At 35.9% G+C, this 72,089-nt stretch overlaps 3 protein-coding genes, 1 long non-coding RNA gene and 1 pseudogene across 4 annotated transcripts in view; 3 read left to right on the top strand and 2 right to left on the bottom strand.

The window, feature by feature from the left end:
• The window catches only part of LOC132638669 (transcription factor MYB15-like), a 2,859-nt gene extending 1,118 nt beyond the window's left edge, over positions 1 to 1,741 (top strand). The window contains exons 2-3 of the mRNA XM_060355473.1: positions 1 to 122; positions 1,109 to 1,741. The exon at positions 1 to 122 is cut by the window's left edge and continues 8 nt beyond it. Coding sequence (XP_060211456.1) covers positions 1 to 122; positions 1,109 to 1,562 — 576 coding nt within the window. The 3' untranslated portion in view covers positions 1,563 to 1,741. The remainder of the gene's footprint in view (positions 123 to 1,108) is intronic.
• Positions 1,742 to 3,186: 1,445 nt separating this feature from the next.
• LOC132637873 (uncharacterized) lies at positions 3,187 to 4,236 on the bottom strand. The gene has a single exon (XM_060354897.1). The coding sequence runs from the start codon at positions 4,234 to 4,236 to the stop codon at positions 3,187 to 3,189; it is 1,050 nt and encodes a 349-aa protein (XP_060210880.1).
• A 32,151-nt stretch (positions 4,237 to 36,387) lies between these two features.
• Positions 36,388 to 51,558, bottom strand: LOC132638668 (uncharacterized). The gene is made up of 3 exons (XR_009581847.1): positions 51,010 to 51,558; positions 50,774 to 50,922; positions 36,388 to 38,400 (listed from the first exon to the last, which is right to left on the bottom strand). It is a non-coding gene; the product is annotated as an uncharacterized LOC132638668 (long non-coding RNA).
• Positions 51,559 to 58,190: 6,632 nt separating this feature from the next.
• Positions 58,191 to 59,135, top strand: LOC132637872 (receptor-like protein EIX2). The gene has a single exon (XM_060354896.1). The coding sequence runs from the start codon at positions 58,578 to 58,580 to the stop codon at positions 59,133 to 59,135; it is 558 nt and encodes a 185-aa protein (XP_060210879.1). The 5' UTR covers positions 58,191 to 58,577.
• Positions 59,136 to 61,892: 2,757 nt separating this feature from the next.
• Positions 61,893 to 64,254, top strand: LOC132636619 (receptor-like protein EIX2; annotated as a pseudogene).
• The last annotated feature ends 7,835 nt before the right edge of the window (positions 64,255 to 72,089 follow it).

The following is a 72,089-nucleotide window of genomic DNA, read 5'->3' as shown; positions in this document are numbered from 1 at the left end:
AGGTGTGGAAAGAGCTGCAGATTGAGATGGCTGAATTATCTCCAACCAAATATTAAAAGAGGAAATTACACCAAGGAAGAAGACGAGATAATCATGAAGCTTCAAGCAGAAATTGGAAATAAGTAAGCAATGCAACATCTCTCTCTTACTCTGGTCGTCCATTTTTACTTAGTCATGTTTGAGTTGAGTCGCACCTTAAAAAGCAATAATAATCGCCCCTTAAAAAGCAATAATTAAAATGACAAGTTTACTCTATTCACTACTAATTATTAGTACTATAAATTAATTTTCTAAATAATCGAAATCAATCAAATATACTTTAAAAGTTGTGCAGTCACTAATAATTGCTTGAAATTTCCAACCCAATAATTAATAATAAGGGTAAAATAGGTATGAAATATAAATTATATCTTAATTTTCTAAATTGGACAAACAAAAATGGACATCTATTTTTAATTTACGGAACAAGTAAAAATGGACGGAGGAAGTGTTTATCTTTTACACGTAAACAGCACAACTGCAGCTAAAAGCTTCAGATGTATGGACTTATAAATTTCTACTGGAAATATACGTACATATGGTTCCAAATATTAATTACTCATTTTGTCACAATTTATGTGTCATATTTAACTTTAAACTTATCATTTTATCCTTAATTAATTTTTTATAGCAACGCAAATGTTTATAACTTGTTTAAATCACCAGTTTTAAAAACAATTCTTCCTTTCTAAAATTCTACACCCAAACAACCACCATATAAATTGATCAGACAACGGGAGTAAGTTGAATTGAGACGGACAGAAGCCTAAGTCTCAGCAATAGTGTAGGACATATGTAGTTGTTTGTCCGGTGATCAATAAATCTTTCTTTTTACCAAAAAAGAGGGAGTATGTTTTTGGTAAACTGGATTTCCTTCAAAATAATTGGCATTTAAAAAAAAAAGCAGCATTTATTCCTTTTTTCCTACAAATTTACCCTTTCTATTTCAATTAGTCAAGTTTTAATTAAGTGAAACAAATAAGAGAGAAGCACAACTAATTTTATGATTAAAGCTATTAAATGTCTATTTTAAAAAATCTAATGTAAAATTTTGTTTCTTTACATTCAGATGGTCGACAATTGCTGTTCACTTACCTGGAAGATCAGACAATGATATAAAGAATCATTGGCACACCTCTCTCAAGGAAAGATCAACTCAAGAATTAATTTCCTCAAAAAAGAGATTATCTAATAACAGCTACCGGTCCAGCAATCGAAAAAAGAAGAAATATTTGGGAACTGCTCAATGTTCACCAATTCAATCATGTAGTGAAGTTTCTTCTTGTGCTACAACTGATCATCAAAGTGTGGAAAATATTATAGATGAAGAATGTGAGGTCTTTCAAGAAAAAATATTTGAAGAATCCAGTGGAAATTTTTGGACAGAACCATTTTTACTAGATAGTTTTAGTACCACCAGTAGTGCATTTTTTATGCCTAATTTAGAATTTGACCATGGACTAATTGTATCTCCAATTTCCCCAGTCATGTGCTATGATGAATTTCTATGCTCATATTATTAAAGGTAGTGAAGCCCTTAAAAGGAATTTGATGGTTAGAATTTGTGGAAAAAAAATCTAATAGAGAGGAATAGAGGTAGTGAAAAATCAGTAACTATCTGAAGTCCTCCCTTTTAGATTGAAATTCATTGTACTCTTACCATAAATGATTGTATTTTCTTCCTTTCAATTCTTACAAGTTATATAGTTCGAGTCAGAGTGACATATATAATCTTCTGAGTTCTTACCAAATTATTTTGAATCTTGTTCGAGTCAATATGCTGGTAATCTCAATAAGCATTTTGCTCATGATTGCCATGTGTTCATGAAACACATTGAAAACCAAGAGGTTTTGTTTTCTGTAGAGCGGTGGCCGTTAGACCAATTATATAACTTTTTTTTTTAAGGCAATACCACTAGGCTTGTGAGCCTAGGGCTGATTTTATAACTTTTTCTCAAAACCAAAGCACATCACGTCTTTACATAGTTGCCAAAAGGCTAAGAAAAGCTAAAATTAATCTAATGAGCAAACTATGATCTATAATAAATCCTAATCTATGATTACTAATGACCAAATAATGAAATGATAACTTAACTAATGTATCCACTTTCTCATAAAACATCCAGCAGATCCTAAGGTCCCTCTGTGCATGGCTTGCATTATAGACTGCATATGTGATGCAGCAATAGCTTCCCTTATCATGTGATTTGCTTGTGGTATTCGCCACCAGTGCTATACCTACAATAACAGCCTTATTGTAGATTCCCAGTTCTTTAGAAAACCAGATCAGATCTTGATCCTCTTTGTCCATCCAATTTATTCCTCCTTGTGTTATAACAAGATAAGCACCCTTCTTAGCTATTGTCATATTCACAGTAGGCTGAGCAGTTGCTAATACCACACACTGTGACATAGTCAATAGGCAAGTTAGATGTGACCTTGTATCAATGCTAGACCAAACCAAAAGCCAAACCCTTTGAGCCTTCAATCTGAATAAACATACCATAACCATATCCTTTCCATGTGACTTAGGATCAATTGTTAAATGATATGCATCCAAACAGTCAGTGCCATACATAATATCAAATTCATTTCCTAGCTGCTTAGGATCATTAGTGTACTTCTCTGTAGATATTAAATGGAATTCCTTTTTTGCATGAGTTACACCAGCAATCATAACACCTGCAAAACAACACACAATGTTAGTTAACAACATCACCACCATACTCTTCTCCAGGTGGATTTGAGTATGGTGGTACAAAATTCCTTCCTCCAACTGCATCATTTGTATCTCCTCTGAGTTCTAATCCTTAAATAGGGACATTGTAGTTTGTCACTATTAAGGATTTTTCTACTTGTTGAGTCCAGTTCTGCAAATGAATCCACCAGTATTTCACCCTGATCAAGGGCATAACTGGCTAAGTAATCAGCCAATTGGTTGCCTTCTCTAAATATGTGCATGACCTGAACCTCTGTATGTTCCATAATATCCCAAAGCTCCTCCACCATAAATAAAATGTTCCAAGGTGATTTCCACTCCCTTTCCAATATCATCTTCATAAGCATGGAGTCTGTTTCAAGGATGAATGAGTATACATGTTTAGACAGGCAGTACCTAGCAGCCTCAAGTAGTGATCTTGCCTCTGATTATGTATTTGTGCTTTCCTCCATTTCCTTAGCATGTGCATGAATCAGATCTCCTTTATAGTCCTTTACACAATAAGCAAAAGAACTCCTAACAGGGTTGCCCTTAGTAGCACCATCTGTATTGCACTTCCATGTACCCTCCGTAGGAAAATTCCACAATACCTTAGTCACTTTCAACCTTGGCACAAAGGAATCCAAACTATGCAATATGTCAGGCCATCTGTGATGGACATTACTAATACCTGGCTTTCTTACTCTCACCAACTGTTGGATCAAAGTTGATGCCTGATATATTACTCTTGCATCTGTCACTTTATTACTGTGCATATCTCCATTTCTTTTTTTCCACAACTCCCACACAATAATAGAAGGAACAACATAGTAAATTGCACGCATTCTAGGCCTTACCTCAGCAGTCCACCATTTCAATATTATTTGTTGCAAGTGCAGACCAGTGATGTCAATACCTGCTGCAGTGCAGAAATAGGACCAAACTCTTTGTGCAGTAGGACACTTTAAAAAAATATGAGAAATAGTCTCTTCCTTTGGATCTGTAGCACAACATCGACACTTAGAAGGTAAGTTGTATCCCCAGCTCCTGATTACCTCATCCAAAGGAACTTTAAAGTGCCAAACTCTCCACATTGTAAAAGCAACCTTGTAAGGCAAACCTTTCACCCACATCTTCTTATAAATATCTCTTTTTTCTGCTTTACTTCTAACATATTCCCATGTTGTTTTGACACTGAATTGCCCATTGGTGGATAATTTCCAATATGGAACATCAAGCTCATTTCCTTTACTTGGAGACTGAATCTCAGTCAAAATATGATCTGTAAGCTCCTCAGGTAAGATGTTTCTAATAACAGTCTCATTCCATCTTCCCTCAGTAACAACATCATAGACATTATTAATATTCTCATCACAGTAAAAAAGAGAATCTGTGAGAAAATACAAAGGGCCTAAGCCTGTCCAATTGTCAAACCAAAAGAGAGATGAACCCATCCTCAACTGCCACCAAATTTCATGATCAATAAGGTCTCTAGCCATTAGCATCTTCCTCCAAATATGTGACCCTTTCTTCCATGGTACAAGGATTGGATTATTTTTTTTCAAATACTTGTTGCTCATGAAAGCACCCCACAAAGTTGGTTTAGTTCTGAAATTCCACCATAACTTGGAAAATAATGCCGATGAAATATCTTTCAATCACCTGAATCTCAGACCACCTTCATCAAGAGGCAAGCATGCAGTGTCCTAGCCTGCCCAGTGTCTTTGCCATTCTCCCACCTTATTACTCCAAAAGAATTGTGCAAATATCTTATGAAGCTTCTTGATAACAAAGGCTAGAGGATCAATAGCAGAGAGAAGATGCATTGGCATGGATTGTAATACATGCTTGAGTAATACAGTTCTACCACCAAAGGATAACAGCTTACCCTTCCAACCTTGAAGTCTGTTCCTTACCTTAGATATCAACTCTGAATAGAAAGCCATGCAACCTCTAGCATAATAGATAGGACAGCCAAGATATATTAAAGGAAACTCCTTCCTTTTAATACCAGTTACCCTTTTAACTTTAATAAAGACATCTTCAGCCATCTTATCATGCAAATAAATGGAGCTCTTTTCTTTGTTAATCAAATGACCAGAAGCAGCCTCATAGTTTCTCAAAACCTCTATAATCATTTTCAAAGAAATCTCACATGAAGAAGAGAAAATGAGAGTATCATCAGCATAAGCTAAGTGGTTGATCTTGGGACTCCACTTAGGAAATCCAAAACCACAAAACCAAGGATTATCATATAACACATTAACAGCTCTAGACAAAGCCTCAGCAGCAAGAATAAACAGTGTAGGTGATAAGGGGTCTGTAAGGACCCCACCGCCTGGGTCGCCCAGGACCGGTGAGTAGACCCCTTGCGGGCCCCCTCCATGACATGCATGCTTGACATACTCAGGTATTGTATGGACAGGAAATCACACCAGTTCGCTGCGCCCTGCAGAGCTTCGAACCCGTGACCTCAAGCCTTTTGTTCTCCCAAAGGAGACGACTCTCACCAATTTAGCTGCGAGGCGCTCCATCAGGGGGACAAAGGGCCTGAGGTCACGGGTTCGAAGCGCTGCAGCGTGTACGAACTGTCTGTGATTTCACTGCCACAATTACTCAGTAGTCCTTGCACAGTATGGTTAGCGCCCAGCTGTGGTATGTCAGCATGTCATGTACGCATGTATGTATGAGAGGGCAACCCGTTGTATGTATGGGTAACACCTTCGTATCCTCGACAAAGTTACGGTACCAAGTTACGGTCCGTCCTTTGTGTTACGGGACCGTAACAGTGACCGTATCTTGGTCCGTATGTACTTTTCGGGTCACCTGACTTCGGGAGGCCATAACCCTATCGTAAGTTGATAATTTGGGAAAACTCAAAGAATGAAAGTTGTAGATAATTGAAATACCTTTCCAACCATAGGTTGTGGATTTACAGGAGACGTCGGGATAGGGAGATATGGACGTTTTAAGACAGATAGGTCCCAACCCGTTTTCAAGTTGGGTCAACCCATTTCCCCCTTAGTATTTAAGGGAAATGAAAACCCTAGCAGCCTCCATTTCCCTCAAATTTCATATTTTTAGAGAGAGGAAGTGAGAGAGAGGAGAGATAGAGAGAGAAAGTAGAAAATCAACCAAGTTTAAGGCCCCAAATCCCGAAGCTCGTGAAGGATAAAGTGTAGTACAAGTTGTTGCCGTCATTTTAAGCTAAAAATCGGACTTGGGGGTGTTGATTTCGTGGTGACTACCCAAAAAGGTAATGTTTCTACTCCCTAATCATTTATAGTTGTGAATTGATGAATTCTTGGGAGAATAATAATTGGGTTTGTTGAAGATGATTATATGAATTATGCTAGAATTGTTGGATTGTTGACTTGGGATTGTTGTATTCATATGGTTGGTGAAAAATGATGTTAATTACATCTAATGGGGATTGTAGAATTATCTAGAAGTAAAAGGATGGGGATTTGGTGAAGAAAACACCATTAATGAGGATTATAAAGCTTCATGCCTACTAAGTGTTTGATAAAATGCTTACATGAACAAAACATGGATATGGTTGCTAATATAGAATCCCTATGACTTGTATTGCTATAGATTGAAGTTGAAGGGATTGAAAGACATCGTGATACGCTCAAAAGCGGGAGGTTGAGGTATGTAGAACTTCCATCTACATGTGGGAACCTCTACGTTTTCCCCATGATCCGTTTCGTAAAATCTATGAAGTTCAAATCCTAGGGCATTAAACCCAACATATTGGTAGCCCGTAATTATGTATGTATGTACACGAGTTTCGTATCTATGTTCGTTATTGTATTCCTAACCTTCCATTATGGATATTAGGAATCCTAACTTAATCCATGAATCATGAATTCTTTCTCATGTGTTCTCATTACGTTCATATGAAACTGCATGAGTTATTTTGCACGTTATAAACATGTTTTCAAGTCAACGACAAATATATGATTATGAACTATTGTATTACTCATAACTCAAGGATATGTTTACAAGACTATTTCATGAAACCATGTTTACAAGATTATTGCATGAACCCATGTTTACAAGTCATTTCGTGAAATCATGATTTCAAGACAAGTACAAGTTAATTCACGAAAGTCATGGGCTTCTTAGCCAACTATATTATTCTCATGTTCGGGAGTTGCATTAATACCGAGAAGGCTCATGATAGCCTGAAACTACGTATGCCAACGTAGGATAAGGATCGCTCCGCCCAGATAGGACGATTCATTCATATTTTCCCCATTGAGGGATTTGGATCCATTCATGTCATGTTCATGTCTCGTGCCCCGGCAAGGTACGAGATGGCTTAGCTGATCGGGCAGAGATCAGACTCCACGTTTCTCCCCGTGGTGGTTCATGTCGGTATTACAGATCATTACAGATTATTACAGATTATCTCATGCTTACAGTACTCATGTTTATGTTCAGTTCCAGTACTCAGTTTCAGTTTCAATTTCATGTTTATGTACTCATGCTCACGTTCATGTCCAAGTTTTTAGTTTCAGTTCTTATCATGTTATTCCATGTCCCATGTTGTTTCTTCCGGTTGCTTTACATACCAGTACATTCAATGTGCTGACGTCCCCTTTTATTGCCCGGGGGCCTATATTTCACGATGCAGGTACAAAGTTACAGGACGACGCTTCTGATCATTAGGATTTACTCGTACCAGCTTATCGGTGAGCCCCATCTCATTCGGGGTTTAAACATTGTATTTCTCTGTTTAGTTTTGCATGTAAAGGTATGCTGGGGGCCTTGTCCCAATAATTATATTTTCCAGTCAGACTCATGATAGAGGTTTCATAGACTAGACCAGTCAGTTATGTTATGCCAGACATTTGGAGTCGTATAGCCATTTTGGCTCACTCATGTTTTAAACAAGTACTTTATTAAGTATTATGAATTATTACGTTTTACAAAGGCTCATCATGCATTCACGTTATATTCCGCTTATGTTATGCATTATGATGATTCAGCAAGTCATGTGGTTCGCTCGGTCACATGTAGTCAGGCGCCGAGTGCCGTGCTACGTCCAGGCCATGGTTCGGGGCGTGACAGGGTCACCTTGTTTGACTCCCCTAGTTGAGTAAAAGAAACCATGAGCTTGACCATTTATAAGTACTGAATACCAATTATTCCTTATTAATTCAAAGATCATGCTAATAAACCACTCTCCAAATCCAAATTTCCTGAGAACATTAGTGAGGAAACTCCATGAGAGCCTATCATAGGCTTTAGTCATATCAAGCTTCATTACAGCATTAGGCACAATTTGACTTCCATTCTTTTTTCCTTTATTTGTTCTCAGCCTGATATCAGAGATGATTTCTTGAGTTAACAAGATGTTTTCCACAATACTCCTCCCTCTAACAAAACCAGCTTGATTTTGAGAAATTAAATCAGGTAGTAAAGGAGCCAATCTCTCATGAATCACTCTGGAAAATATCTTATTAACAAAGTTACTAAGGCTTATTGGCCTCATATCCCCAAAATTCTGAACATCTTGTTTTTTAGGCAATAGAACAAGGTTTGTGTGAGTAATGTACCTTGGAATTTTAGAACCATGAATAAAGTCAACTACCATATTGAGAATATCATCACCTATAATTTCCCAGCATGTTTGAAAGAAGAGACCTGTAAATCCATCAGGTCCTGCTGCACTTGCACTATTAAGGCCAAACACTGCATTTTTAACCTCATCCTTGGTTGGTATAGCCACCAAAGCTTCATTCTGCTCTTTTGAAACAAGTTTTGGAATATGCTCCAATATGTCATATTGAGCCGGTGGTGATGTTTCATGGAATTGAGCCTGAAAGAATCTAATGGCCTCTTCAGCAATATCTGCTTCATTTTCAAGCCATTGCCCATTGCTATTTTGAATTCTTCTCAGCTGTAATTTTTTCCTTCTACCATTAACATGTGCATGAAAAAACTTTGAATTTTTGTCACCATCTTGAAACCAGGCCATTCCAACCTTTTGCCTCCAAAATTCTTCCTCTATATTCAACAACTTAGTCAATTCTGCATTCACCTTGTTGAGCTTCTCCCTATTTGCATATGATGGATCTGTTTCAAACAAAGCCTCATGAGCCTTGATCACCTCTGTCATGTTAGTTATTTGCTGAAATATATCACCAAATGTTGATCTACTCCAGGCATTTAACACCTTCTTTAAATTCTTCAACTTGGAATTAAAGACATAGAAAGAATTAGCAGTCACCTCAGTCTTCCAATTAGCTTGTATCATCTCTAAAAAGGTCTCATGTTTCGTCCAAAAGTTTAGAAACTTGAAAGGTTTCTTGAACTGTTGAGCCTGCTGCTTCAATTCAACTAATAATGGAGAGTGATCTGATCCATTTTTAATTAAATGTGTAACTTCTAGGCCTGGACAAAGCTGTTGTAACTCAAAATTACCAAGACATCTATCAAGTCTTTTAAAAATACAGTCTGCTGCACCCCTGCCATTCCACCATGTGAAAATACTTCCTTTATAGCCCAAATCTGTGAGATTACATGCAGTAATACAGTGCCTGAAGTGTTCTACCTCATTTAAAGAAACAGGTGAACCTCCATACTTCTCATTGTCATCAGTTTTTTTTCCAACCCGGTGCACTAAGCTCCCGCTATGCGCGGGGTCCGGGGAAGGGACGGACCACAAGGGTTATGACATTAAAATCCCCAGCAACAAGCCATGGACTAGTCATATCAGTAGCCAAATAGTACATAGCATCCCACAATTCAATTATATCAACTCTATCACACTTTGCATACACTAAGGTTACAGTCATGTCCATATCCATATTCCAATTAACTAACCTTAGAGTTAGATGATGCTCATTGTCAATAAGAACAGTAGCATCCCATTCTTCATCAACAAAAGCCCAGATTTTATTATTGACATTGTGCAAGGCTGTCTCTAGTCCAAGCCTCATTTTATAGCATTCTAATTTGTAAGGCTGTTGAAAAGGCTCCATCAACCCAATAAGAAACAATCTATACTTATTATGCATTGTTAAAATCCTCCTAAAAGCTTTCCTTGTATTAACTGACCTCACATTCCAAATAAGTGCATTCATCATAACGAAATACTGGATTTAGTGGTAGTTCTCCTTGTTTGCATCCCTATTGACTGGGGTACAACATTATCCTTAGTTTGCTTTTTCTTTGTTCTGACCATACCCTTAGAGATTTGACTAGGTGACAAATCACCATCCCTAGCTGCATTCTGAAAATTCTGGCTGTTGATTCTTCATCAAGATCAATTTTGGCATGAATATCAACTGGTATAGCCACTTGAAAATTACCCTTAAGCTTAGGGTTAACCACCTGATTGCTATTTTTTTTATAAGCCACTACTGAGGTATCCTTAGCTTTTGTTTGTTGAGAATTACCTTTTGCAGTTGTGCTTTTGCTTCCATTTTTTCCTTTACTACCATTATTCTTCCCATTGTTGGCATTGTCATGAAACTGAGTCAGAACTGGTGCCTTGATGGTTACATTTGGAGTAAGCTCCGAGTTCATGGTATCTATCACACCAAGCTTTTGTTCCTACTGCACCCTAATATCCTTTCTCATTGCATTTCCACTCATGGATTGATGTAGTTTATCTTCTTCCTTTCCTTCCACATTGACACTCTCACTAGCCATAGGTGAGGCTGGAGTGTTTGTATCAACATGAAGAGGATCCTGCACCATATTTGCATCTTTCACATCAAACATACACTCCAACGCATCCACAGATGGTTCTACAGTGTCTGTTGAAGGAGCATGATCCACATTCTTACCAAAGAAATGACCCTCCTCCACTTGGTCACTCCATGACACTCTTTCCACACTTGTATTACCACCTTTAGTAACAATACCCTTATCAGTACCAATAAGAGTATGTGAAGGAATCTCTTGAAAGGACTGATTAATAGGGACACCAGTTGGATTAGAAAAAAACTTTCCCACCCAAGCTTTTGTGTCACTAGGTGCCATATTATTCTTCTTTGGAGTGAACACCTTGGCATTCACATTAAATTGCTTAGAATTCTCATCAATAGGACCTGCAACCTCAACAAACTGATTTTCAATAGTACCAATCACATTATCATTTCCACATCCACCAATAACACCATTAGGATCCTTTTCTCCTGATGAAACCTTGCCATGTATAGCATGCACAACATGATTTGGTTCATCAGTAGTCGACTTGGTATCATTAGTGGACTTGGTATCTGCATGCACCACCACTGCACGATCATTATCTGCATCCGCTTCTACCAATTCACCATCCTCCCTTTCCACTAAAGCGGCATATTTATTACCATAACTAGGATTTGGGTTTCCAGTTTTGGTAACTTTCATAACATCGGTAATGACATTATTTTCCTTTTGCACATTCCCTTGTTGTTCCTGATCACCACTGTCATTCCTTCTTTTCTTTCCCTTTTGCATTTGCCAATGTTGTTGACCAACCACCAAACCACTGGTAAGAACCTTGACATCTCCTTTACGACAATTTGGATTTACATCGCTTTTATTATTTTGCTTCGCAGTGTTTGCGTATGCAACTTGTTTCGCCTTGTCCTTTTCAAACTTGTTTCCACCTTGAGAATCATTATCATGATTCATTGTGTCATTGTTGTCCTCCTCAGTCGTATCACTGTCTTCATCCTTAGGGTACAACTCAGGATGAACCTTCCAACACGATTTAACATCATGCCCTTGTAGGCAACATTCATTACAATACTTTGGCAAAAAATCATATTGGATTTTCACCCACTTCTCCTTGAACACACCCTGATCATTCACAATTTGTAACTTTACTTCTTTGGGGTGTTCTTGTAATAAGTCCACTTCAACTTTAACACAAGCACAACTCGGTCTAGTCTTATTTTTTGTGGCAAGATCAAGTGTCAAAGGCTTGCCAACGGCTGATGCTAATGAAAATAAGACCTCCTCTACAAAATAATTAGGAGGAAGTGTAGGAAAAGATATCCAAGCTATAGCAATCATAGTTTCCTCGTCCGGGGTAAACCAAGGATCCCATTTCAACGTACGCATGGGGTAACTCATATTCTTCTCCTTAATCCAATATGATGGCTTAGATATAAGTGTAACGTAGTCTTCCAACATAGTACACCTTATCAAGACATGCCGATTACACAAAAAACCTATGGTAGGTTCTCCCTTCAACTCGCATTGTTTTGGAATAGCAGTACGTAACGCATTGAGATCCTTCCATAACATGGGGTGGTGTTGACAACCAATTTTGTCCCTCCTTTATTTCAATTTATTTCCTCGGGGTTTTAAATTTATTAACGAGCTAAATACTTTGTTTTCGCTACTATTTTTTATTTTTTACTATTATTAATATCCTTACTTTCATTTTCATTATTTTTACTATCAACATTACGAACATTACTTTATCACAATTTTTAATGGCTCGTCATCATTTTATTTTTGGATTTTATGTCCTTTATTTTCTACACATAATAGATATTGTACTAGTTATTAAGTTAAAAGCCCAATGGAATTTATATGGAGGAGGAATTTCAGCCAAATTAATGACCCAAATAATCAGCCCACCACAACCAATTTCGGCACCAGCCCATTACCCTATTTCAACAGCAGACCATCCCAACGACCCGACCAGCCCAACTAAAACACCTGACCCGGACCAACCCCACGTTTTCACTCCTAAAACCTAACAGAAACAGAGACGCCTCCCTCTTTCCTCTCCCTTTCCTCTCTCTCTCATCTCTTTCTCTTTTGAGTAAAACCCTAATCGCCTTTAGCCATGGCAGACCGTGACGCCCATTTTCGTGCAATGCTCGTGCAATGCTCGCTACTCTCTCATACTCTCCCTCTTTCTACGCTCCTCATCTTGTCGTCTTCTCCTCTTTCCCCTTTTCAACAAAGACCCATTTTCTTTTCAACAATGGCAGACTTGCCACTCCATTTCCATACAAGTTTTCTCTCTCTCCTACCTTGAACGATCGAGTCAACACAAGACGACGAAGACACTTTTTTCTGAAAAGCCGTGGATACAAAACAGAGGGTTTCAGATTCAACGACTCGTTTTTTTGGATTCGTTTTCAAAATTCAACAACATCCCGCCCAAAATAGAAACCCTAGACTCTAATTTTACACCTATAAATATTGTCTTAATCGTTCAGCCAAAAAAAAACAACAATCGGGGGATGACCGAATACTTTACTACATTCCACATTTTCTATCTCTCCACTACTACTTTAAGACTTAGCTTTATCCTAATTCCATTCTGTTTCGGGGGGATTTTATTTTATCAGTAGCTTACTCTAAAACTTCATACTATTTGACAAATCATTTTATATGTTCTTAAACATTTCTCACACGAAAACGTTCGGGTCCGTTTCGATCTAGGATTTGAATCTGTTCGGGTGTAGATTCGAGACCTTGACGTCCCCACTTCACTGCACCACGAACAGGTAAACTCTGATGCTATTTGGGTTTATTGTCTTGTTGAAATTCTGTTAGTTGAATTCTGTTAGCATATAGAAACCATGTCTTAATGCCTCGTTGTTACCATTTGTGATTCGAGAAAATATGTTTGCGTTTTCCTATTTCGTGTGGCTGCTATAGTTGAAGAATTGTGAATAGACATTAAGTTCCATGTCAAGTTTTATGTAAAACTCATGTTTCCGAAACCTCGGCCATTTCTTATTTTATGAAATGCAAGAATGGATATAGGAATTGGTTTAATTGCTTTCTTATTTGGTTGAGCGTGCTGGAGTGTATCGAATAGAGATCATGTCTTTTAGGATCCTCAAACGATGTGTTATTTGAACCAAAGCAATTTTCCCATTTCCCTCATTCCTTTTGGTTCTGTTACAATATAGTGCTTAGTACTTTAACTTGCTTCAGTTCTGTTTTGCTTGCTTGCAGTTGATTATTAATCTATCAGGAGGTCTTTTAATGGTTAGCCTTTACTTAGTTAAGTTTTTAATGAATTATCATTTGATCAGTCTTAGAGGATATGAGTCATTAGTTTGGTAATTCTCCTTTTATTGCTAGTGTTTTCGTTTTCTAGTTCTGTCAATTTATGCTTACTTAGTTTAATTTAGTATTAGCTTTTCCTTTTGTGTGTGAGACCTGAACCAATATGAATTTGTTAGTTCGGTTCATGCTTTGCTTGGTTTAATTGGGTAAGATGTTTATTTTCTGTTTGCGGAGCATGATCGAGTATTCATTTCTAATTCTGTTTGCGGGCATGATCGAATTGGTTTTAAGTGGTTTATTTGACTTGGGCTTTCTTTGTATCGTTTGAATTGGTTTAAGGCCTTACCCTTTCTTCTGTCTCTATTTCGTTTTCCTCTTGTACACAATATATATATATATATATATATATATATATATAAACCACTTGTTTGTTTTGGATGTTGAAATTATTTTGTTAAGTTAGCATGTCAAGGATCGTTTCTTGTTTGCTATTTACGTGATATCTTATATTTGTTTCTGCTATTTACTTTCTCTTTTATTTGAAGAACAAATCTTGTGAATCTTCATTCCACTAATCCTTTCCTTTTTGTTTTATGCATGACCATCGCATACGAGTCCGGGGGACTCGTCCCTTTTCCGCATTCGGTGTTGGGCTAAAGCCCAACATTGCCTCCTCTCGAGTCAGCCCATCCGCAGCAAAAAAAAAATCTGGGCCGAGGCCCATAACAGTGGCAGCGAACAGGAGCAGTCCTAAAGTGGGCTGAGCCCATTTAAATCATTTTACTCCTCTATTTTATTTTATTTTGTGCATTTAATTTGTAATTGCGCGATTAACACTTTACTTGTTTTCATTTGCTTAGATTAGGTGAACCTTAGCAGAATTAGTAGGTTAGTATGATGGGTAATTAATTTAAAAGAGAAACCAGCAATTAGCCCCATAGATTTCATTCCTCTTTTTATGTTAAAATGATTTATAGTCTATGATATTTATTTTTAGAATAATAGATTTTTAAAATAGCATGACTATATTTTGAGTTAAAAGAATCATGATTCACTCTTATTGTCTCAGAAGATTTAAGATGTCACTAATACGCGAATCTTCAAGTCTTTAACTAATAGTCTTTCCTAAGTCTTCAAACTAAAGTTCTACTTTCAAAATCATATCGGCCTTTGTTAAAACATCATGTTAACCAATTTACACTCTATGCTATATTTATAAACAGGTCTTCAACATACTTTCTTTCATAAAATTGTTCACATTTTACACTTAGTCTAATTAACACCAGCCCGGCCGGTTAACCATAATTAATGGAATTTAGAGGATGCCTAATACCTTCCCTCTAGGTTAGTTGAACCCGTACCTAGAATCATTTGGTTTCGTAGACTTTAAAAATAAAGTCAACTTTAGATAATTACTTTAATTAACCTTAGGTGTCCTAATTCACCATAATTAATTAGGTGGCGACTCCCTAACTTTAAATAACCCCGGAATCACCGGAATGTTGTAAACTATTTTGACCCCGGTTAAAATAGGGTATAACAGGTGGAATGTTGGTCAGTCAAGAACTCTCACGTACAAAAGATGAAAGTTAAGGAAATAAAATGTTGCGGTGGGTATGTGGGCATACTAGGAGAGATAGGATTAGAAATGAAGATGTCCGGGACAAGATGGGAATGGCCTTGATGGATCGGAGGACAAGATGCCGGAAGCGAGACTTAGATGGTTCGGACATGCGAAGAGGAGATGTGTGGATGCCCCGGTACGGAGCTAGGTATTAGAGGTTGGCTATGGATGGCTTTAGGAGAGGTAGAGGTAAACCGCAGAAGTATTGGAAAGAGGTGATTAGACAGGATGGTGCAATTATAGCTTACCGAGGACATGCCCTTAGATAGGAGGGTGTGGAGGACATGGATTAGGGTAGAAGATCAGTAGGTAGTAGAGAGTCTCATTTTTCCTTCCTTACTAGTAGTCATAGTATTTCTCATGTAGTTTCTTAACCTTTGTTTTCTGTTACTATCTACTGTCTCTTGTGATTCGCTTAGCATACTGTTTTGTTGTAGTTACTGTTCCTTTTCCTTTTTGACCTGCTTTATTTTTGCTTTATCCTAAGCTGATGGTCTAGTAGAAACAACCTCTCTACCTCCCCTGATAAGGATAAGGTATGCGTACACTCTACCCTCCCCAGACATCACTTGTGAAATTATACTAGGTATGTTGTTGTTGCTGCTGCAAGGCAATTGACATCTTTGTCGTGTCCTTGTGCTTTTCATGATAATGCGATACAAAGTTATGTTTCTTCTTCTACTATATGATTGAACGTATCGATCCTTGCTCAATTTGCTTAGTACATTCAATACTAATGATAGTTTACACACATTGTTATACATAGGGTTATTATGCATTCGACAGTTCTGAGATGTATTCATTTTTTATTGTGTTTAGCTTCTATGCTATAGCTTTTTACATGGTTAAATGCTTTGGTATATTGTTTAGTAATATCATGGATAGTATACAGTTTTATAAGTGTACTTTTATGTGTTTTATATGAGGTACAATGAGTAAAAATTAGAAATCATGACAATCAGATAGCGTAAATGGCATAAGTTCATATGGCGTACATGTGAAAAATTAAAAATCATAACTATTCCGTCAAGTAGATGGAATACGTTTAAATGAGTTCCATAAGTGAAAATTAGAAATTGTGACAATTTCATAGAGTAATGAAATAACTTTATATGACTATATGATTAGATAACATGAGTGAAAATTAAAACTCATGACAATCTGGTAGAGTAAATGAAATAAGTTTATATGAGATACTACGAGTGAAAATTAATAATTATGATAATCAGAGTGCTAAATGAGTGAAACTAGAAATCTTTATAATCCGATAGTATAAATGGAATAAGTTTATACAACGCACCATGAACAGACCAAAAACATGATAATCTGATAGAATTAGTAAGTTAATTATCCAACAAGATAGCTATGCATGTATGATATAGATGGATTTCTTCTTCTTCTTCTTCTTCATCATATGTATAGTAGAAAATTGTAGACTAATTACTTATCTGAGATTATTTTGAATTGGTTTCGATTGAAGAAATTTGAATAATATCATTGTTGAGTTTTATTGAGCTTGTGTATAGAAGAAATTAAAGAAAATCTATCGATTTATGAAAGTTTGAGTTGAATCTAACAATTGAAAGTTTGTTTAAATTGCATTAAAATGATGAATATCTAATTTGGAGTCGTTTAGAGTTGATTTTTAACAATTTGGATCAATTTTGAAACAAAAATGTGTTGCTAAAATTTCTATACTACAAGTTATGGTGATCGTAAGAATTTATGGTGATTTACTCATGTCTTAACGAATTGCCAAGATTTTCAGTCACAACTGCTGAAAAGATCCTTACGATGAGTTAGGATTGGCCAAAATCCTAACGATCACCATAATCTGTGGTAAAATCCTGATTATTGACTTAGCTTGTTGTTAAGGAAGTTTTGCCCAATATCAAATAAAAAAATTATGGTGACCAGCTAGAGTTCACTCGCGCTTCTGGCGAAATGATTATTTTTTCTTTTTTTCCTAAAGGTCAAAATTTAAATGGTGACACTGAAAATCTTATTTATGCAAACTACCTTACTTAATATGCAATCCTACTGATTTTTCATGACTTGTATGCCACAGTCGCCGCATCGCTTTACCATCTCAGACACTTAACTTAAGAATATTTTAGTCTGAAAACTTTTATTAAAATTTAAAAAGTCATATCTGAACCGTTATCAAAATCGGAATAGTTTTGAAATATCGATACAAAAATAGCTTATTTGTGCAGTATATCCCAGACTAACCATATTCCTTCTTTTCTCTTCTGGTCCAATAAGAAAAAACCTACATGCAAGTCAAACTTTGATTTGTGCAATTGATCTCAGCCTAATGCCATATTCCTCTCTCTTCTCGGTATGATTTAACCAAAAAGATGTACGAAAATATTTGATGCAACCCAAGATGCGACAAAGATTGACTTGATAGTAATCCAAGTCTGTTTTAACTGTATTGGTAAAGCAACTGTATTAATTTTTTTCTGCATATTCATTTAACTATAGTATTTGTAGTGTTGGTGCTGGGAAAAGATTGGACTTTTAGCATATAATTTGGAACAACCTAGTGAAAAAATGAAAATGGGAATAATGGGTAATTTCATGGGTGGGGAAGAATTTAGTACCTAGAAAGCAATGGGAGATTAATTGGGTAAATTGGGATAACTTATGGTTGTTAACAGAAAACTACATTTCATTGAATGCACATAAGCATTTTGGTCAAATTAGGTTACTTTTTACACGATCTTTGACCGTGCAACTCTTAGCGCAATTCTTTGGCTTTTTAACCTAAACTCCGTGTGGAATTTGAGCTTTCGTTTTATTAATTCTGAAGATTTGTTGCTATGTATGTGGCCAATCTGCACATTGTAATATTTTTTGCATTTGGAATCCATCGTATGGTTTCTCTTTACTTGATTCAAATTGTATGCTTGTTTAATTTAAACGGAAAGGGCCAAATGTATCTGTACTACTGGAAAAGGATCAAACAGACCCTTCATTATACTTTGAGTCCAACTATATCCCTATCGTTATACTATTGGTTCATAAAGTTGTCCAAGGTGGATATCTAATCATATGTGACACTAACATTTGATGAGGTGAAAGCCACATGACATGCCACCTCAGCAGTCAGCACCCCCATCCCATTTTACCCATCCCCTCTAATATTTATTCTTTCACCACTAGCATATCCTTCCCCTCCATCACCAATGCCAACCATTACCATTACCATCATTATGACCACCTCTATAGCTTAGTTGGGGATATGTTGATGGTAATATAGTGTGACCCGGTTAGTGTTGACAGTGTTCTGCCACAGACATTTGGGGTGTGCTTATAGTGTGTTGCTTCTGGTTCAAGTTTAATGCTTCCTAATTAGATCCAATATCCTTATGTATTATATAACTAAATTAATGTCGCACCATGGTACACATGATGTTCTTCTGTCGTTTAATAGCAAATAACATAATAAGTCCTCAGTATTTGACAGTGAAAGCAAAAAAGAAACAGAACTAATTTAACCCTTGCTTGCGCGCTTAGGATACATCAATTGACTCTGCAGATTGTCATCCCAGTTTTTTTTTTTTCCCCCAATAACCTTATTGTTTTGACAAAGTACATATAGTTGCATCCATATCTATTGCACTTCAAGAAGTAATTCTTTTCCATCTTCAACATTCGACCTTCAAATAAAATGTTGATGATATAAGAAGATGTCAGCTCCGAGATATTCGGCTCATGGAAACATTTGATAGACATTTTTATTCACAAAACTTAGTTACAAAATCCCCAAATGGAACACTCACCAGGAGAAGAAAGGTTGAGAGCTCTAACTTCCAAAAATATGTAAAGAGTAGAAATGTAACATGTTCTAATGTTGATATTGTGAATAAATTTAAATAGGATTAGAAGAACAACGAATCAATTTAAGCGATCATTGGCTCCCTTGAAAAATAAATGAATTGAATGTCATGTAGCTCGAAATAGTCACTTCAGGAATCAACAACAGGGATGAGAAGATATAAAAAAAATGATGCTTCAATGCCCATCTCTTCTATGCAATTCAATATTGGAACCAAGTCGATCACAAATATTAAATTATACTCACTTGGACATGAACAACGTGATCCATTGAAAGCTACACAGTGAAATAAAGCTCTGAAAACTCAAATTCTACATAACCAACCATTCATGAACTTGAAATTTCATTATCCGTTTGAAGGAACTTCACTTACCTCAGATGAAGGTATACACTCGCAATGCTAGTCAAGGTGAACAGAACGTGCTGCTAAAATTGAACTTCTGAGTAGGTCCAACAAAAAAGTAAAATAAAACAAATTAGATGCATTTCTTATTCAGTTTCGGGCGATGACACTGTAACTACTCCAAATTCACGATACAAACACTGATATATCTTATAATCTTAACTGAGAATAAAGGGTATAATCGAGGGATAACCAGAAGGAGATGAGAAAGCAGAACTCAGAGAAAGGAATGAGAGAATGCAGATACTTCATAACTTTTTGCATAAACCGTTCTTCTAAGCCGTAGTCCTTTTACCCGGTTATTAATTGGGCCTGGATCCCAAATAAACTTCTGTGAAGGCCTTCTAGTCCTATTGCTCCTTCACGGCCCAATACCTGCTTGTGTGACATCCTTGCACACCATGTACTGGGCTTGATTTAACACACTTTTATAAGTTTCACTTTTTGTGGGAAAAAACTTTGGAAAACGAGTTAAAAGAATGTTGTAGACTAATTTTATAAAGCACTCAGTTCAATTATCTTGGAAAAAATCACATTTGTTTGTAAAATTTACAAATGAAAATTAAACTAACTTTAAATAAAAAAAATATTTTGAAATCAGTTGGTAGTTACCTAATTGCAAGGTTTGTAAGCATATTTACAAGCTTTAAACGTTAGTTTTAGTCAAATGCATGCCTAACTTATACTAAAAGAACTTTTAATATCTACATTTATTGATGGCTTAATTAGCTCTAAGTCTGATCTGCGAATGAATGACCTGGCTGAAATTTTCTAAAGCCCATCAAATTAAACCACGACCATATGATGTAAGACTATTTAAATGCGTATCTTATCCCTTACACTAAACTTTGCTTCAACAAATAGTTGTATTTCCATGCCTCCTTCCCTATGTGACTCTGAAACGGAAATTTAAATTTGATTTTCAGAAAAATGTAGGTTAGCATTCTGTTCCCATCCAAACTCCAACATAATTGCCTAACGAAAGCTCTTTTATCTCTACAAGCTATCGTAAAATTATATAAAGTATACTGGCCTCTTTTGCATATCAACTGAAGGCATATTCAAGTAAGCAACATCAAGCCTTAATAAATGACTTATGGTGTTTCTTACGGATTAATTGGAAGGGATCAAAGTATGGGCTACGTGGTGTAAATATTTTCAAAATAGACATAGAGCATAAATATCCCATAAAGAGAAAAAGTCTTCAACCAGTATTTGGAGAGGGTGAACCACCACAGCAACTAAGCCACAATCCGGGATTGGCTTAACAAATCGTCTAATACGTTCCGCTTCATCTAGACTAAAATAAAAATTAAGGGTTCTCCTAAGCTAGAGACTCTAAGGGCCCGTTTGGCCATGAAAATTGTGAGTATGCATGCAAAAAAAGTAATTTTTGTTTTCAAAGTGAAAAATGGTGATTGAAAATTGGAATTGCATTTGGGCATGAATATAAATTGGAGTTGCTTTTGAATTTTTATCAGTGATTTGAAGTAAAAAAAAAGTGAACTTTTTGGTGTTTTTCAAATTTCATGGCCAAACGGCCACTGAATCTCACACTTTGTCCTTTTTTTTTTTTAGTCAAACACTTTGTCCTTACAGTGCCATACAAATCTTTAACCAATACAATTTATCCGAAATTTTGAAAATAAATAAATAGAAGGTTATGTCCACATGATGTAGTCTATCCAATAAATAAAATTTAGCATAAAACTCACTTCAATTAGTGTATTGTTATAGTAAAATGAAGAGTTAATAAGTGCTTTCAATTAATGCAAGAGTTACTGCATCAAAGTAAGCAACAATCATCTAGCAGCGTCTCTAACAGGCTGTTTTGGAATTGAAGATAATCAGAACTCCATGTTTGAGTTCTTTGCATGAAACCAGAAAGAAGAGAAGAAGGTGATTTAGAAGAAAAAGAAGAAGAGAATCAGAAGACTTTCATTGATAAACGTGTAAGTTTACAGTGCTATGTATCTTCTATATATACATATGTGTATATAGTAGAATTAGTTGACTAACTACTTCACTAACTACCTTTCATAAATACAGTTATAACTAACATTTAACAGACTGCTATGCTAAGCTCGTTAACAGCTCATCTAACCAGTTGTGTTAAGCAATAATAATCCCTCAAGTCAGGTCAATGAAGGGTTGATCACTGCTAAAATCACTGGTATGTATCAAGGGATACTTGATCAAGGGAATTTGGTGCAACAGGCAAGTGGAAACCAACCTGGAGCATGTGTGTTTACCAAAGAACAATATGATCAGATTCTGAAAAAGAGCAGCTGCTTCTCAGCTAGTGTCAATGCTACAGGGTCTAAGAGTCAAGCGGGTAACACAACTGGTAAGGATACAGGTATAAGTAATGCTTTTAACAAAATGCTATCTGTTGATAGGTCCGACAGGCGACAGAATGTATAACAAAATGCTAATCTGTTGAATTTTCTTCCATATATATCGAGAAATCAGATACATTTGCCTCGTTGTAGCGTTTCCACATACCGCATTGAAATTTTCTTGAATGTTTGATACATTCTAATCATTTTAGTGCAACCGGGATTGTTCGAAAAATCCCTTTGTAGAGCATTGAAGTGAAGCTTCCAAATTGTAAAGCACACTAAGAGACCCTAAAATCGTTGTCTTTCAGAAGATCTAAGCAAACATCTAGAAAAGAAGAGAGGCTCTTTCTAGAAGCTTCGAGAAGATGGTGGAAAAAAGTGACAGAGGAGGGAGAAGAGAGTTCTTAGAATTTGCATGGAAACTAGGTGGGCATTTGGATATAAGGATTGTAAAATTTGAAAAAAAAAAGTACTCCTTCCGTTTCAAAAAAATTATTCTAGTTTGACTTGATACGAAATTTAAGAAATAAAGAATGATTTTTAAAATGTATGATCCAAAACAAATTTTAAATATTTGTATGGTTACAAATCATCCGTAAAGTTAAATTATTTTTAAATATGAAAAATGCTAATCTTTTTGGGATAAACTAATAAAAAAAAGTAGGACAATCTTTTTGGGATAGAGGGAGTACTTCCTTTTATACTATTTTTACTTGTCCATTACATGTACTGAAATAAAAAAGTACATGTGTATTTTAACTTGATCACTATACTAAAAATACATTTTCACTTTTACTTGTCACTTTTAGCATATCAAGAGATTTTTTTTTTCATATTTACCTTTATTATTCCTCAAATCATTTCTCAAGATCTAAGACTAAACATCAATTAATATGAGTATTGTGGTAAAATACTCATATGAATTAGTAGTATTATTTCTTAAAGAATGTGTATAAAGTCAAACTGGACAAGTAAAAGTAAACAAAAGGACTAGTTTAGTTTAGCAAACCAAGATAGAATTTAGGATGATTTTACCCCACGTTTGGTGGGGATAAATTCCTAAATAATTACTCCTGCGATTAGTTATCTGGGATTGTAGTGTTATATTTATCCACATCGATAGTGGGATAATAATTTCGAAAAAACTAATTCCGAGATAACTTGTTTCCCAACCAAACAAGTCTTGTTTTATGGAAAGAAAAAACTTTTTCCTTTAGTAAATCGGAATCCATCTTTTTGTAGATATTTACCTGATTCAAATTATATGCTTGTTTAATTTAAATTTCCTTTAAATAAATTCAATACAGAAGCACGCCTGGCATGAGTTATTGCTTCTTCACGCGACTCTGCTGGAAGGAGTGATCATATATTTGAATTCAAACAAAAAGGTTTTCTGATGACTGATGAAAGAGAAAGCTTTATTGCTCAAAAAAGGTCAATAATGAAAGAAGAAATTTTATGTATGTCTGAAATTTTGCGGCTAGAGTTATTGGTCTTTATTTTTTTTTTATTTTTTTTGCTTAGGCTATTAAATTGTTTCTTATTTAGTGTAACCCAAAATGAAGATATGAATCTCATCTTTTCCCCTGCCATAAACATCGTTGAAAAGTAATAAAGCAAGTCTAGACTCTAGAGCACATCTGAATGTACATTCCTGCACAGGTCACTTTTCTTTGTCTGAGTATGCCCAATGCCTTTTTTTTTTTAAGAATAAAAAAAAAGCAATTGAATTTCTTCTATAGCAAAGTGCCAATTTTCTTTTCTTTTTGTTAGAGAACTTGTAAAATTTATTAGGGGAAGTGCACGGATAGTTGACTTCAGGACTCCAATCAAATTATATTTGGAGTTCTTAATTTATTCAAGCTTATTCGCATTAAATTAACTTCAGACACACGATATCTAAAGTTCAAAACTTCGCGTCTGAGTTTAGCTTGTCACAGTTCAACTTCAAACACTTTAAAAGTAAACAAATTTCAAGCATTTTTTCATGAACTTAAGCACGTATATATGAAGTTTAGTCAATTTTTGCTTAAAGTTCAATTATAATTTTTTTGCCTGAAGTTCAACTATTTTTGCATGAACTTAGAGCACATATGCCTGAAGTTCAACTATTTTTACTTGAAATTCAATCATCTTTTACCTGAAGCTTAACCATTTTTCCATGAACTTAAAGACATATATGCCTTGCTGCACATGCAAACTCTAGAGTGGACAACATGGAAGATATAGGGGAAACTAGTTTTTGGAATGTTGCTCCTAAACTTTATTTTGGCCTATCTAAACAATGATATTTTAGAGGTAGTATCTTTAAGACATACCTCAAGCACCAATAACTCGAATTAGAGGATGTATGTTAAGATCATCCTCACCCTCTGAGTTGTCTTTACTTTCAGTTATTTTATAAAATCCTTCGTTTCAAAAAAAAAAAAGAAAAAAAAGGGACACATATGACTGAAGTTAATCATTTTTTTCTGAACAAGTTTTTGCCCCGGAATGACTTGTTTTTCAAATTTCAACAATTCGGCAGATGATTCAATACATAAATCTACTGTAAATGAGCTCAAACTTGAAACATAAGTTTCAAATATCATAAAAGCAAATATCAATCATCAATTTGTCAAAATAATAATAAATCTAAGGAAAAAGGACAATAATGCCCCTCAACTTAGACAAATAGAACAACTTTGTCCTCCGTTTGAATTTGGTCATAGATTTGCCCTTATCATTGTGGAATGACTCAAATTTGCCCCTCCACTATGGAAAATAGAACAAATTTACTCTCTGTTTGAATTTGGTCCCAAATATACTTTTAAAAAAAAAACGCGTTCTGTGGGGATCAAACCCATGATCACGTGATTAAAAGCCTCAAATATACCCTTATCATTAAAGCACTTGCTCAAATTTACCTCTCAAGACTAACAAAATTCACTTTTTCCAAGCAAACCTATTATTTTATGGTCAAAGGTTTATTTGACTTCTATTTTCTAAAACGACGAGAGTAAGAGCTAAAAAAATATATAGAAATTTTTTTCTTAAAAATACACATCAAAAGGATGAGAGAAATTTTTCCAGAACATTTCTTTTTCGCTCAACTTATGACTAATAAAGCTTTTCTCTTTCAGTTTCTTGAAGATCAGTGCTTTTTTATCTACGTAATTGTGATCTTATTCATAACTATAGTTCAACGAGAATAAAATTAATTAATTTTTTTTTTGGCATGACAATAATCATAATTTTTTCATCAAGATTAATAGCCTGTTTGGTCAAGCTTCTAAAATCAGCTTATTTTAAAAAGTACTTTTTGCGAAAAGCAGTTTGTGTTTGGCCAATTAATTTAAAAAGCACTTTTGATAAGCAATTAGTGTTTGGCCAAACTTTTAAAAAATGCTTCTATGTGTATTTTTCTCAAAAGTACTTTTCAAAAAAAGTTGCTTTTGGGCAAAAACTATTTTTTTTAGCTTCTGAAAAACTGCTTCTGCTACTCCCTAGAAGCACTTATTTTATCCCAAAAGCTTGGCCAAACACCTCACTTTTTTTTTCAAATAAGCGCTTATTGAAAAAATAAGTACTTTTGGGGGGAAATAAGCTTGGCCAAACAGGCTATAAATCGTTTTGTTAACTGTATATAATAACTCCTCCCAATTTTTTCAATTATTTCTCAAATATTTGAGAATTTTAATTCGGTATTGAGTGCTCGAATATTATTTATTTTTCCATAGAAGATATTTGATTTTCTGAAATTTGTGTTCGGTTCAATTGTTGTTTAACTTCAAGAGAGTAATTTCTTTCTAATGGGGGGAAGACAGAAATATAATGAGAAACTAGATGTAACCCAACTCTTTTAACCATCTTGGGTCTGCTAATTTCCTTGATAAAAAAAATTTATAAGAAAAATTTAGTGTTAAGATTAATATCTTTCAATGGTATTCCATTTCAATAATAAAATATGTTTTAAATGAGTAGAAATAAGTTATTGAAGGTCCGTTAATTTTGTTGGACAAATTTGAGTAAGTTCTTCATTGATAAGGACATATTTGATCATATCTAAGGGAAACTTTCAGCTATTCAACAACTATAAATAGGCATTTGGCCATGAAAATCCAATTTTTTCACTTTATGTGGAATTTTTCTTGTTTGGTTTAGCGGCTAAAAACTGCTTATTTTGAGAAGTGCTTTTCAAAAAAGTAATTTTTATGAGAAGTAGTTTGTGTTTGGCTAATTCATTTGAAAAGTATTTTTGACTGCTTTTAATAAGCAAATTGTGTTTGGCTAATCTTCTTAAAAATTGCTTTTGAGTGTCAAATTACAAAAAAGAACAAGTATCAAAAAACATTTACTATCAAAATTATTTTACAGAGAGAAATTATTTTAAATAGCTATTATGAAACACTTTTATTAAGTTTACTTTTACCCAATTAAAATTTAAAAGTACGTATTAAATTTTTTAATTAATATAATACATAAATAAATAAAGAATATATTAAATATTGATATTATATCAACACGATGATTTAAATAACTAAAAAAACTACAACAAAAGAAAATTCAAAATTAATCCACAAATGAAAATTCAACACAAAAATAAGTAGAATCCTTCATACATCACGAAGATTCTCAATGATTTTATCCCTAATGGATTAATGAAGGGTATACTTGGTAAATATGTATTTGTGGTAAGGATATTTTTTTCTTGAAGAAAATTAATTTCTGCTTCTGTTTTTTTCAAGAAGCAGAAATTTTCCTTGATTTTCGTTTCCGTAAATAAACGTTCTAAATAAAAATAGAAAAATTGACACATCAAAAATTAAAATAAAAAGAAATATTTGGACGCTAGAAGGTGAAACACCACGGGGAGGGTCAAAAATCACGTGTCTACAAGTGTCATAGCAAGTGCGTCCAATGCACGCCTAAAACGTGGTAGACCATTGGGTTCTAAGGATCAAAATCCTAGAAAAAAAAAATAAACGGTCAAGATGACACTACGAAAGAACCTCATAAAGAAATTCAAGATTTGAACAATACTGATATTATTGAAGTAATCAAGGAGCCTGAGACTCAAGAAAATGAGAAAATATCAATTAATCCAATTGATGTTGGGACTAATTTCAATCGATTGGAAATAAATATGGATTATGTCTTTGCTTATAATGTTGCAACCAGAATTATGTAAGATAGTGAGGATCTTGAACTCCAATCTATTAAAGAATGCTGAAAAGATGTGATTGGCCAAAGTAGCAAGAGACAATTAAATCATAGTTAAATTTGCTTACCAAACAAGAAGTTTTTGGACCTGTAGTTCAAACACCCAAGGGTATTAATCCTATTGGTTATAAATGGGTTTTTGTGCAAAAAAAGAAATGAGAAAAATGAGATACAAAGACATAAGGCACATCTTGTTGCACAAGGATTTTCACAAAGGCCTAGTGTTGATTACGAAGAAACGTACTCACCCGTTATGGATGCAATAACATTATGTTATCTCATTAGTTTCGCTGTTCATGAAAGACTTGAGATGCATTTAATGGATGTGGTTACAGCCTATCTCTATGGATCACTTGAAAATGAAATATACGTGAAAATCCCTGAAGGATTTAATAGCCTGTTTGGCCGAGCTTCTAAAATCAGCTTATTTTAAAAAGTACTTTTGGCGAAAAACAGTTTGTGTTTGGCGAATTAATTTAAAAAGCACTTTTGAGACAATTAGTGTTTTGCCAAGCTTTTAAAAAGTGCTTCTATATGTATTTTTCTCAAAAGTGCTTTTGGGTAAAAACTATTTTTTTTAGCTTCTGAAAAACTGTTTCTGCTATTCCCCAGAAGCGCTAATTTTTTCCCAAAAGCTTGGCCAAACACCTCACTTTTTAAAAAAATTAAATACTTTGGGGGGAAAATAAGCTTGGCCAAATAGGCTATAAGATGCCTGAAGCATGTAGTTCAAAGTCTCGGAAAATGTATTCAATCAGATTGCAAAGATCATTACATGGTCTGAAGCAATCCGGGCGCATGTGGTATAACCGCCTTAGTGAGTATTTGTTGAAGGAAGGCTATACAAATGATGCCATTTGCCCATGTGTTTTTATAAAGAAAACAATATCGGAGTTTGTTGTACTTGCTGTATATGTTGACGACATAAACCTTATTGGAACTCATGCAGAGCTCAAAAAGGCAATTGATTATTTAAAGAAGGAATTTGAGATGAAAGGTCTTGGAAAGACAAAATTATGTCTTGGTTTGCAAATTGAACATTTGACAAATGGTATCATTATCCATCAATCTGCCTATATAGAGAAATGTTGAAATGGTTTTATATGGATGAAGCACATCCATTAAGTACTCCGATGGTTTTTTGATCACTTGATGTGAATAAAGATCCATTCTGACCTCAAGAAAAAAATGAGGAAATTCTTGGTCCTGAAGCACCATATCTTAGTGCAATTGGTGTGCTAATGTGTCTTGCCAATACAACAAGGCCTGACTTAGCATTTTCAGTTGATGTGCTAGCAAGATATAGTTGTGCTCCTACAAGGAGACACTAGAACGAAATTAAACACATATTGAGGTATCTAAAAGGGACTATCGATTTGGGCTTATTTTATTCTAACAATTTTAGTCCCGTCTTATTGGTTATGCCAATGCAGGGTATTTATCTGACCCACACAAAGCTAGATCTCAAACAGGCTATGTGTTTATATGTGGAGGTGCTGCCATATCTTGGCGATCTACGAAACAGTCTATCGTAACTACCTCATTAAATCATTTTGAAACAATAGAAATTCATGAAGCAAGCCGAGAAGTTGTGTGGCTAAAGTCAATGATATATCTTATTCGAGAAAAGTGTAGTTTGAAATGTGACAAAATACCCACAATCTTATATGAAGATAATGCAGCTTGCATTTCTCAATTGAAGGGAGGATTCATAAAAGGAGATAGGACAAAGCACATTTCCTCAAAATTATTCTCCATACACGAGCTCTAAAATAATGGTGATATCAACGTGCAACAGATTCGGTCGTGTGTTAATATGGTTGATTTGTTCACTAAGTCTCTACCAATTGCAACTTTCGAGAAGATGGTGTACAAGATAGGAATGCGAAGTCTCAAGCACTTGGACTGAAGTTCTCATCAGGGGGAATTATTACATGTTGTACTCTTTTTTTCATACGAGGGTTTGTCCCACTGGGTTTTTCTTGTAAGGTTTTTAATGAGGCAACTAAAATATATATTATTAGAAATGTGTACTCTTTTTCCTTCACTAGAATTTTTCCTACTAGATTTTTTCTAGTAAGGTTTTAATGAGACATATTATCTATCAAAATAGACATCCAAGGGGAAGTGTTATAGATATTATCATATCTTGTGAATGTCTATCTTTAGGAGAAATATTAGGGCTAATAACTTTGGCACCAAGTCAATATTCTCCTATAAATAGAGATGTTCCCTTCATTGTATTTCATTCTTCAAAAGAAATAAGAACTCTCTTCTCTCTTTCTCTACAAATATTCTTGCTTTAGTTTATTGTTTTATAACAATTCATATGTATTTTGTAAATCTTAAGTTTTAAAATACTAAACCAAAAATTAAAACATCACTTGCATATTTATGTTTTTAGCAAATTACAAAGCTAAATATTAAAAGTAACAACAATGGTATAGAAACTGGTTTGAATACCCATTAGTAAGTTGACTTGAACATCTAATTTCCAACATCTTACAGATGTATTAACAAATGTTTTTTGTCTAAGCAAGCAGCTCAAAGCCATCCGGAGAGAAAAATTCAAATAAAGCTTTCACTTTAAAATTTAAATTAAGGATACATAAGCCTGAAGCACACATGGAATGAGCAAAAACCATCTGCTATCATGGACGGTCAAACAATAATAGAAGACAATAAACTCACGGTACAAACTTTTTCCCAAATTCATAATACGATGTACAAAAATATTTTATTTACACTTTCAACATTTGAAGATATTGTTGTTTATTTTTTCACTTGTTAGTTAATACATGGTCTGAAACCACAAGCAAAACTAACAATCACTCTATGAAGAGAAAATTTTGCCTAATAAATCTAATATCTACGAAAAATACTCAATTTCAACACCCAATTATGATAAAAAAAAAAAATGTGCAGAATTTGTACTCAACATGTTTGCCGGATATCATCATCAAGTTAAGGAATCAACTTCCTCGCGCTCAAATAGTCAAATCAAACCGAACCAAACTGTTAATGCGCACTCTGCTTTTGTCTTATTATTTTGAATATTAAAATAAAAAAAAGTGAAGGAAGAACTTGAGTACATGTAAGAATTTTTACAATATCCGAAGCAAAATTACATGTGTAAAGGAATATACAGGTTTGAAACAAAAGCAATAAACAAAAATGTGCAAAAGAAATCGAAACGAATAGAAAAACGAAGGGATAGCCAAAGCTTAAAGATGTTTGGCTATGTGTGAATAAATTCAAAGGGAAGCTAGACTAATATTTTTAATGAAAATTAAGAGGTATTATTGTCACGACCCAGCTAGGGGCCGTGACGGGTACCCGGGGCTAGCCACCGAGCACCACTCGCTCTAATACTCATCTTACTCATTTAATGCCCTTTTATCAATTTTATACACGAATTGTAGGAAAATCATATTTTATATAAAAACATAAATACTTATATACATTTGCCTCTCGGCCATAAAAATAATATATACATAATAATAACATCTTGTGAGACCATCTGACCCACACTGCGTATCTACGAGCCTCTACTGACATACTAAACATATAGACGGAACAAGACTCCATCGTGCCCAAAATATGCATATATACCAAAAGAAGAATCATAAACACCTCCGGACAATGGAGTGCTCTTAATCAGCTGACAGCTACTAAGGGTCTGGACCAAGCTCACCTCCCTGTCTACCTGTGGGCATGAACACAGCGTCCAAAGAAAACAGACGTCAGTATGAACATTGTACTGAGTATGAGAGGCATAAACAATGAAGAAAGACAGTGATAATATAATGTGAACATCAATATGAAACATCTGAATCTGAATGACAATCATAAAAGAAGTAATGCATGTTGTCTTACTCATACTCATCATAATCTCATATATGCATAATATGCAAGCTGCCCGTCCATATCGGAACGGTGTGATAATTAATAACATTAGCCCGCGTCCAGGCCTCCCGCGTCCGGGGTACCATCTCATGCCGCCCACTAGTGGTGTCTGCCCATGCCAAAAGGTCATGGTGTATCCGTATAGCTGCCCGCCTTGGCGGTGACTGCCCGACCAACTAGGCGCGGTGTAATATGATCATGACATGCTCATAAAAAATACTTGTAATAATATGCTTATCATAATATGCTTATCATAGTACATGCATAAGACTCAAGATCAACTATACTCTATCGGGGTGGCGTAAGGTCGTGATCCCCCGATTTCATTATGGAGCAATTATTGACATTCTGCCTCACCTTGAAGGAATTAGTACATAAGGTGAGTGTAAGCAATAAATAGCATCATTATCAATATGGCATCATCATATCATATCTCTTATCTTATATAGACATTTATGGACTTAGGCTTCTAGCTTTCCGGAAAATAGGAACTCGTGAAGAGGAAAAGAACTCATGCTATAGGATTCATGACATTAGAAAGAAAGGACTAACCTCACATACCTTGAACTCTATCTAATGTCCAACGTCTACTTCTCGAGCTCGCAGGTCTAAAATTAAGACAACATAGGCCACAGTTAGATTATCCACATCACTCACTAACCAATCCAAGTACGAATGGAACTTAACAAAATTCGGGCAGCATTTCCCTTGTAAACTTAACAATCCTCGAAATTCCAACTTAGCCAAACATCAATAAAAATACTAGCAACAACAATACCAACAATTTCATATCAAACTAGAATTAAATCCATTCTTAAATCGCTTCCAAAACAGCCCAATATACATTCGTATACCAATGCTTGTATACACTTCTTTATTTTCGTATATCCATAATATAACAATAAACATAACAACAACAACTACAGCCCATCTCACGATATTCCAGCACACCAAACAATTTATGACAACCACCAAACTGTCCACATGGTAATAATAGCAATTTATCCGATTTTTCGCAATTAATTTTGTAGTTCCCGTCTCTCAATTTAACTATGGCCTGAATGAATTTAAATATATCTAGTAGAGGAGAATTCTTACCTTATATTCCAAGAAATAATCTTCTTCCACCTTACTTCACTACGAAGAAAGCCCGGATTTAACAACACGATAAGACGGAATAACGAGATCGAAGCAGTGAGCAAAATCCGAATATTGTTCTTGAGAAAAAAAATTACATTTTTCTTCCGTAAAATACCAAGTCACGTTAGTGCTCTATCAATTCAAAACTGCGTTGTTTCCATATAAATGTAAGTCACGTTGTTGCTTCCTTGCATATTGAAACAACAAAATAATTAGCTAGAGAGAAAATAAGGTGTGGTACGTTTGTTATTATGGCAAAATGGGAAAGATTTAAGTTTGAATGCTTAAAAAGAGAAAGGGATTCAGCATCCTTTCTTTTGTACGTGTCATTATGCACTTTAATTTGCATGACTTATCACTCCCATCTGCATATTTTAATGCCACCTTTTTTTTTTCATGATGTTGTGGGGTCCAGCTCCAATCTTGCTTACTAATTTAATTGTCCCAACTGTCCACCCACCAAATAATATATAGTACAGCCATGCATTGCTTTATATTTGTTTTTTTTTCATGGCCCACATGGACTCATCAATCTTTACACTTGTCCACTTTGTTTCCAAATTGCCTCACTTTGTTTCCCACGATAATTGTGCACCCGTAATATTTATTCAATTCACCTTGATAACAATTATTTTTAATACACTTTATATACTCATTATCATAATTATATGACATAGCACTAGTCTATAGTCCCTTTTAATACACATAAAATATTATTTCCAGTCATCGTCGTCACGCTTTTCCATCTTAAATTATTTCGGGACTTCATCCCTTGTATACATCAAGTTATTCGTTTCATGCTTGAATACGATCAAATTCTCCGGGCTCAAGTAAATTGCTCATGTTGGACGATTAAATTTTCTAGTATAAAAATATGGAGTATTATAGATTGGATCGTATTCCACTCAAAATCTACTTCTTACTATTTGAACGAATTTATATCGATTCACTGATGACAAATATCATAAGGGATGTAACAATTATAAATGTGCAAGATCATATTCTACCGTTTCAAGCTTTTCCTATCCGCTATTTCGCATAAACAGATAAGTAGTTATAAAGGAAGAGGAAAAGTTAAGTAATTTAATTTAAAAAGTAAAGTTAAGTAATTTAATCTAAAAAGTATCTTTTGAATTAACACATCCAAAAATGGGAAATAATAGGAAAAAGGTAAAAAAAAGGAGACAGGAAAAGGAGAAAAAAGATAAATGCTAATGTAGGTCATAGAGAGGTGTCAGTAGGGCTGTACAAAGGAAACCGACAAACCACACCAAACCGATAATCCGAACCAAACCAAGAAAAAAATCTGACTAGTGCTTTGGTTTGACTTGGTTTGGTTTTAAAAAGAAAAACCCGACCACTATTGGTTTGGTTTGGTTTTAACTAAAAAAAGTCAAACCGAATCAAACCAACCCGCCATTACATTTTTAAAATTTCAAAAATATTTTATACATAAAAATATTTATTTATAATGTAATTTATATATATTTCTTAAACTTTTTCATAGTTTTTTGTATTTTAACATATTATTTCACTTGGAATTAGAATTTTGAATGGTCTAATAAGTTTTATAGCCCATAGCTAGATAGTAGTAACTCAAATAAAACTCAACAAAAATCAAATCAATATTAATGCTAACAAAATAAATTCAATTCTAACGCTAGAAATGACAATAATATTGTATATATATTCTTTAGTTTTATATTGGTTTAGAAACTGAAAATACATAACTTAATTTTATTTTTTCTTTAATATTTAGTCATGTAATTAATACTTATTAGCCACACTTCTTTTAGCATGACTTAGTACTTTTAGATTATGATCATTTTCTATGTGCCTTATAATTTAAATGTACTTATTATAGCATGACTTAGTACTTTTAGAATATGATCATTTTATTTTATGCAATTTCATTACTTCTTTTTGTTGAATATGGGTACAATGTCATCTCTCATCTCACATTTTGTGTTATTTTCTAAAAAAAATATCTTAATTAGATAGTCGTATCTTACTAGGACTAAAAAAATATTTGAAGTACAAGTTATATGTTTAGTATGAAGAATTTACCAGAAAAAATCCGAAAAACCCGAGCAACCCGAGAAAACACAAGGTTGAAAAACCAGACTTTTGTTGGTTGGTTTGGTTTATTGATTTAAAAATTCGATGCAATTGGTTTGGTTTGGTCTTTAAAAAATTCGAATCAACCCGGTCCATGTACACCCGTAGATGCCACATAGGATTATCAATGCTTAGCTTTATATTATATATACATTCATTTAATTAATAGGAGTAGAAGAGAACGGCAAAATGGTTCGTCGTCTTCTTCTATTGGGCATTTTGGTAATTTTGCTTTAAACTTGATATCTTTGTATAATATATGATAAGATGATAAATCGACAAAAAAGAAGAAAGTAGTAAGGAAAGGTAGCTAAGGACTCAATCAATCAGTGCACTGAACTTTTCTTCATGAGATAGGTTATAGTGTCTTTGTTTGATGCTGATAGTCAATTAGTGTATCATTTACATATGAGATTAACTATCACGCATTTTCTAAAATAACTTTTTTTCCACAAGCATCTAATCACGGGTAGGATTTTCTATTTTCACTAGGAATCTATAGTGGACCTAAGAAGATAATGTTTCCGCAAAGAAAGTTTTTTTCTTTTTGGGAGAAAAGTATTTTTGATCTCTTGAGTATTTATAATACACTGACGTCTTTTTAGGTATTTAAGTCTTAGTGACCTCAAGTTTTATTTCAGTTGCAGCCTCCCTAACAAGCCAATTTTACACGTCTGTTATCATATTGTTGTAACGTTAGTTGTATCTCTCGTTCGGGTTATTTGAGTATTCAAAATCTTCACCCAATTCCCTTTTTTTTTTAACATATTCATAACACATTGTTTCTTGAAAATATACTAATTAATAATCATATATTTGTGACTAATATTATAAAAAATAATTGATATATATTTTAATTAATTATAAAACTTAAAAACAAACTTTTTTTTTTGTGAGAACTTCATGAATGGGATGTTTGACAAAAAAAGAAACTATAAATATAATGTCATAACATTAGGATCACTATCATATGAATCATCAGTACTGGATCCTAAGATATCCTCTTCCTGTATGCCCTTTTTTTTTTTTTTAACTAAAACAACTAAATAAAAATCGAAAATATAACCTAAATTCAAAATTTAAAAGAAAGGAAGAATAAAATCTATAACCTCATTCATAACGAAATTTCACTTTAATAATTAGCGTCACTCATTAAATGTCAAGTTTGTTAATGACTCATTCTTTCTAATATAAAGAGGTGTAGTTTCAGAAATTAGAATAATAACACGGTTATGCTGATTAATAAAATTAAATAAACATAAAAAATAAGGGCAATTACATGGAACCACAAGAAGTAAAGGTTGGAAACGAGAAGAAAGGAAATGAAAGATAAATTAAAAAAAATTAAAAAATAAAAGTAAAAAGTAAAAATAAAAATAAATTAAAATAAAACAAAAAAGAAAGAAACAAAAAAGCAGGCCTAGAATTCAGGGTATAATTACCCCCTATTCTCACCCCCTTGAGAATTGGACAGTGTAATTACACCCAATTCTCATCTAATTGTGTAATTACTTGATCAAAAAAATAGATCAAACTGTGTAATTACACCCAATTACACTTAATTCCAATTACCTGGGTGGCTTTCCAAACAGTCCCTTAATAAAAAGAATATTACCGATTTTGTTAAGTGATCTTTATAGTTAAAAAATAGTCTAGTGACTTTAATTGAAATAGTGTAAAAAATTAAGTGACCATCTCTGAAATCGAATCTTTGAATCATTAATAGATAAGAATGTAATTGTAAAATCTCTATAGGGAAAGATATAGGGAGGCCATAACCTTTCTAGCTGTACGCATCCAAAGTTCATCACACATTGGAACCTAAAAATCCATCAGATTAAACTTTCCATGAGAACTTATTGCTCTAATGATATAGGAAGGCGATTTTTTTATCTTTTGCAGCTAGCTGACATCGAAACTTTAGCATTAGATTTGTGTGGCTTTGCTACGAATTTAAAAAATAAAAAATAAAAAAAATGACAAAGGAAAATGTGTACCAAAGGGATGAAGAACTTAATTAATTGCTCTTAATTTAACAATACAGAGACAAGAAACAATAATCTAAGGAACATAGGCACGAATACATGGATCACCAACAACCTTCCAATTTCTGTAAAAATCAAAATGATTAGAGAAAATAAATTGAGAGGGGCATCCTAACCGTGGAGTAGTGCTGAACTGTCTCAGTCATGGAATTACATAAAGTTGGCACTCTTTATTCACATTTCTAAGATTCTTTAAGGCATCATTAAGTACATAAATGAAGAAATGACCGTTCATATACAATCAAATGAATTTGGTCAGCGTTAAATTAATTACTCTTTAATTTTTAACTCCTTAGCTTCTCTATAATTTTTTAACATAATAAATTAGTGGAATTTGAAAGAATCAATATAGCTTTTGAAACAACACTTCATTGTGTAATTTATCAAAGACACAGGAATATTTAAATAAAATTTGGTTAATGATTTTACTGGTATGAAAGCCAAAAAGAACAATAAGTACGGGAAGATGGAAGAGCCCTCCTGTTTCCAATTTAGTGTAGCTAAATTATTATTTTTATTCATTTGATTAATAGGAGTAGAAGAACACGGCAAAATGGTTCGTCATCTTTTTCTATTGGGCATTTTGGTAATTTGGTTTTAGACTTGATATCTTCCCACTTTCAGTATAATATATGATAAGATGATAAATCGACAAAAAAGAAGGAAGTAATAAGAAAAGGTGGCTAAGGACTCAAGTTCTGTTGACTTGTTGATGGATGGAGATGGATTTGGTATGATAGACATTATTTTTCCAAAAAATGTTATCTTACATGTTTTTCCTGATGAAATCATTTTTCAAAATTTGGTTATCTCGAATTATTGGAATAGTTTTCTCAAAGAAAATGATTTCCACAAAACTATGAAATGATTTATGTCACTTATATAGATGGAAGTCCTTTTCCTTTATAAATATTGCAACTCTTACTCCATGTCATTTTTTCTACCAGCTTGCTGTCAATCTTTGTATGATTACCATGTCACCTTACTTCTGTACCAACCAAACTTTGGAATCTGATTCAGAAACTTATTTCTTGAGGTAAAACATCTTCCAGGAAGAACCTTTTGCATGGAAAACAATTTTTTCCACACAAAAAGTGTTAATGAAGATCCAACCATCTTGAGTTTGAATGATGCATCCATGATTACAGATCGAAATAATCAAACGAAGAAAAAGAAGAATGGAAAAGAAAGAGAAAGGGAAAGAGAACGAGTTTACAAGGAAAGAGAAAGAGTTTCAGACAAAAAGTAATAATATGTTTCCCACTTCAAATTCTTCTATATTGACCAAGGCATTAGATGCCAAACACATTTCAGACAAAAAAAGTAATATGTTTCCCACTTCAAAGTCTTCTATGTTGACTTTCCTTCACGTGTTAGTCATGTGAAGGAATATTTTCTGTTACACAACTGTACAAATCATAAGTAGACAAGTGTATAGGTTTTAGTATTTTTCTTAGCCTTTTATTTACAATAACGTGTATATATAGGAATGAACAGATAAATGAATACAAGGTGAAAATCATCAAAATCAGTGTCTTCTTTTATGGTATCAGAGCAGACTTGAGCTCGATCTGAAGCCTTCATTAAAATCATCTTCATTCACCTTCAACCTCCCAATAAACCAAAATGGCTGATGCAACACCAAATGTACATTCAAGCAGTGTAGACAAAACCATAAATTGAGAGGGGCATCCTAACCGTGGAGTAGTGCTGAACTGTCTCAGTCATGGAATTACATAAAGTTGGCACTCTTTATTCACATTTCTAAGATTCTTTAAGGCATCATTAAGTACATAAATGAAGAAATGACCGTTCATATACAATCAAAATGGCTGATGCAACACCAAATGTACATTCAAGCAGTGTAGACAAAACCATCACTTATAGTAACAGTCACCCTTATCATCTGAATAACTCTGATTCCCCTGGAATGGCTTTAATTAACAATGTGTTTGATGGCAAAGGATGTCCAGGTTGGAGGAGATCTATTCTCCTAGCCTTATCAGCCAAGAGAAAACTTGGATTCATCAATGGAGCTTGTAAGGCTCCAGATCTGAAATCAGAAGAATATGAACAATGGAGTTGTGTTAACGATATGATTATTTGTTGGATCTCAAATGCACTAACAAAGGAGATTGCAGATAGTGTAATGAGTTCTAAAACAGCAAAGGAACTTGGGGACATCCTTGAGCAAAGGTTTGGCAAGTCAAATGGAGCCAAACTCTATCATTTACAAAAGGAATTATCGGGACTTGTTCAAGGAAATAATGACATTGCAGGGTATTTTACCAAACTGAAAAGAATATGGGATGAACTAGATGCACTTGATGTTGTCATATGCTGTTCATGTGTATGTGTGTGTCAAGGAAAAGCCAAACTAATGAAGTCTTTAGAGGGCCAAAGATTGATACAATTTTTAATGGGGTTAAACGATATATACACACAGGCAAGAGGAAATATCCTCATGATGAACCCATTACCCAGTATGGATCTGGCATACTCTTTGCTTTTACAAGATGAAAATCAAAGAGAAGCATATGCCAACACTAACCACACTACTGAATCTGCCTCGTTCATGGTGACTTCACAAGGCAGAAATTATCAGAGAAATGGGAATCAAAATTTTAAAGCATCAACTCAACCACAGCAAAGGTTTGGCAACCACACACCAAGGAACAACAAAAATTTTTCAAAGTATAAACCTAGGAAAAACAAATACAACCGAAATGTGAGCTGCACATACTGTGGGAGGACAGGTCATACAGAGGATGATTGTCACAGGCTTCATGGTTTTCCTGAGGATTTTGAATTCACAAAGGTTAAACCCTATCAAGCAAAGGCAAATGGATTAGTTACTGAGGAGGATACAGTGTTTGCTAAAGGGGAGGCATCCAACAACCATCACAGTAATCCAATTCCACACATAAGTAAGGACAACAATCCTATTCCATATATGAGCAGGGATCAATATGCAGATCTGGTTCAGCAAGTGATTAAAGAAGTAAAGATGGGACAAACAGGAAGTTCAAACAGTTCAAATGTTGGGTTCAATGCAGGAGCAATTGCTGGTACAATTCTAAAGTATTCAGGCACTTGCTTATCTGTTTTTAACACTTCCACCTGGATTATTGATTCGGGAGCATCAGAACACATGTGTTTTGATGCTAAATCTTTTATTTCTTTATCTATCCTTCCTGTTTCCATTAGTATCGCTTTACCTAATTCCTTTAGGATCATTGTGACTCAGGCAGGAAGTGTCTCTATTCTTCCTAAAATTACCTTAAAAAATGTCCTCCATGTACCAGATTTCAAATATAACTTAATATCAGTTCATAAGTTATGCAATCAGTTTAGATGTGATGTGTTATTTACTCTTAGTGGCTGCATATTACAGGACCCTTTAATGAGGAACACTCAAGCTTTTGGTGAGGCAAAAGAAGGACTCTACTTGTTGCAGCCTAGTCCTAAGTCTAAGTCTATTTCATATGACAGTGTAGTTTCATATCAAGAAGGAAGCAATTCCATTCCTCAGTCTAAGTCATTTTTTCTTCCAGTTTCAGCAAATGTAGTTCCTAGTATAAATCTGTGGCATGTAAGATTGGGACATGTCCCTTATTCAGTAATGAGAAAGTTTCCTTTTATCAATTTTCCAACATATTTGTGATGTGTGTCCTAAAGCCAGGCAGATTAGGCTACCCTTTCCCCTAAGTCAAATCCAGTCTAAAAGAAACTTTGATCTAATTCATATTGACACATGGGGACCATATAAGACATGTACTCACAATGGATACAAATACTTTCTCACTATAGTAGATGATTTTAGTAAGGGAACTTGGACCTTCTTATTGAGTTCTAAGTGTAATGCTTTTCCTATTTTAAAGGATTTTCTGATCATGGTTGAAAGGCAATTCAATGCTAAGGTGAAGGTTATAAGGTCTGATAATGCACTAGAATTGGGTAAAGGAACACAAGAAGCCCTTTTTCTCAAATCTCAAGGGATAATACACCAAACATCATATGTAGGGACCCCCCAGCAGAATGGAGTAGTTGAAAGAAAACATAGACACCTCCTGGAAATTGCCAGGGGTCTGATGTTTCAGTCACACTTACCTAGTCCTTTTTGGGGAGAGTGTATATTGACTGCAACACATCTTATCAATAGGTTTCCTTCCAGGGTGTTGCAAGGAAAGACACCACATGAGGTTTTGCTTGGAAATAGACCACGGTATGATAACTTGAGGTGTTTTGGTTGTTTGTGCTATGCTTCAACTTTAGCACAACACAGAACAAAGTTTGATCCTAGGGCAGTAGCTTGTGTTTTCTTGGGGTATCCACAAGGACAAAAAGGGTACAAAGTGATGGATTTATCCACCAAGAGGGTTTTTGTCTCCAGAGATGTTAAATTTTTTGAGCAACAATTCCCATTTGCATCTAATTTGAACTCTCCACCTACCATTTTTTCTATGCCATCACCCACTGATGACACAGCTCCACTTCATCAGACTGATGACACAGCTACCAATTCCACTCCAACTTCTATTCTGTAACACCCCGCATCTTGGAACTGAGTTTAAGCTCATATTATTAGAGTTCTAGTGGAAACATTGAAGGTTTGAACGTTTTGCGAAAATGGTTGATAGGCCTAGTTCGGGCAGCAATAACTCCTTGATCGGTTTGGAATTTTGGAAGGTACTATCAATGAAGTTGTAGTACGTAGAAATACCTTTCTAACGATATAAGGACCAAGCCAATCAGAGATCGGTGCAAGGAGATATGATCGTATCAATATGGCTAATAGTAAGGCACTTGAAATCCTATAGAATCGGCTAAGTTTTTGATACGTCTGCCTTCCAGTCAAATTTCATGAAAATACGTTGGGAATTTGAGAAAACTTCCTTGATGAAAGTTGTATCCCTTTCAAATAGATTTCCAACGGTATATTATGGAGGACAAACGGACATCTGTGCAAAGAGTTATGCCCATTTTACTGAAGCCTATCTTCGTTGGAAAATTGGTGACTTCGACGGGAAGATCGACGCTCCGTCGATCTGATCGACGGTTCGTCCTTTGAACCGTCGATTGTGTATTGTTCACTGGAAATTTGATCAATTCGACGGAGCAGATCGACGCTCCGTCGATCTGATCGACGGTTCGTCCTTTGAACCGTCGTTTGGTCCGTTAAGTACGTTTTCGGGTCAAAGGTCGGGTTTACGCGTTTTTTTAGTTATATTTGGGATTTGGAATTTATTTCCCCAGCCCCATTCACGAAAATTCTCTCTAAACTCATAGAGAACAAGTCTCAAACCTCAAGATCTTCCAAGGTAAGTTTCTATCATGATTCTAGATTGAATCCAAGTCCCTAATCCCTTTCTAATTTGAGTAAACTCTTCTAATCTATAGAGTTGTGATTGGAACACTATAGTTAGAGGTGAAAACCCTAGAGCCCGAATTCAAGAGGATTGGATTTCAAAAAGGTAATGTTTCTACCCTCTAAACATTTATAGTTGTGAATTGATGAGTTCTTGGGAGAATAGTAAATGGGTTTGACAAAGAGAATTATATGAACTATGCTAGGGTTTTTGGATTGTTGACTTGGGATTGTTGTATTCATATGGGTGATGAAGAATGATGTTAATTACATCTAATTAAGATTGTAGAATCACCTAGAAGTAATAGAATGGGAATTGGGTGAAGAAATCACCATTGATGGAGACTGTGGAGCTTCATGCCCACTAAGTGTTTGATAAAATGCTTAGATGACCAAAGCATGAATATTATTGCTAATATAGAATCCCTTTGACTTGTATTGATATAGATCAAAGTTGAAAGGGTTGACGAACATTGAAATACGCTCAAAAGCAGGAAGTTAAGGTATGTAGAACTTCCATCCACATGTGGGAATCTCTACGTCCATCCACATGATCCGTTTCGTAAAATCTATGAAGTTCAAATCCTAGGGCATTAAACCCAACATATTGGTAGCCCATAATTATGTATGTATGTACATGAATTTTGTATCTATGTTCGTTATTGTATTCCTAATCTTCCATTACGGATATTAGGAATCCTAGCTTAATCCATGAATCATGAATTCTTCCCCATGTGTTCTCATTATGTTCATATGAAACTGTATGATTTTATTTTGCAAGTTACAAGCATGTTTTCAAGTCAATTACAAATATATGATTTTGAACTATTGTATTACCCATAAATCAAGAACATGTTTACAAGCTATTTCATGAAACCATGTTTACAAGTTATTTCGTGAAATCATGATTACAAGACAAGTACAAGTTAATTCACGAAAGTCATGGGCTTCTTAGCCAACTATATTATTTCCATGTTCGGGAGTTGTATTAATACCGAGAAGGCTCAGATAGCCTGAAACTACGTATGCCAACGTAGGATAAGGATCGCTCCGCCTAAATAGGACGATTCCTTCAAATTTTCCCCATTGAGGGATTTTGGATCCATTCATGTCATGTTCATGTCTCGTGCCCCGGCAAGGTACGAGATGGCTTAGCTGATCGGGCAGAGATCAGACTCCACGTTTCTCCCCGTGGTGGTTCATGTCGGTATTACAGATCTATACATATTATTACAGATTATCTCATGCTTACAGTACTCATGATTATGTTCAGTTCCAGTACTCAGTTTCAGTTTTAATTTCATGTTTATGTACTCATGCTCATGCTCATGTTCATGTCCAGGTTTTCAGTTTCAGTTCTTATCATGCTATTTCATGTCCCATGTTATTTCATTCAGTTGTTTTACATACCAGTACATTCAATGTGCTGACGTCCCCTTTTATTACCCGGGGGCCTACATTTCACGATGCAGGTACTGATATACAGGACGACACATCTGCCCAGTAGGACAACATTCGTATCAGCCTATTGGTGAGCCCCATCTCATTCGGGGTTTAGTCAACTTTTGTTTATGATTAATTATGCATCTAAAGGTATGCTGGGGCCTTGTCCGAGTAAGTATGTTTTTCAGTCAGACTCATGATAGAGGTTTCATAGACTAGACAAGTCAGTTATGTCATGTATAACCTTCAGAGTCGTATAGCCATTTTGGCTCATTCATGTTATTTCCGCACTCATGTTTAAACAAGTACTTTATTAAGTATTATGACTTAATACGTTTTATAAAGGCTCATCATGCATTCACGTTATATTCCGCTTATGTTATGCATTATGATGATTCAGTAAGTCATGTGGTTCGCTCAGTCACATGCAGTCAGGCACCGAGTGCCGTGTTACGTCCAGGCCATGGTTCGGGGCGTGACAAAGCTTGGTATCAGAGCCTAGGTTCAAGTGTCTTAGGGAGTCTATGAAACCGTGTCCAGTGGGGTCACTTTTATATGTGTGTGCGCGCCACACATATAAACAGTTGACCACCAAGACATTCAGGATTGTGTCATTTCTTTCTACTCTAGATCGTGCCATGAAGCTTAGAGCAATAAGAAACTTCTTTTCCTCTCGAATTACGTACGTTTCGAATGCGCAGGAGATGAACAGAAAATTCAAGGTCCAAGTAAGGATGTTTACTCATAGGGGGTACAATTGGGCAGTACTTACTGGTAACGAATGAGACTTCAAGTGCTATTGAAAGTGGAATACAATGTAAGTTGCCGAGAAGGGGTGTAGTGGAATGAATGGTATGTTGAATGATAATGATGTTCTTGAGAAAGGAGAATGGAATACAACAGGGAGAGGATATCAGAGAAATTAGAAAAGGAGCTAAGTCAACAGGAAAAAGGTAGATCATGGAGGATCTCAAGGGAGTGGTGGTAGACAGTTTTCTACCGGAAGTCATCAGGACCCATTCCATCTGCAGTTAAAGATTGAAAGGGAAAATAAACAGGAAAGTGTAACAGGTACAGTTGAGTTGGACATATGAGGTAAGTTCATCATTTTTATACTGTTGTCGAAATTGGGACCCCTATGTGGCTACGATATGATATGATATATGTATATATGTTGGCCTTGTGAGGCATTGTTGGTATTTCCTGCGTGCAGGTTTTGGGATAGTAAGAAATACAGAGGAAACTCTGCCAAATTTTTCCTAGAAATAGAAGGAAAATAAGATATAAGTTCGTAATATGTCTGGAAAAGCCATGTCAACAGTAATGATAAGATTTGACTAAGTTACGAGTACGGCTGACCTTGAGAAATATAATTTGATTTCCTATTCAGATGAACACCTTGAGTGGGTGGCAGTTCGGATACATCCGAATGTATGTTAGAAACCAAGGGCTTAAGTTAAGTTCAGAGTAGAGTGATTAGTGGAAGAAGAAATCAGCTAATCCGTAAAAGAGCAAACTACAGAAGAATAGCCTTTAGGAGTTTTCAAAAGGGGTTGTCCTAATATTTACAGCGTGAGCAGAGTTAAGTCGTTTAGATGGAGTATGCCAGTTATGAATACAGTAGCAACCCGTTCATGTAAGTAAATTTAGTTTTTCCCCATGAGGAATTGCTCCGATATGAGTCAAAAACAAAATCAAGTATGGGAAGTACAACTCCTGATTTAGGCAGACAAAAGAACTAAGGTGAAAGAAGTTCACTGCTTATCCAAGCTAGGAATTCGACTTTCAGACTCCGAAGTGGGTGGAGTTATTGCCCAGAACATGGCATTCCTGCTTAGTCATTGAAGTTAGAGAGAAGCAGTTTGGTGATTCCTACTTGCTGCGGATGAAAGAGAGGATTCACGAATAGAAAGCCTTAGCTTTTGAACAGGAGAGAGATAATGGTACCTTGAGATATCGAGACAGATTATGCGTTCCAGATGTTGATGGACTCAGAGAGCGAATTATGTCAGAAGCTCACAATTCCAGGTATTCCCTTTTACCCAGGTTCCACTAAGGTGTATCATGATATCAAGGAGATTTACTGGTGGAACGATATGAAGAAGGATGCGGCAGATTTTGTAGCTAAGTGCTCGAATTGTCAGCAGGTGAAAGCCGAACACCAGAGGCCTGGTGGCTTGACTCAGAATGTTGATATTCCTGTCTGGAAATGGGAAATGATCAATATGGGCTTTGTATCAGGTCCACCTCGTTCAGCTAGGAAGTATGATTTAATTTCGGTGATTGTGGACAGACTTACGAAGTCAGCGCACTTCTTGCCAGTTAAGACCACAGATTGAACAAGAAGATTATGCCAAGTCATATGTTAATGAAATTTCCGGATTGTATGGGACCCTAGTGTCCATTATTTCAGATTTTGGTGCTCAGTTCACAGCGAATTTCTGAAAATCCTTTCAGAAAGGATTTGGGTACGGAGGTGAACCATAGCACAGCTTTTCATCCTCAGACAAATGGTCAGACAGATACGCTATTCAGATCTCATGTTATGATACTCATGTTAGTTCAATATTCAGATATTTATGTCAGCTTAGTACTCAGGTATCAGTCCAGTACTCACGTATTCATGCCAGCTCAGTATTCAGCTAATCCAGTATTCAGTTAGCTCAGTATTCAGTCAGCCAGTCTTCAGTCAGTTCAATAGACATTCAATTTCGTATCTCAACAGTTTAGTAGTCATGTATTCATTTAGTTCAGTCGCTTTGAATTCCTTGATTATCCTGTTTTACTGTGTCGCTTGAATTATTTCATTGCAATATCATTTTAAATCTTTTAATCTTATCTGACCCCCCTTTTTATGCTTCTATTGAGCCGAGGGTCTCTCGGAAACAGCCATCCTACCTTGGTAGGAGTAAGGTCTGCGTACATTATACCCTCCCCAGACCCCAAGATGTGGTATTTCACTGGGTTGTTGTTGTTGTTGTTGTTGTATTCATTTAGTTCAGTAACCATGTGTCCTTGATTTCAATGGTAATTGGGATGATCACCTGTCTCTCATTGAGTTTTCGTATAATAATAATTATCAAGCTAGTATTGGGATGGATCCATTTGAAGCTCTGTATGGGCGAAGGTGTAGATCACCAATTGGTTGGTTAGAAATTGGTGAAGCAGAGTTGCTAGGACCAGGTTTGGTTTATCAAGCTATGGAGAAAGTCAAGTTGATACAGAAGCGTTTGAAAATGGCGCAGAATTTCCAGAAATTTTACACAAATGTGAGACAGAAGAGATTTATGATGAAGCACCAAGATTTTGAGGTATGTAAGCTTTCTTTTCATGCTTTTGGTCGTGTGTGGCCAATGTATAGTGCTATTGTGATGTAGCCCTGTGAGACAATGATATTATGGGCTGTTGTGACAGGTTGGTAGTGCCATATTACAGGGGAAACTCTGGCGAAATTTTTGTAGAATCCCGAATGTTATCATTTGAGGACGTATGTTCCAATAGGGGGGGAGAATGTTACACCTAGGAAATTTCTCCGTTAGCATACCGCGAATAGACCCACGAAGGGTATGACGTATACGACATGTTGACAAGTAAGAAGTAATATTTAATGATTCCAAATGAGATTTCAAAGACATTTGAGGTAGGAGACGAAAGTTGTTAAGGAAAGCAAGGTATATGTTGTGTGTCGAGCAAGAATTATGAGTATCGACATAATGATGGCTTAATGACATTTTGGAGAAGAGTTATAATGTCCCTTATGTATTCAAGCCTCACGTTTCACGATCGAGTTCATGTATTCGTTATTCATGTCTCATGTTTGGGCATTGATGTTTTCATGACACTATGTCATGTCAGTTTCTATGCCCCATGTCATGTTATGTCTCATGTTCCACGCTCATGTCAGCTATCCAGTGCCCATGTTTATGTCTCAGTATTCACGTTTCCATGTAACCATGTCATGTTAGTTCAGTCTCCATGTTTCATGTCAAGTTTCCTTCGTGTTCATGTAGTCAAGCCATGTCCAGACATATTCTTAACCATGACCCATAATTCGAGGACGAATGATCCCAAGGGGGAGATATTGTAACACCCCGCATCTTGGAACTGAGTTTAAGCTCATATTATTAGAGTTCTAGTGGAAACATTGAAGGTTTGAACGTTTTGCGAAAATGGTTGATAGGCCTAGTTCGGGCAGCAATAACTCCTTGATCGGTTTGGAATTTTGGAAGGTACTATCAATGAAGTTGTAGTACGTAGAAATACATTTCTAACGATATAAGGACCAAGCCAATCAGAGATCGGTACAAGGAGATATGATCGTCTCAATATGGCTAATAGTAAGGCACTTGAAATACTATAGAATCGGCTAAGTTTTTGATACGTCTGCCTTCAAGTCATATTTCATGAAATTACGTTGAGAATTTGAGAAAACTTCCTTGATGAAAGTTGTAGCCCTTTGAAATAGATTTCCAACGGTATATTATGGAGGACAAACGGACATCTGTGCAAAGAGTTATGCAAAATTTACTGAAGCCTATCTTCCATTACGGATATTAGGAATCCTAGCTTAATCCATGAATCATGAATTCTTCCCCATGTGTTCTCATTATGTTCATATGAAACTGTATGATTTTATTTTGCAAGTTACAAGCATGTTTTCAAGTCAATTACAAATATATGATTTTGAACTATTGTATTACCCATAAATCAAGAACATGTTTACAAGCTATTTCATGAAACCATGTTTACAAGTTATTTCGTGAAATCATGATTACAAGACAAGTACAAGTTAATTCACGAAAGTCATGGGCTTCTTAGCCAACTATATTATTTTCATATTCGGGAGTTGTATTAATACCGAGAAGGCTCAGATAGCCTGAAACTACGTATGCCAACGTAGGATAAGGATCGCTCCGCCTAAATAGGACTATTCCTTCATATTTTCCCCATTGAGGGATTTTGGATCCATTCATGTCTCGTGCCCCGGCAAGGTACGAGATGGCTTAGCTGATCGGGCAGAGATCAGACTCCACGTTTCTCCCCGTGGTGGTTCATGTCGGTATTACAGATCTATACAGATTATTACAGATTATCTCATGCTTACAGTACTCATGATTATGTTCAGTTCCAGTACTCAGTTTCAGTTTTAATTTCATGTTTATGTACTCATGCTCATGCTCATGTTCATGTCCAGGTTTTCAGTTTCAGTTCTTATCATGCTATTTCATGTCCCATGTTATTTCATTCAGTTGTTTTACATACCAGTACATTCAATGTGCTGACGTCCCCTTTTATTACCCGGGGGCCTACATTTCACGATGCAGGTACTGATATACAGGACGACACATCTGCCCAGTAGGACAACATTCGTATCAGCCTATTGGTGAGCCCCATCTCATTCGGGGTTTAGTCAACTTTTGTTTATGATTAATTATGCATCTAAAGGTATGCTGGGGCCTTGTCCGAGTAAGTATGTTTTTCAGTCAGACTCATGATAGAGGTTTCATAGACTAGACAAGTCAGTTATGTCATGTATAACCTTCGGAGTCGTATAGCCATTTTGGCTCATTCATGTTATTTCCGCACTCATGTTTAAACAAGTACTTTATTAAGTATTATGACTTAATACGTTTTATAAAGGCTCATCATGCATTCACGTTATATTCCGCTTATGTTATGCATTATGATGATTCAGTAAGTCATGTGGTTCGCTCGGTCACATGCAGTCAGGCACCGAGTGCCGTGTTACGTCCAGGCCATGGTTCGGGGCGTGACAAAGCTTGGTATCAGAGCCTAGGTTCAAGTGTCTTAGGGAGTCTATGAAACCGTGTCCAGTGGGGTCACTTTTATATGTGTGTGCGCGCCAGCTCAACTGGTAAGAGGCGATTCCCCCTGTGGAAGACAAAGGGCTTGAGGTCACGGGTTCGATACTCCCGTAGTGCTACAGCGTGAAGAGGTATTAAATGGGGGCAAGTCCCTGTGCGAACTGTCTGTTGATCTAAGTCATACAATGTTGTAGTGTACATGCATGTCATGGAGGGCAACCTCACAGTCGTCTGGTCGCATCCATACTGTAGGATCCTCAAACACAAGACGCCTTTTTTGTGAGGACCCACAGAAGGTGTTACCCATTCATACAACTGTGAACCCCCTGGGTATCTGACCCCATGAACATACATGCATACATGACATGACATGACATACTCAGATATTGTATGGGCAGGTGCCAACAGACAATTTGATATACGCTGCAGCGGCTGGTATCGAACCCGTGACCTCCCCCCTTTTGTTCCCCCGAAGGAGACGACTCTCACCAATTGAGCTGCGTCAGATACCCAGGGGGTTCACAGTTGTATGAATGGGTAACACCTTCTGTGGGTCCTCACATATTCCTAGCCCCACTGTGTCTAACGACCCACACAATGAAGTCATCACTAGAACATCAGGGAGAGTTAGACAAAAACCAGCATATCTAGATGACTATGTTTGCAATCATGTCATTTTGACTGATCTTACTACTGCCTGTTTCATTCACCCCAATCCTCCTAATGCCTTTTCCTTTGGGTCTCTATCACTACATAACCAACAAGTTTTATTTTCTATATCCACTATTACTGAACCACACTCCTTTGCACAAGCTTCTCAACATCCAGGATGGAGCAAAGCTATGCAAGAAGAGCTGGATGCTCTCCAGGTCAATCACACTTGGGATATTGTTGAATTGCCCCCAGGCAAGAAACCACTACCTTGTAAATGGGTTTACAAGGTCAAACATAGATCATATGGAACAATAGAAAGGTTAAAGGCAAGGTTAGTAGTGAGAGGGGATATCCAGTAGGAAGGTGTGGATTATACTGAGACATTTTCCCCAGTGGTCAAAATGACCACAATCAGATGTCTCTTAACTGTTGCTGTGAAAAAAGGATGGCAAGTACACCAACTTGATGTAAGCAATGCCTTTCTACATGGGGACCTGCAGGAAGAGGTTTACATGAAATTTCCTGCAGGTATGGACTGTCCTAATCCTAAATTGGTTTGTTTATTGAAGAAGTCATTATATGGTTTAAAACAAGCATCTAGACAATGGTATGCTAAGTTGGCTGGTGCTTTAGCTTTTAAAGGGTATTCTAGTTCTCTTAATGATTACTCACTATTTTTCAAGCAAAATGCCAATCTTACCTCCATCATAGCAGTCTATGTGGATGACATCTTGATTACAGGTAATGATCTTGTTGAAATACAACACATCACTGATTTTTTACACACAACTTTCAAGGTCAAACATTTGGGTGATATTCATTATTTCATGGGTATGGAAATCTTAAGGGAAAAATAGGGGTTCTTAATAAATCAGAGAAAGTTCACTCTGGACCTTTTACAAGAATATGATTGTTCAGGTTCCACAGTTTCCTCTCCTCTTGACCCCTATTCCAAACTAAGTGCACATGATGGTCCTTTGATATCCAATCCCACTTTATACAAACACCTAGTGGGAAAAATCAACTATTTGACTCATACTAGACCTGACCTAAGTTTTGCAGTTCTGAGTCTTAGTCAATACATGCAACAACCACGAGAATCACATCTATTAGCAGCTACTCGAGTTTTGAAGTACCTGAAAAATGATCCAGGACAAGGGATCCTCCTCTCCTCTGATTCATCTTTTGAATTACTTGCTTTTTGCGATGCTGACTGGGCATTTTGTACTGACTCTCGACGGTCAGTCAGTGGATTTTTCATCACCCTTGGCGGAGCACCCATTTCCTGGAAATCAAAGAAACAAATTTCAGTATCATTATCGTCTGCGGAGGCTGAATACCGTTCAATGCGTAGAGTGACAGCAGAAATTACCTGGATAGTGAAGCTTCTATCAGATCTTGCCGCTCCTCCTAGCTTGCCGGTGACTGTTCACTCCGATAGCCAAGCGGCTATCCATATTGCGAAAAACCCAGTCTTTCACGAAAGGACGAAACATGTTGAACTGGATTGTCATTTTGTAAGACAACAGTTCGTCTCCGGCCTCATTACTTTGTCCTTCGTCCCTTCAAAGCAGCAGATTGCGGATCTATTCACAAAACCCCTCTCTGGGGCATCTCACAAATTTTTGCTAGACAAATTGGGGGTTGTTTCACTACCCTCCAATTTGAGGGGGGATAATGAAGATCCAACCATCTTGAGTTTGAATGATGCATCCATGATTACAGATCGAAATAATCAAACGAAGAAGAAGAAGAATGGAAAAGAAAGAGAAAGGGAAAGAGAACGAGTTTACAAGGAAAGAGAAAGAGTTTCAGACAAAAAGTAATAATATGTTTCCCACTTCAAAGTCTTCTATATTGACCAAGTCATTGGATGCCAAACACATTTCAGACAAAACAAGTAATATGTTTCCCACTTCAAAGTCTTTTATGTTGACCAAGGCATTGGATGCCAAACACATAGAGCAATCACAGCCACAGATCTCTATTTCACAAATTAAATCCCAGCCGTTGTAAATCAGCCAGCTGGATAAAATAGGAAGCTGCTAGGAACTTTCCTTCACGTGCTAGTCATGTGAAGGAATATTTTCTGTTACACAACTGTACAAATCATAAGTAGACAAGTGTATAGGTTTTTAGTATTTTTCTTAGCCTTTTATTTACAATAACGTGTATATATAGGAATGAACAGATAAATGAATACAAGGTGAAAATCATCAAAATCAGTGTCTTCTTTTAGGTGTATGGGCTGGGGGAAAACGAAACGAGGAAACTGATGAAGAAAAATCTGGTCAACTATTAGAAAAAAGAAATAAGGTTAAATGGAGATAAATATGTAATATAACAAGAAGAATGTTTGTAGAAACTTCCACTGAAAGGGTCTCGAGTTTTGATAGTGATAGTCAAGGTCTTCTTTTCCAGCTCACTTTGAATCATTCAAATTGCTAGCAACAATTATTTGATGTAAAGTAGGGAAAAAGAATGGCTGAAGAAGTGTTAATTTAGAGCAAAATATAGGCACAGAAGTTCGAAAGCAAGATGCTTACAAAAATAATAAAAAGCTGAAAGGGAAATAACAAGAAAAGTATTTGCAGAAAATTCCAGTAGAGTGAATGCATTAATCAGTGGACTGAATTTATCTTCATGAGAAAGGTTATCATGTCCGTGATAGTGATTGTTGTTTACCCATAAAACGGTTCAGTTTAATTTATAAATGTGGTCACGGACACGTGGATCAGGGTTACCAATAAGACTAAAATATTCGTATTGAAATAACGTATGTAAGCAAAAACAAAGTAAGAAGTAAGAAAAACCCTGGACAGCAGGTGACAATTCCGGACTTGGAGTTCTCTGTTGGTAATCACAATAAATAAATAAATAAATAAATAATATATCCTTCAAGATGACAAGAAGCAACGTTCCCATAATTATATATAATAGTACAATTTATAAACGAATATATAATGAAGCTAGAAGAAATAATCAGACAAAATAAATTTCTAGTAACTAAATGAATCACAAAAAAAAGTTATCGCAAGTAGAGCTAATTAAAAAGTCCGTTCGCAATGACATATATCACTCAAAAATCAATTACCATGTTACCTTGCAATTTTATATGAAATATGTTTAAATTTTTTAAAAAGGAATCAACTAAATATGCATTACACTTAGTATATTTTAGCAATATTCCATTAAACTTTTCTCTCGTTTTGTAAAACCATTTTCTCTCCAATTGAGGTCCCAAAACCTATTTGTTTCAACAACATGAAATAAATCAATGTTTATTTAAGTATAGCTGCAAAACAAACAAAAAAAGGATTATCATTGTAATAAAGTATTGGAAAATAGACACATAGAATAAATAACTCTATACAAATCTTTCTTGTTTAGTTCCAGTAAGTTGTTGATCCCTTTTTTGCCGTATTCTACTGGTAAATTCACCTAAATTTGTTCACGTTATTGAGAACAACATTTTATATATTTTTTGTATAAAATTATTTGATATTTTTATCCCGTGAGGGCTAGGGCTCCGCTCAAAACATCCTTGAATGCTAGCAATCATTCATCGAACACAAAAAATAACTTTTTATTATACCAAAAATAAAAGCAAATACATGATGTAAGTAAATTAAGCTGACATAACCAAAATAGAAGGAGCATAAAAAAAATGTCAATAATATGAAAACAAAGTTACCAGCAGGTTACCTGCTCTTTGTTAGAAACAGAGACCAATATTAAGAGAAAATTAATTAGAGAAGCAATAATAATAAATGCTCATGCATAAGAAAACTTTAAGAAGAGACCATAGGAGCTTCTACTACTATGTATAACCAGGAATCACACTTGAGTAAACCAAATCACTCTCCGAGAACAATTTTGGAAGAACATTGACTTTAAAGAAAGTCATAGATGTATAGAACCTCAACTATATAGATGTATAGAACCAACCAATTTGATTTAGTTCTATCAACGTCTGAAGAGATAAATCTCAATATCTATCTCTCTTTTTATTTTTTATTTTTTTTATTTTTTCACCATATATAAAACGGCATTATTGATTTATGTGAGAATTGTGAGATCAAAGAATGAACTTCGAGTTGTGTGATATAGAAAAGCACAGAAGACTCCGAATATTGCTACCAATCTCCCCTGAAAACTCCAATAACGCTGCTCCACCACCTCTTCTTTAAATAAATGATCTTTTATATAATTCTAGATACTATTGCATGTAATGTAGGCTTAGCCATTTTAGAATCATCAATGATTAGTTAAAAAACATAAAGAAAGCTCACTAATTACGATAACTGATCAACATCCAAAATCATAAAATATTAATTAACAAAATAGTAGACTATAAAGAAGAAAAGGAATCAAAACTAATTTCGTCTAAATTATAAAATTAAATAAAAACTAATTACCTACCATCAGATCTACAATTAACCAAGTCCATATCAACAGAGGCATTCAGGTGGCATTTTAAAAGGTGTGCGGGAGTTAAATTTGAACATGTATATATTGGCTACGTAGACAGAACCTGAAGAGTGAAGTCTAAATAATCTTCACTAGAGATTAAGAAGTTACAACAGGAGAAAAATGGAGGTTTCTAAGTGAGAAAAAATTCTGAACAATATATAGTGAAACAAATAGCCCCAAATTGGTGGGATAAGGCACGATCTAAGAAGCTAAAAGCTGATGGTGGCTTTTCAATTCTCCATTAGTATATGCAATAATGAACAATGAATGCAGCAACTTATTATCGTGATGTATCTTTTGAAACGGTTTCTTTGCCTTTCCTTTTTCATTATGAAGCTGCAATTAATACTTCATTTTTTAATTTATAAATATAGTGTTGTATTAAAATGAGAAAAAAACCCAAAAATCTGAGAATTTAGATAAATAGTAATCCTGGCTTGTGAGAGTGCCACGTCACCGTTTTCATTCCCAGCTTTATATTATATATAGATTTGGAATTTTCATATTCATATACATTATATATACGCTATGATGTACAGTAATTAACTAAATAAATAAGTAATTAATATATCATTGAAGATGACAAGAATCAATCCTCCAACATCCACCTACTGCTCCACGTATCTAATCCACAAAATTTCTGACTTTTTCTCTTCTGTACTTTCCTATCCCTTCATTCCCATTATATTTATGTATAATAAGTTTGGTTTTAATAGATGAATATGGTCTTTTATTGGTTTTTAATGCAAAGTTGACTCTTCACATTCTTCATATTTTAATAGTAATGAATGAAGTAATCCATCTTTTAAATTTTGCTATTTACTTTATTATTTATTGAAAGGTGCATTTAAATTTTAATACAAAAATATTTTATGAATAATTTTCAAGTAAAGGATAAAATGGTCCTTCAACTTTTGATGTACAATTTGGTAATTCAACTTTGCCGTTAGAACCTTCTCATTTTTAATATCATAATTAAGTTGTAGTTTAACGATAACAAACAGTATGAAAAGAAAAGTACAACCGAACTTGATGAACAATAAGTCTATTCTATTGACTTGATTAATGATAAATGATTAGAAATTGTCTAAACCTAGAAAACTAAAATTTAGTTAAATAGATTGACCAATAATGGAGCTATTAAAAAGTGCAAAATGGAAATAAAAACAAATTGAACTAAGAATTAGAAGTTCAAAGGATAACTCTTTCTCACCAACGATCATGAAGAAGATTAGGCCTTTGTGGCAGAAGTTGCTACGCAATTTATCAACGCAATGGAGTTCTTAAGAAAAATAATAAAAACAGAGTAACATTTGACATAAAAACTAAAAGATGAAGGCTGGACTACTTGAGGTGTAGATGCTAAACTGCGCACTTTATAGCAAATGAATTAATTAAGCATAGTACGTTTTTGACATTAAGTGATCTTAAAAAATCAGTTAATGAAATATACATGCACTTGAGGCTGTTAAATTTCCTTTTGGCTTTAACGTTGAAAAATGAAACGATACTTTTTAAAAATGGGATTCGGCCAAATTTATCCAACAAATGCATAATAAGGTCTAAAAAAGATATGTTAAAATTTATATGAAGCTTCTCCATGATTTTGTTTAGACAAAGAAAGTTGGTGCAAACTGTATCTTCAATTCTACTATCCCTTAGAATGGAAAAAAAAAAAGATTGATTTTTTTTTTTAAGGATGGCCCAGTAAAAGAAGCAAAGCTATGTTTGATTAAAGGAAAACAAATTATTAATAACTTTGAATAAACAAGTATATGTGGAGTTAGTCGAGGTGAGTGCAACTTAGCCCAAATACCACGGTTAATATAAAAAAATCTTGACTCAAATTTGTAGCAAAACTGAGAAGTCTCAACTAAAACTTGAGACTTGCAAGATGTGTCCCATATTTATTGTGTATAATATATAAATAACAAACAAGCTGGCATACCGCATATGATGAATAATTATTGTTAAAATATATTGTAAGTATTACATTTACATATTATTCCGAAATATACAAGCAACAATAATAGTTTGCAGTAAGCAAAAATTGAATTTGTATAGCACGAAACAAAATAATTTAATTACCTGTACGTGACTACATGCTAAGAGAGAAGATCAATAGAAGGTCTTCATGGAAAGGAAATTTTTAGCAGAAAGAATAAAAAGGTTAACAATGATACAATGATTTGACTCTACTTCTATAAAGTATAACAAAAACATATTAAAAGACTGTACATGAATACAGAATTTTAACGGTGGAAGCTCAAAAGATCAAATAAATGAAAGAAATATGAAAAGGAGATATTTAAAAAATTTAAAACGTTTTGTACAACCGCCTACCATAATGAATGGAAGATGAAACAGTTGTGTCCACTTATCGGTTTTTCATTGGAGCTATAATTATTCATTAGTAGAAGGAAATTTTGTGAAGGGTAAAATGGTCCATTAATTTTTAATGGACATTTTTGCAATCCAACTTTGGATTTAGAACCTTCTCATTTTTAATATAATACTAGTTTCTGGACACGTGCGTTGCACGCGTGTCTCATATAAATGAGTTAAGACTTTTTTAAAACGATAGAGATAATATTAAAACATTTTCTAATGTGATCCCCGAATGGAGTAACTAATTTAATTCATAAGGAACGCTGTAAGTTTTAGACGTTGCTTTACCGTCAATGCTTCAATAAATTATGTTTCAGACAACACTGCAAAAGACTTTAACTATTAGAAAACATTATATAACAAATCATCAGCAAGAAGAACATAAAGAAACATAATATATTACTTGGATAAAAGCTAATTTTAGAAGGTAATAGAAAAGATGGATTCGGGAGGAATTTAAGATGAAATTCATTCTATAGGGGAGCTAGAGCATGAGAGTAGGAGATGGGAAGTTGATTAAATTATTTGATAATTGAAGAAGAAAGTTAAGTGTAAGCAGATTTCTAGAGCCACTTGAACAAACACAGATTGGATCTTGCACAACACAACACAATTTAAGAGTCCTAATTGACCCTTCTTCTTCCAAAAAATCTTTGAGACTACTAACTCTTCAACTTATCCATGTTTTGAATTGAAACGTAGAGAAACTTGGCTTGATGCTATTAAGAGTCTTGAAATGATTAACAATCGTTTAGTGTAGTACTATTCTTTAGGTGTACATAAATTGCACACATTTACAGTAAATATTGAAAGGTAAATGATAATAGTGTTTAAGTGAAGGCTATTATAGTCACTCATCAACTTTATGGGGCTATTTTAGTATTTTAACTTTTAACTTTGGAGCTTCCTACTTTTAATAATAGATTATGATAATTCTATTTTATTCTTCACCCTAACTTTTTATCCTCCAAATTGCTGACGGGTGACAAAAAACGATAAAATCTATCCAACCAATTGTATTCATAAAAACAATCAATACAGTAGAATATAATATGATACACGACACATATTTAACAATCATCCAAAAAAAGCATGAATGTACCCTTCTTTATTCTTATCTATGTTTTGCTTTTTGTCTTTTTCCATTCGTTTTCATATCATTTCTGGCAGGCCTAATACATATGTAGCTCGCTGGAACTTGTCAATATATTCCATTTAGGCACCTCCACTAAGGGTGTGACCTATTAAGCACTTAATCTATATTGAAATTGTGTCTATTAGACACAAATTGCTGATTGTCATGGAGAGTGTATTACACGAGAGTTATTGAATCCTAATTTGCCTTTTTTTTTTTTTTTTTTTTTTTTCTGCTCTCTCTCTCCCTCACCCCTTTGTCTGCTGACCTCCAATCCACCATCAACACCCTTTCTCTCCTTTGCAGATTATCACCATTTTAAAGTGATGAAAACCTCAAATTTAAAGCAGCAAGTACATACAAAAAAGGATCATTACCAACCTTAACTAGCATAGAACAAAAAGAAATTAATATCTTCCAACTACAACACTTATTAAACTTGCTAGATTCTCAACCAAAGAACCCTTTTCACTCTCACGTTATCTTCATTAATTAATCCAAGACCCAACTGAATTTCCCATGAACACAGCTAGAAATCCACGACCACCATCAAAGAAAACATAGAGTTCGGGGGAAGGACCCTCGGGGCGTGGGGGCCTTCTTTTTCTTTTTCAGTTAATACTTATCACAAAAAATTTATTGAAAAAATTGTTTAATAGACACAATTTGAATATAGATAAGGGGTTTAATAGGTTATGCCCTCAGTTGAGGTGCCTAAATGAAAAATGTTTGACAAATTCAAGAGGCCACATATGTATTAGGCCTTTCTGGTATAATATGCAATTTCTGGGAAACCCGCAAACACACACAATGCACAAGTCAAGTCAACAAATTATAAATAGTCGCTTTCTGCTTTGAACACACTGTTTATCTATTCTTTTGAAAATTTTCTAGTAAAATTTGCTCTGATAATCTTGATTATTGATAAAATTTAGTTACTGCTCATGGATGGTGTAACTTTACTTTTCCTTCTCATTCTTGTAGCTATTTTAGATGGATTTTCCTGTGCGCAAACTAGTTCTATTTATTCAGGCATTCATTGCATTGAGAGTGAAAAAAATGCTCTTATCAAGTTCAGGCAAGGTTTCAAGAATCCATCACGGAGCATGTTGTCTTGGATGCTCGAGGAGAACTGCTGCAGGTGGGAAGGTGTTGAATGCGACAACACAACCGGGCATGTGATCACTCTTGATCTGCGCAAGCAATTGTTGCAAGGTGAGTCCGGGATTTTTTTGCCTGACTTACCCTATTTAAGACACTTAGACCTGAGCCAAAATGATTTCCGCGGGGCACAGATTCCTGAGTTTATTTCCACTTTGAAGAACCTAGAGTATCTCAATTTGTCAAATTCCAAGTTTAGAGGAACAATTCCTGAATATCTTGGGAATCTGTCACGCTTGCAGTTTCTTGATCTCTGTCACGCTTGCAGTTTCTTGATCTCAGTGGTGATTCTTCACTCCAGGCCAATAACCTTCAATGGCTTCAGCACCTCTTCTCTATGAAGTGTAAAAGAATGTTTTCCTTGATTATTTTGTTCCCTTGAATGGGTTGATATACATGATTTACAACCTAATTGTAGGCTACAAATTAGGAACTAATTTGACTAAATAATTCTACCATATGCTATCCTAAAATAGAAGATTACAAAATATATTTGACTAAATAATTACATAATCTAACACCCCCCCCCCCCCGGCAGTCGAAGCGGGAGGTTTACGAACGATTAGACTTTCCCGAAAATCATCAAATAGTACGCGCAAAAGACCTTTGGTGAAGATGTCAGCAATCTGATAACGGGACGGAACATGTAGGACACGAACTTCGCCTCGCCTAACCTTTTCACGAACAGAGTGAATGTCCATTTCAATATGCTTGGTATGTTGATGTTGTACCGGATTTCCAGACAAGTAAATGGCACTCACATTATCACAATAGACCAAAGTTGCTTTACGAATAGGACAATTGAGTTCAAGCAACAGATTACGAATCCAACAAGACTCAGAGACAACATTAGCAACCCCACTTGACTTAGATAGAGTAGGTTGGCGCTTGGAAGACCAAGAAATCAAGTTATCCCCAAGATAGACACAATAACCCGATGTGGAGCGTCGAGTGTCTAGACATCCTCCCCAATCAGCATCTGTATATGATAGTAGTGACTGGAGAGAGGACTTGTATAAATGTGTGCCAAAGTCAATCGTACCTCTAACGTAACGCAAAATGCGTTTTAATGCTTCCATATGATGGACTTTGGGGTCATGCATAAACAAGCAAACCTGTTGGACGATGTATGATATGTCAGGCCGAGTGAATGTCAAGTATTGCAAAGCACCTGCCAGACGACGATACTTCGTAGGATCTTCATACGGGGCGCTTGAAGAAGCGTTGAGTTTGCCTTTTGTGTCAACAGGAGTGGGGCAAGGCTTACACTGTGACATGCCTGCCTGGTCAAGAATATCCTTTGCATAAGAACTCTGAGACATAAAGAGACTATTTTTGTCTCGGGAGACAACAATTCCCAAAAAATAGCTCAACGGACCCAAGTCTTTCATTGCAAATGCCGTAGCTAACTTGGACATAATACCGAGTCTGAGAGAGTCTGAAGATGCTGTTAGAATAATATCATCCACATATAACAAAATGTAAGAAATATCTTTTCCACGACAATAAGTGAAGAGAGAGTTGTCAGATGTACTATGTGAGAAACCAATGGTTGCCACATATTCAGCAAAACGCTGATACCAAGGCCGTGGTGCCTGTTTCAAACCATAAAGAGACTTACTCAAGAGACAGACATGATCAGGACGAGCTGGATCCCGGAATCCCAGAGGCTGATACATATATACGGTCTCATTCAAATTGCCATGTAAAAAAGCATTCTTTACATCAAGCTGGTGAATGGGCCAAGAGTGAGATAAAACAATAGTAAAAACCACACGGATAGTTGTCGGGTTGACCACCGGACTGAAAGTCTTGTTACAATCAACACCTTCCCATTGAGACCTGCCATCACCTACAAGACGGGATTTATGCCTCTCAAAAGAATCATCAGATTTCTTTTTATGCCGAAAAATCCATAAAGACCGAATAATATTAGCATTTGGAAGACGAGGGACCAACTCCCAAGTCTTACTATCAATAAGAGCATTATATTCATCTTGCATAGAATTTTTCCAATTCGGGTCATTAAGTGCAGCAAGGGGATTTCGAGGAATGGGTGAGATGGAATTGTTGGTGACACTTAAGGCTTGATTATGGTATTTCAAGTTCGGCTTAAAAATCCCATGTTGACTACGTGTAGTCATGTGATGGACGGGTGGGGGCTGGCAGGGAGGGTGCTGCTGCCGTGGTGGGGCAGCGTGGGAGAGAGAGGGGTCGGCAGCGGGGGGACTGCCGTGGGGGCCGTGGCAGTGGCCTGAAAGGGCTGGCGGGCAGTTGGGGCAGTGAAGGTGGACTGCTGGGCAGTCGACGATGACGGAGGGGAGGTGGGGGGGGGGGGGGGGGGGTCGGGTGGTGGGTTGCACGAGAGGGAGGGTGCTGCATTGGCGGACCAGTGGACCGGTCATGCAACAATTGGATTCTCAATGGGGAATTATCATCATCCAAAAATTCATATGAGGTAGGAGATAGAGTATTTATTTGTGAAAATGGAAAGGAATTTTCATCAAACCACACATGCCGGGCTATGATTATTTTTCAGCTTGCTAACCCCCGATGATTGGAAGGATATCCTAGGAAGACACACGGAATGGACCTAGACTGCAACTTATGAATTTGTGTGAAGGGAAAGAGAGGAAAGCATAGACAGCCAAAGACTCGGAGATGAGAGTAGGATGGATTCTTTTGATAAAGAAATGGATCATGGGCCTAATTCAACCTCAAAAGTTAGCTTATGAGGGGAGTTGCCCAAGTCCATATAAGGAGACCACCCATCTCATTAACCACCGATGAGAGACTTTTTTTCATTCTTCAACACCCCACCTCACGCCCAGGGCTGGACATCTGGAGCGTGGACAATTTAATTTGGGGGCCTAACATCCGGTGAGATGGGTCCTACTCTGATACCATGTAAGAGAATGTTTTCCTTGATTATTTTGTTCCTTTGAATGGGTTGATATACATGATTTACAACCTAATTGTAGGCTACAAATTAGGAACTAATTTGACTAAATAATTCTAATATATGTTATCCTAAAATAGAAGATTACAAAATATATTTGACTAAATAATTACATAATCTAACATGAAGATTCTTGACTTGAGTGATGTTGACATGAGCAGAGCGAAAAACTGGCTGCATGACATCAATTTGCTAACTTCTCTCTTAGAATTACGTATGTCTGCTTGTCAGCTTGCTACGCTTCCAAAATCGTTTCCCGCTTTTGTGAATTTCACATCCCTTCGAATTCTTGACCTCTCATTGAACTATTTCAATTCTTCAATTCCTAGCTGGTTGTTTAATACTAGCCACAGTCTTGTTTATCTTAATCTCACAAGAAGTGAGCTGGGTGGTTTACTTCCAAATGCCCTTGGAAACATGCATTCACTTAGAATTCTTGATCTTTCTGGGAACCCTGTCAACCATCGACATTACTTTTTTGAGCCCCTACTAAACTGGTTTACGGGAAATTTACCACCAGCCCTGCCATCAAAGCTGGAATATTTGGATGTTTCTAATAATCATCTGGAGGGTCCTTTAGCAAAAAGCATTGCACAACTTAGGCAATTAGTTGTCCTCAAAGTTGCTGGGAACTCTTTCAATGACTCGATTACAGAACATTTCTTAAATTTCAGTGACTTGAGAGTGTTAGACTTGTCATCCAACTCATTTATCCTCAATGTAAGCGCAACTTGGATGCCTCGTTTTCAACTTGTCTTTCTAAGCCTGCAATCTTGCCGACTTGGTACACAGTTTCCCCAGTGGATTCAGACACAAAAGAAGTTGTCATTTATTGATATCTCTAACGCTACGATCTCAGGTGAAGTGCCTGATTGGTTCTGGAATCTTTCTGCGAAGGCTTATCACATAAACCTTTCGCACAACAATTTCAGAGGGGAAGTGCCTGAATTCACAGAAAGACTTAATCTTAAAGAATTGGACCTGAGTGGGAACAATTTTCATGGTCCTTTGCCTCATTTTTCACCCAATATGATGAGCTTGATTTTGGCAAAGAATCTTTTTAATGGTACAATTGCCCCCGTATGTGAATCACTTGTCATGAATAATTCTCTCGGTCTTCTAGACCTATCTTCAAATTCACTATCAGGAAAACTTCCTGACTGTTGGAGATATGGGAAGCATCTGGAATTATTGAATTTAGCCCAAAATAACCTATCCGGGGAGATACCTCACTCATTGGAGATCTTGCTAAACTCTTCTATCTGCAATTGCAGGACAACATTTTCTCCAAAAATCTACCTTCATCATTGAAGAAGATGACTGGACTAAAAATTCTTGATGTTTCTGAAAATAGTTTATCTGGAAATATACCTCTTTGGTTAGGGGAGAGTTTAAATACTCTAGAGATTCTTAAATTAAGAAGAAACAAGTTTGACGGAAATATTCCCTGGCAGATTTGCCAGCTGAAATGCTTGTATATGTTGGACCTTAGTTCCAACGCTCTATCAGGAACTATTCCAAGGTGTCTTGAATATCTCCACACCATGTCCGGGGTAGAGCAGGCTCTTTCCTTTACTTATGGACCCTATGCAGATTACAGAACTTATGGCACGTTAGTTATTAAAGGGATGTCTTATTTGTGCGATCCTTCCATGCCCTTGATAATAATTGATCTAGCGGAGAACCATTTTTCGGGGGAAATTCCCAAGGAAATCACCAGCCTTTCTGCACTAGTGAGTTTGAATTTATCAAGGAATAATTTCACAGGAGTAATTCCACGTGACATTGGCAACTTACAAAATTTGGAATTTCTCGATCTTTCCAGGAACAAGTTGTCATGTACCTTTCCTCCCAGTATCGCAGAACTTCCCAATCTTGCGCTTGCGAATTTTTCTTTCAATGATTTGACAGGAAAAATTCCATTTGGAAGTCAATTCGCTACCTTCGAGAATAATTCTTATGTTGGGAATCCAAACTTGTGTGGGTTCCCAGTCTCACGAGTCTGCCCCGATCATTTACTTGAGGACATGACTCACTGTAATAATGAGCAGGAGGTGTAGGCCGTTCAACACGGAGAAAATAACAACTGGCTTGAGGAATTTTCGTTCTACATTAGCATAGGAATTGAATTCAATACAGGTTTCTGGGTATTTTGGGCTACTCTAATGTTGAAAAAGTCTTGGAGATATGCCTATATGAGGTGCCTGGATAACATGGGCAACAAGATTTATGTGTTTGCTGCCATCAGATTGAAAAATAACAAGCAGCAAGAAGGGTGAGCAAGAGAAAACATCATAAGATTGAAGTTTGTCCAGATCGAGCTACTCCTTTTACCTTTCTGTATCTTTTCTTATATTTGGTTTTGTAAAATCTTCTTACTTATTATGTTTGTGTGTATGCTTAGTTGCATATTTTCCTTTACTTTCTTCATTTTCTTTTATAATATTTCGGCTTGTGCAATGAAAGTAGCTTGACACTTTCAGTTTTAATGAATCAAATAAGCAATTCATATAAATCATCATATTATACTAAAAGTGATAAGCTTCTAAGTTCAATGTTAGGTTTCCAAAATGTCCATACAAAATTGAACGACAATTTTTACCTTCAACCAATCACTACTCTTATAATATTTTTGTACAAAAATGTAAATACACATTTAAATAAATTCCGTCTGCGAGATTAATGTGTATATTGAATCAACCACAATAATGTCTCTGGAATATATCAAGGTTCAACGCTTAGTGTTTCTGGCTAGAGTAATTAAATTCATTGGATATTTAATTTGTTCTTAATTTTAATGGAATATGAAAGGCTAAGGTTGATATATGAACAGTCTTTTGTAACAATAAAAGACATGGATGATAAATTTTCCATCGGGGAACTTCTTCAAGTACACACAATGATCTGCAGTTGTTCTTTTGTATTGATGTTTCAGCATGAATGAGTCGAACTTTTTGTACCATTGCCTTGGGGCTTGTTTGAGACCGTAGAGACTCTTCCTTAACTTGCAAACGAGATGCTCTTTCTTTGGGATTCGGAAACCATCGGGCTGCTCCATGTATATTTCTTCCTCCAAATCACCATGCAGAAAAGTTGTTTTCACGTCCATCTGCTCAAGTTCAAAATCCATACTTGCCACCAATCCGAGAACCACTCGGATAGACATCATCTTCACAACCGGCGAAAAAATCTCATCAAAGTCGATTCCTTCCTTCTGTTGGAAACCTTTGACTACGAGCCTTGCCTTGTACTTCACGATATTTCCGCTAGCATCTTTCTTGAGCTTGAAGACCCATTTTTTCTTCAAGGCCTTCTTTCTCGGAGGAAGTTTCACCAACTCATATGTTTGATTCTTTTGTAAAGAATTCATTTCTTCCTCCATGTCCTGTCGCCAATTGGATTTTTCACGATGAGATTGAGCTTCTTGAAAGCTCTCTGGCTCCCCCTCGCTGGTAATAAGGATCCATTCTATTGGCGAGTATGACCTTTGAGAGATTAACCCTCGTGCAGAATGTCGAACTTGATTATTTCCAGCTGCGTCTTGGGGTGAAGGCCCCCCCTGCTCAAGAATTTCTTCGTTTTGATCATCATCAATAGCTGCCGGATCAATGTTTTCTTGTTCATAGTGGACATTATCATGAAGTTCCTCGTTGTTGAGAGGAATGTGTGGTGATTCAGGGACATCATCTGGAGCATGATAACTTCATTGCTTGTTGACTGTTGGAGCACACTCATGAAACTGGTTTTCATGGAACACGACGTCTCTACTTTGAATCACTTTCTTCATTTCGGGATCCCACAGCCTGTATCCGAACTCTTGATCTCCATATCCAATAAAGATACACGGAGTTGATCTGAGATCAAGCTTCCGCCTCAACTCAATGGATATATGCACAAATGCCTTGCACCCGAACACTTTCAAGTGAGAATATGAAATATCTTTCCCAGACCATATCTTTTCTGGAACTTCAAAGTTCAATGAGACTGAAGGTGACCTGTTTATAAGATAACAAGCTGTCAGAACAGCTTCGCCCCAGAATGGCTTTGGCAGTTTAGCCATACTGAGCATACATCGGACTTTCTCAACAATAGTGCGGTTCATTCTTTCAGCTACACCGTTATGTTGTGGTGTTCGTGGCACCGTTTTCTCATATCTGATCCCATGTTTAGCACAATATGCCAAAAACTCCCGGGAAGTGTACTCGCCTCCATTGTCGGATCGGAGGCATTTCAGCTTCTTTCCAGTCTCCCTTTCTACCATAGCATGGAATGTGTTGAAACGATCGAATACTTGATCCTTCGATTCGAGACAATAAGCCCAAACCTTCCGTGATGCGTCGTCGATGAATGTCACGAAGTATTTGCTACCACCAAGAGATTCTTCTTCAATGGGTCTACACACGTCAGAGTGGACAAGGCTCAGCAACTCGGAGTGATTCTTTCTGGTGGAACTGAAAGAAACTCTATGTTGTTTCCCGAATAAACAGTGATCACAGGGATCCAAAGTTACGTCTTTATCTATTGAGATGGCTTTTTTCTTTGCAAGAGTCGTCAATCCCTTCAGACTCATGTGGCCCAATCGTCTATGCCACAAGTTTGGCGATGTCTCTTCTTCAACTACATTGAGACTCGGTCGATACAACTTTACATTGGTTTTGTAAAGAGTACCACAAATATGTCCTCTAGCAATAACCATAGAGCCTTTGGACAGCTTCCACGTACCATCCTTGAACAGATTTCCATACCCCTGTCGATCCAGAGCTAATCCTGAGATCAGATTCAATCTCAGATCCGGAACATGACGAACCTCTTTCAACACAAGTGAGCTTCCATTGCTGGTTTTTATGTGCACATCACCAATGACAACAATGCTCGAGAAACTAGTGTTGCCCATCTTCACAACGCCGTGGTCTCCAGATTTATAAGTACTGAACAAATCCCGGTGTGGAGTGGCATGGAATGATGCAGCAGTATCAATCACCGACTCAATATCATTTGTGCCCACGTGTAGGCATGCTTCCTCTCCGCATGTAACAAGTGCAATGTCTGGTGACACGGTGACCATGGTCTCACCATCCTCCTTGCTCGAACTTTGGTTAGTTTGAGGCTGCTCCCGTTTAAGCTTTCGACACTCCACCTTATTGTGGCCGTAGTTGCCACAATAGTTACAATAGCCCTCGAACCAAGTGTTGGTATCGACGGACTTTCCCCGCTCTCGTGATCTCCCTCGAACTTGAGATCTTCCTCTACTTTGACCTCGACCTCTACCTTTGCCTCGGCCTCTTCCTCTACCTCCGTTGCGTCCACTATTTTCAGAAACAAGGGCATATGATTGATCTACCCCGGCTTCTTTTCTTCGCGATTCCTCGTTTATTAAGGCGTCCGTGACCATCTACATGGTCACCTTACCATTGGGGGCGGAATTACTGAGAGTGACGACAAGAGTCTCCCAACTATCAGGTAGAGAACTTAGGAGCAAGATTGCTTGCTCCTTATCTTTGAGAACCCATTCGGCTGCACTTAGCTGGTTCACGAGATCTTGGAACTGACTTGTGTGTTCTGTGACAGAGGTACCGCTACGTAGCTTGTGATTTACCAATCGCCTCATCAACAATGTTTTATTTCGAGCCGTTTTTGCTTGGTACATGCTCCCAAGCTTTTCCCAAAGTTTGTAAGCACTCATTTCCTGCGCGACATGATGGAATACACTATGGTCAATCCACTGTCGAATTTGTGCGACCGTTTTCCTATTCATTCTTGCCCATTCTTCGTCTGTATTTTTGTCGGGTTTGGCACCTTTATTTTCGAGCGGCTCGGCTAATCCTTCAAATTTAACAAGTCCTCCATACGAGGTTTCCACATGTTATAATTTGAGGATGTTAGCGGAATCATGGTATCCGATGATGATTTCTCCATGATAAAGTGCACCTAATCTGCTTGTACTAGACTGTGGAAGCAGAATCAGGCAAAATGGGACTCACGGTTGAATCCGGAATGGTCGAAAACCTAAGGAACCGGTCTGACCAATCTGAAAACCGGACAAAAACAGAGTGAACCGGGCTGCACTAATTTAAACCGAACCGGGCCGGTTTAACCACTGGCTGGTTGAAAGAGTCAACAAAAGGATGATGTGGCAATTGGACTTTGACCAGATCTGGTTCTGGTCAAATGGGTTGGTCGGATCGGGTTTCTCCGGTCGTCTTCTCCGGCGAGCTGGTGGCCGGAAGGTGGCGGAGCGGCGGCGGTGATGGTGGACAGAGAAACTTTGACTGGACTTTTGGAGGCCTTCCGGTGGTCGAAAAATTTCGAAAAATATATATTCGGAATCCTCGAAACGAGATCTTTCTAATGGTATACTCAGAGCACAATTTTGGGACAAAAAATTTTTGACTGAAAATTTTACGAAACTTTAAAAGATTGGCCTGGAAGATTAACCAAGCTCTTGATACCACTTGTTAGGATTGGAAAAGTCTTCTATTCATAACCGGAACAGAATTACAATAGGAGGAGCAACTCTCACACTCAACTATTACAAAAAACTAATCCTAAACTTAATACCTATATTTCACTCAAGTGTTTTCCTTACTGTTTTTCTCTCTTGCTCTTGGTGATACTACAAATGATAGAAGGCTTCCCTATTTATAGGGATGAAATGAACCTATTGATGTCATTTGTGACTTAAGCAAGCACTTGACAATTTGTCAAATACAAGGAAGATGTTTTCTTCCTTAAAACAAGGAATATGTTTTCTTCCTCAAAACAAGGGAAACGTTTTCTTCCTTGTTTTCTTCCTTAAAATGAGGGAGATGTTTCCTTCCTCAAATTATGGGATGAACCCAACAGAAGCTACATGTTGCTTTAAACTACAATAATAAATGAAAACAGGAGAAAAATCCACTCTATTATACGATCGAGAGAGAATTAGATTATTAATTAGTGGTTGATGTTAACATAGAGGTAGAAATAAGGAGATTTGAAATATTTTATGAAAGAGAATAAATAATGTTCAGAAAGAAAATAATAAACGACATGGTGATGTACATTGATACAAAAGTATATTGAGGAGATATAGTAGGTGAAGAATAAATATTCTTGGCATATTCATTAGTGATCTTTGAAAATATGCGATGAAACTTTTCTCACATTTTTATGTATATTTTAATGACTAAAATAAATGTATTTAGAATACAACAAATCATCCTTCACGTTTTTATTTTATAAGATCTTGTAATAATTCTCATGGAATAGACATGCAATGCATGTGAAACAGAAACTAGTATAACAAAAGAGTGTAATACCTGGATGTAGGGGTGTACATGGACCGGGTTGGTTCGGATTTTTCAAATACCAAACCAAACCAATTGTATCGGGTTTTTAAATCTATAAACCGAACCAAACCAACAAAAGTCGGGTTTTTCACTCTCGGTTTTTCTCGGCTTTTTTGGGTTAGTCGGGTTTTTTTTTTGGTTCAATACGAAACATCTTATAATAGCATTTTCCTGACCAAAAATAAGCATCTTACCCTTCTATTTCTAATTATGTAAAATGAAAAATGTGTGGTGAATTCATTGACTCATTAAATAAAAAATTCATAACAATTGAATCAAATAAGTATAGAACATGCATGTGATGTATAACTATAACAATCAAACAGAATGTAGTAACAAACAACTTCAATATTTCCGTAAAATGAGTTTTAGTTAGCTTTTAAACATTTACTTAAAAAGCCTATCGCTAAATGAACAAAAAGATTATAACTCAAACTTAGCATTAAGAATTAATTATACACCACAAATACTTACAAGGAGGATTATACAAGAGGTGTTTGTTAGAGGTTCCCAGCGGACAACACTCACAAAAAAATTGGATGAGCTGATTTTCTTCCCTTAGTCTACCAATTTTGTTTATTGTTTGAGTTGTTTTGATGTGATAAAGGCTAATTTTGATCACTGTTAGGTTGTTCTGCCATATTAGTGTTTTGACATTGGACAACAGTAGCTATTTGTAATGAAAAAGTCTCTTTTAATTGCCAAAAAAGAATTAATTATACAATCGGATGTGGTACCAATTCTTAAACGGATTGCATCACGAAAGAAGCTGACTAATCAATGTTTAAAAGTGATAAAGTTATACACGTATTTATAAATTATATATGTATAAAAATATTTATAAATTGTATATATATAATCGGATCGGTTTGGTCTCGGATTGATTTTTTTTTAGTTAAAACCAACCCAAACCTATTATGATCGGGTTTTGTTATCCAACATCAAACCAAACCAAACAAACCACTACTCGGGTTTTTTTTCCGGTTTGGTTTGGTTTGTCAGTTTGGTGCGGTTTGTCGGATTTCATTGTACAGCCCTACCTGGATGTTGTGCCGGAAATGATAAAAATACAGTAATTAACATGGTTCAGATCGATGTGATCCTTGTCCATGGAGAACGGCCGACACTTTTATTAATATCAAGGGAGAAAGTAAGTTACAAGATTGAATACTCTTAGGTTCTATGTTCTATCCTTCTTAATAAATCCTAGCTAGTATGTATTTATACTACTAGGTCTAATCCTTTCCCAGAAAGGATCTAAATCCCAATAACACTCGAAAACCAATAAAGAAAAAGTTCCCTTTTATTTCTTTCTTCTTTTGAGTTGGAATTGGCTTAAATCTCTTCTCAACTTCACAATCTCCACCATGATATGAATTTCGAGCTTCCATATGAGCATCATTCAGTCCAATGTCTCTAAGCCTACGTGAGCTAGCTCCGTGTAGGAAACAAGAGACACCAACCGACATCTTGTACATACTAGTAGCTCTACCTTGCCCTGCCGTTCTCCATCCTGATTCATCAGTTGATGCGAACTCCTGCCAAATTCATACAATGACTGAACTTGACAAGAGGAACCACCTTGGTTAACATATCCGCTGTGTTGTCCTTTATGTCAGCCTACAAGACCTTAATTGTACCTTGTTAAAAAACATCACGAATAATATGAAATCTAATATCAATGTGTTTGGTGCGACCATGAAATCTCTGATTTTTTTTATCAAGTGAATAGCACTCTAGCTATCACATTTTAGAGTTGGTTCATGTTGAACCCTACTCAATTCTGACACCGAACCTTTCAACCATATAGCCTCCTTTACTGCTTCTGTTATTGCCATCTATTTAGCTTCTGTTGTGGACAAAGCAACTATGGACTAGAGAGCTGCCTTCCAACTTATGGCACTACCTGCAAGAGTAAAGATATAGCCCGTTGTTGATCTCCTTCTATCAAGATCAACTGCAAAATCAGAATCCACATAACCAAGGACCGAGAAGCCTTCATTTCTCATCTTACAAAATGTTAGACCAACATTCGAAGAACCTTTAAGATATCTCAATATTCACTTAATTGCTTCCCAATGTATCTTACCCGGATTAGACATGAATCGACTTACCACACTCACTGCTTCAGCAATATCGGCCGAGTGCAAACCATAGCATACATAATGCTACCAACTGCACTAGAATAAGGAACTTTTGACATGTACTCCAACTCTTCCTTTGATTGCGGTGCCATCAAAGAAGAAAGTCTGAAATATTTTGCTAAGGTAAAGTAACGGATTTACATTTATGCATGCCAAACCTCTGAACTACCTTCTCAATATACTTTTTTTGTGAGAGATGTACCTCACCGTTCTTCCTGTGAATCTCCATTCCAAGAATTTTCTTGATTTCACCTAAATCTTTCATGTCAAACTCCTTACTTAGCAGTTTCTTCAAATCATTTATCTATGTCATAATATTAGCAGTAATAAGCATATCATCAACATATAATAGTAAATAAATATTTGAATTACCAGATACTATCATGTGATACACGCAGCTATCAAATGCACTTCTCAAGAAACCTTTAGTAATCATGAACGCATCAAATCTCTTGTACCACTGTCGTGGTGATAGTTTCAAACCATACAAGATTTCTTCAATTGACAAACCTGGTCTTCTTTTCCTCCAATAAGGAAACCCTCAGGCTGATTCATGAAGATCACCTCTTCAAGTTCACTATGTAAGAATGTAGTCTTGACATCAAGCTAAAGATGCTTCAAGTCATAATGGGCAACCAAAGCTAGTAACAAATAAATTGAGCTATGATTCACGATTGGTGAGAAAATCTTATTGTAGTCGATTCCCTCCTTCTGACAAAAGCCTTTAGCAACCAATCTCGCTTTGTATCTAGGATCTTCTACACCCGGAATGCTATCCTTTTTCTGAAGACCCATTTGCAATCAACAGTTCTCTTCCCCTTTGATAGATTCACCAAATCCCATGTCTGGTTATTGTGCAGTGAC

Source organism: Lycium barbarum, chromosome 4, assembly GCF_019175385.1.
Source record: "Lycium barbarum isolate Lr01 chromosome 4, ASM1917538v2, whole genome shotgun sequence".
In the NCBI taxonomy this organism is placed as follows: Eukaryota; Viridiplantae; Streptophyta; class Magnoliopsida; order Solanales; family Solanaceae; genus Lycium; species Lycium barbarum.
This window is presented reverse-complemented; position numbering and strand designations above follow the sequence as displayed.

What these genes read in the sequence shown, in the direction of transcription:
- LOC132637872 (XM_060354896.1), top strand. Translation starts at nt 58,578, where the DNA reads ATGGATGGTGTAACTTTACTTTTCCTTCTCATTCTTGTAGCTATTTTA.
- LOC132637873 (XM_060354897.1), bottom strand. Translation starts at nt 4,236, where the DNA reads ATGGCTAGAGACCTTATTGATCATGAAATTTGGTGGCAGTTGAGGATG.